Here is a 72,089-nt window from a genome sequence, read left to right as displayed (position 1 = left end):
TGTTTGGTTATGATACAAATGGAACGGCGACAGTAGGCTAAGGTTTCCCAAACTCGGTAACGTTAGAGCAAAAACCAAAACGTCTAACATTAAATCAGCTAATTCAAGTCAAATAATCAAGCTTTGATCATTTGAAATCAGCTGTGTAGTGTTATGGCAAGTAATACCGAGTTTAGAAAACGCCGAGGTCGGTTACTCATAAATATTATAAGATTTTAACTGTAGCTTTAGCAGCGAATGGCCATCGAAGTGTTTGGAAGTATTGATGGTTTGCAGCTGCTAATGATCTGTTGCACCTGATTAACCATTACGTTGAACATCAATTCTTCAGCCAAATCTATATTTTAAAGTCACATTAATGCTTACATTAGGTCCGGTCTGTACTTATGGATAAGCGCACAGAACGCCAACCCGTCCCTAAAAGAAGTTGTCATGTTGATGACAGCCACATCTCGGTACCCATCGCACTGAAGTTTGCACCACTGTTGAAGCGCCTTGATGGCAGCCATCCTTCCTGGAGCGCGTCCTGTCAAATAAATGACTCCCGAAAAAAATATCTATACAAAAGAGAAGTATGCAACCAGTGGTGTTATGTCTTATTTCAGGTAATGTACAGGTAGTAGAAAGCAAGATACCGATTACCAAGAAAGAAAAGCCAGTTCAGTGTTCAATCATCAGCTGATGGTCGCGACTGATTCGCTACCATTGCATAGCTCATGAAAAAGTATATTGGCGTGACGCAAGGGGGCGAGGCTTTGGTTCAGTAGCCTAATTAACGCTGTTAATTATAATTTTACACCGTGACATAATTGCACTTTTTAATAATCACAGTGTTGGCAATTAATCGGTCCTTTTTAGTGTCTGTCCGGTTATCAAATATTCATTTGCATTATGTCCTGAATAGTCTATTTCAGAGAGGTAATCATTGGTATAGAAATATATATTCAATATTTACACTATTGTTGAAGTCTGTGTGGTTTTAATATCATTATAATTTTCATGGACAAAATAGGCTATAGGCCTACATTAACGCACTAATGAGCAGACATTAGTGTTGAAGCCTTAATGAGCAACTCAATTAGGCTATGAATACAAAGGATTCAGCTGAGCCCTTTTTTGCTCATTTGCATATGGGTCATTTGCATATGGGGCATTTTCATTCGAAAAACCAATGATACATATTTTAAGTTACATGTTGCAAACTCGGAAGGGGCTTAAAGTCTCCATGAAACGAATTAACCCAGAATCCAGACCCACTGACCCATTTTGGGTCACCAATGGTGGTTTCAAATTTGACCCAAATGAGATGGGCCTAAATGAAGATGGAGTGACTGGGGGATACTCTCTAATTGTGATTGGACAACAATCAAAAACAACTTGAGTGTGTCTGAGTATGACCCAACATAGGAGAAACTGACCCACCAAGAACTCGACGACCTCAACTAGATGCATAGTTTACAAAGAGATTAGATGGACATTGATATATTTATTTACAAACAGCAACAAAAAAAACATTTACTTGGTGTAAATAATACAAGTAGCCTAATACAGAGTAGGAACAACATACCAAAAAAAGAAAACAAAATACATTGGGGAAAACGTGTGTGGTATCACTGTAATTACACTAAAACGTTTTTTATATTCATTGTTTTAACATAATAGCAAAATATGTGTTACCAGGCCTTGAAATCTACAGAATATAAAGATATGGATAGTTTAATTATTACTGAAGCAAATGCACACTGGCAATAAATATCCTGCTGACAATGAATATACATACAGTTATAATAATACCTATGGGGTTTTCTCATTTGGGCAAAAGACCATCCTCTGTCCTCTCTCCTCCATGACCAGGAAACCGATAACTGGTCAAGAGTGTGTCAAGTTGTTAGGAGGCAAACAAAAGAGTGTCCTCCCCTTCTCAATAGCCAATTTTCATCAAGGATATTCATGTGTATCTTACCACGGAAGGGTTTTGAAATCGTCCACACCCACTTTGAATCAGCGTATTGATTTGTCAGAGGAGAAAAACATGCACATATTTTTTTTTAATATTCTACTTGTTGTTTGTTTTATCTATAAAATCTAACTTCATTTGTTTGGATCACTTTACACTTATTTTGGGATCCACCCCAGTAAACGTAATTTGCCTAATGACGAGTCAGTGGAGAAGGACCGTATCATTTCAAGTAAGCGCATTTCCATCCACGTTCACCCTCCTCGCCGACTGTCCTCGATGACCTTTTTCCCTTTACAAAGGAGGCAAGAGAGGAGGTGAGTAAATCTAACTGATAAAAGGCCCATGAAAGGAGAAGAGATTTCATTACCATAGGGGGGCACTGTTAGACTACAGAGAGACTTCTGAAAACATACAGAAGACTCAAGCTAACACTCAAGCAGAGCCGGCCCTGGGCACAAGTGACATAGGCGCTCGACCCCCCCGGCCTTAATGGGGCCCCCAACTTTAAAAAAACGAGTCGAGAACTCTACTTAATGTTCAGCTTTAGAATAGTAGAATACACAAGATGCGCCGTGCGTTAGAAGTTTTCCTCTTGCTATGTCAGTCACCCAAATAACTCCTCAGCTAGCATTTTTTAGATTGGTAAGTTAGTCTACCCAGCTACCTAAACTTGTAGTATAGTAGTCATAGGCAAATTAATTACCGACCGTGCACAAAGGGCATGTGTGCAGGGGCCCTTACCTCCAGGGGCCCCCCTTTGATTTTGTTAGTCACTGTCAATCAGATATCATATTAACATGCTATAAGTCATGGCAAAATATGTAGAATTTTAGTAAATTAACTTTAAAACTTAAAATGTTTCTCTCCTCTGTCAAAAGGGCCCCTAAAAGGCTAGGGCCGGCCCTGCACTCAAGATTTACATTCTCCTTTCATTACAATCCTTCCAACTCCCTATTCATATCCCCAGATTCTGCATTGGAATTTGCAGTGACCTTGGCCAAGTGCTGTCATATCCCATGTTTCTTCCACAGAACTAAAGGCTGTTCATGTCATACAGGAGATTGGCCATACAAAAAAGGCCAACGTCTAAGCCCGAAGGAAGTGCTCTGACTGTGAGGCTGAAAATCCATTAGACTTGGAACAGCTGCTCTTTCCATGCTCTGAAAATCAACATGATACAGTTTAGTAGGATAAATAGTGCCAACTCTGGAAAAGTAGTGATAATGATGATACAGGCTATTCTTAATAGTCCCATCCTGCAAATATGTTTCAGCCGACTGTACTTTAAAAAAACATCGATATACAGTATAGCTCAAGACGATACAATATGTGAGTTGTCTTGATATACAAACAGTGATAGCCTCTCTCTGATGTATTTAAATGACAGCACTGTTGTAAAAAGTTCATCTTTCTCAGCAAAAAACAACATGTTTTTGCCTCGTAATCTTCAGAAGGCGTTCCTGTCATTGGGGGCAGTCATTTTTCAGCCACTTCCATTGTTTCCTGCGAGGGCCTGTGGCAGCACGCAGACATCCTGCCTCTCGGTCTGCAGTGAAGGTAACAGGATAGCCCCGGCCAGGGTTGGGCTTGTCATCGATGAGATCATTGAGAAGTCATCAGAGCGTTTCCTCTTTTGATTTGACCCTAATCTGATGGCTAATGTAAGAGCATTTAGTCACCAGTAAAAAGGCAGAATATCTAAAGACCCTGAGGTGATGGATGAAGCTCAGGACTGTATATCTGAGTTTTACATGTATTATGTACAGATTTATTTAGGTGTGAAAAATCATGAATTTATTAAATAAGGAATTTATTCTGAATTGACTCACCTGGATAAATAAAGGTTCAATAAAATGAACCACCTCAGTGGGGAATGTGAAACGATAACAATGTTATCTTTGTTTCATGTGTTCAAGAGTTCAAGATAGTGAATGATAGAAACTGAAATTGTTCAGCCAAAGTATAAAGAAACATTAAGGATAAAATGTCAAGATGTTGCTATGGATATACTATATATTTATAAGATGTTGTTATGGATATACTATATATTTATAAGATGTTATTATGGATATACTATATATTTATAAGATGTTGCTATGGATATACTAATATTTATAAGATGTTGATTTATAGATATACTATATATTTATAAGATGTTGTTATGGATATACTATATATTTATAAGATGTTACTATGGATATACTATATATTTATAAGATGTTACTATGGATATACTATATATTTATAAGATGTTACTATGGATATACTATATATTTATAAGATGTTACTATGGATATACTATATATAAGATGTTACTATGGATATACTATATATTTATAAGATGTCGCTATGGATATACTATATATAAGATGTTACTATGGATATGCTAAATATTTATAAGATCTTACTATGGATATACTATATATTTATAAGATGTTACTATGGATATACTATATATTTATAAGATGTTACTATGGATATACTATATATTTATAAGATGTTACTATGGATATACTATATATTTATAAGATGTTACTATGGATATACTATTAATTTATAAGATGTTACTGTGGATATACTATATATTTATAAGATGTTACTGTGGATATACTGTATATTTTTTAGATGTTACTATGGATATACTATTAATTTATAAGATGTTACTGTGGATATACTACATATTTATAAGATGTTACTGTGGATATACTACATATTTATAAGATGTTGCTGTGGATATACTACATATTTATAAGATGTTACTATGGATATACTATTAATTTATAAGATATTACTATGGATATACTATTCATTTATAAGATGTTGCTGTGGATATACTACATATGTATAAGATGTTACTATGGATATACTATTAATTTATAAGATATTACTATGGATATACTATTAATTTATAAGATGTTACTGTGGATATACTACATATTTATAAGATGTTACTGTGGATATACTACATATTTATAAGATGTTGCTGTGGATATACTATATATTTTGGAAAGCATTCACCTCTTCCTAGTCTGAACATTTAAAATACACGTTTAGCGTGATTGTTGATAGAAAAAGATGTCCAGTACAGAAAAATAATGCCATTTCAAAACACAATACATTCATATAATATTAAACAAAAAATCAGCACCTTTTGTAAATGTTAGTTCATATCCTCATTGAATAACAGAATTAATAAAACCAAGGATGGGGTATTTAGGCAAGTTGCCTCAACCATGATGAGGTCTTAGGGACCTGTTTGCAAAAGCCATGCAGAGAGAAAGAGCCATATCAGTTGCTCTCTCTGTCGTCAGTGTTCTGTGTTTGTGTCTGCAGTGCTGATGTCTCTCCTCCTCCCGACCTGGCCACAGTGCTGTGGATCTCAGCCTCGTGCTCCCTGGCCTTGGCCCTCAGCTTGGCAATGCTACAGCAGCGGAACTCTTCTGGACTGGGCCCCTCCATCCCCTCCCATTCCCCTGCCCGCCCCTGAATCATACCCTGTATGGGGGTGGTCACTACAGCAGAACGAGGTACTTTAGTCCAGGGATAGCTTCCTTTCTCCTGCCTCCTCACCCAGTGCTCGCCGTCAGAGCTCTCTAGCTCCGATAAGCTCTTGTTGGGTTTGTCTGTTGTGTCCTCAGCATTGTTCTTCCTGGGAAATGGCTCTCCAAGCTGGCCCTGCAACTTCAGCTGCCTCCGCATCTTAGCCCGGCGGTTCTGAAACCACACCTGGTGAAAATAGAATCAATGTAATATGTAGAATATAAGAGAGTGAAATAAATGCAAAACATTAGTTTCGAAAATAAATTCAGTATCCACTAGATTGAACAGTTTTTAGTCATAAACAAATAATGTTTTTATATATATATATATAAAACACAGTAACACTGTGGCATGAAAGCTGATAGAAACAAAGATGGCTTCTAGAAATCAGAGTTCATGCATTAGTGAAAATGGTTTGTAAGGAAGAGGGTGTTGGGACCGTACCTGCACTCTGGCCTCGATGAGGTCCAGTCTGAGGGCCAGGGCTTCCCTCATGAAGACGTCAGGGTAGTGGGTGTTCTCAAAGGTCTTCTCTAGCTCCTCCAGCTGCCAGCTGCTGTAGTTGGCCCGAGCACGACGCTGCTTCACTGGCCTCTGTTCATCTGGAAAGCACAGCACAACCACCAATTACACAATCGCCAACGGTTGACAAGGAACTAATGGCTCTAGATTGGATAATTAGCGCCGCCGTTCATTAGGCCCTCTTTAACCGTGCTTGATAATTGATTGTTAGTTAGGAGCTGTTAGCAAAATCTTTTGTAAACATTTACACTGCCATTAGACAGTGCTCAATGAGTCTCTATGAGAAAACACATTCCACCAACTAATAAGCCAACACGTATCTGTAATAAATTGTCACACATGAATGTAAATATCCATGTGTTCTCCAAAGTTACAGTAATTCTGACATTCTAAGGCAGACTGTTGGTTGGAACTCACCCATGCTGGCCGTGAACTGCCCCATCCCAGCTGCCTGTGTGGCCAGGAACAGAGCCTCTTTGCAGGGCTCTGGTTGCAAGTAACTCCGCAGGGACTCATAGCTGATCAGGGACCCAGGGATCAGGATCTGTGGAGGGGAGCCCAGTCTGGTGGGGAACGCAGGGAAGAAGTGAGCTGCGGAGGAGTGGAAGACCGCAGGTAGAAGAGTGGAGACCAACTGCCCAGGGCCAAACATTATCCAAAAGCTCTTAGAGGAGTCCAGAGTCTTAAGTGTCAATCCACTGGTATTAAGGGGACAGTCTGATACCAAAACAATGGGACGTATCTCAGGAGCACTTCACAATATCGGAGTAAACATTCTTGTTGAGGTTGGCACAAATGGAGCAGAGTCAAGTTTGAGGCTTCTTTACCACAGTGAAATCAAATAGGGCTGTTAATGAAGTACATCACCAGATCCAGAATGAAAGGAAATCACAGAATCTTCCACCATCAATTCTGAGGGATGAATTGCAGTCATCAGCCATACATTGACTCTCGATCCAGAAGGCTACCTAAGATGAAGGTTGACATGGAGACTCAGGAGGAGCTCAGGTGAGATGCAGGTGATGGGTGGGGAAGACGAGAGAGGACTGCACTCAGCAGGTAAGGGGGTCTCACCTTAGTCTGGTGAGGTTCTCTCTCCTATCCTGCTGTTCCCCCTCCTTCCTCAGCAGTCACATGACTCACAGTGGGCCCAGACTGACTCCTGGGTGTGAGAGAGAGGGCTGGGCTTCAGAGAAATGGAGACAGGAATGTGAATCTGACCCATGATCCATCTCCAGGTAGATTTTCACACCACGGTATCATTCAATCAAAGTCCATTTAAAACCACAATGTACACTTTATCCTCTTCAACACACCAATCCCATACAAGGTTTTGCATTCAACTTACATTATAGCAGCAGCTTCCACCCTCCATTTCATGTTGCACTCTGCATGGATTTGGTGTCTGAGGTTTACTTTGAACAAGTTAAGACATCTTTTAGCTTCGGAAAATTTCAATCAAAGTGATGGATCAGACGTCAAGGTGTGGAAATGACAGTAAAAAAAAAAGGCTTGAACGTTCAGTTGAACACGTACACCACAAATACTTGAGAATATCGCTCGTCTTTCAATTAATAGTTGTCAAGCAGAAGAAGAAGAAAGGATTCCGATGACAAAACTGGTACAGCCCTTCGGAGATGATCAAAACAGGCTCAGAGGTGCCAAACACAGAGCCACCGTTGCCAAGGTAAACAAGTTCACGCTAATTACACCACCTAATTGACATGAAGTTGAATGATGACAATTAGCTGGATCGAAAATGTTTACCTAAACACTTATTTCCTGATCTTGATGTTCATTTTGGATGTTACATACACTAAATGCAGTCATCACACACCCCAAAATTTATACAATTAGAAATGAATGCTTTCCTAATAGCTAGGTCTAATCTTTCAAATGGAACGTTCAACAAAAACAATGGAAATGCTGTCATTAAATGACTAAAGTGGTCCCATCTAGTCTCTACTAGTCTTCTATCTAAAATAGGATCACCTGTTCAAATAGAAGGTTTTGTTTGGTCTTCGACTGAAGACAGAGTTCATTGACAATGGCTGTGGGTCAGGGCTCCTTGGCCTTTGAAAACAGATAACTTTCACAGCCAAGCTTCAACTGGAATTTGCACCGTTTTCATGTTACCGAGATTTCTATTTGTATTATAACGTCTCCTCTTTCTCTCCAAGTAATATACACAATTCTAACATAAAGACTCTAACGATTACATTGACATAGAGATTCCAATCGATAGGGATTTAATGGGAATAATGATCACTGCAAGCGTTGGAATTGTAAATATTGTGAATTTGTATGGTTGTGTGCAGGGCTCCCTTGTAAAATTGGCCTTGGGTTCAATGGGATTTTCCAAGTTTAAATACATTTAAATAAAATCGGATAAACTTATAAACAGGTATTACCAGTGTTATACACAGATGCAAGCAGGTTTTGTTACAATGTAATATGTTAGAGTTACTCAATCCCTCTTTCATGTCATCAGGTAAACTGTCCCAAATCACAGCTTAGTACGGGGCCTCAAAGTAAATCTCCACACATGCTGGAAGGAAGGTAATACAGCACTGTACTCCAACAGACCGTGACAGAGAGAGAGCATTCTCTCACATAAGAGCTACACGTATCCACTACACGTATCCACTACAAAACTTATAGACAATAGTTAGGTCTCACACCTTCACACACACTCTCTCTCTCTCACACACACAGACAGACACACACTCTTTCTCTCACATAATCAACTCACGTTGCTGTGCATACTCTAAAATATCATCCACACCTTTCCCAAGCAGCCCAGCTGTAGCCCCAGTGTTGAAGGATCTCTGATGAGTTGATCATGATGAGGACCGACTGTCTATGATGTGAATGAAACACAGGTGTGTCAATTAATCCGGAGATACGCATCACCTGACACACCCCGCTAAATGCTTATCGGATCAGACGGCGGCTAAAACACGCCACTGTCATGGTTGTCACCACAGACTGGCGGTTTGAACTGCATACCTTTGATCAGTTCCAGAACATCAGCAGGAGACATCTGGCCAAAGCCATGCTCCCAACACCAGGGGAAGGTGAATCACTGTCTAATCAGAGGACAGCACCTCTCTCTCCTCTCCAGTGGGGCTTTCATCCACACCTGTTCAAACACTAAATAAAGCCTACGCACAGGTATAGAGGTCAATAAGACAAACATCAGAAATACCTGGACAATCTCTATGTTAAGCTGAATCTGTGAGCATGTTTATTGGTGCGTGTGTACAATGAGGCATCAACGTTCACTCTGCTCCAGCAGCCCCCAGTCATTTCTTGGCTTTGCCATTTCTCCAGTCGTTTATTGGCTTTGCCTTTTCTAAAGCAAAAAGGAAAATAGATTAAAAGTGTCTAGTTTGAAGGGTGGGTAAATAAACATTGTTTGTGGGTTAGCACTGAATACTGAATGGCCATCTCTGTTCCATTTGTCCTTGGCACACAGGTAGACAGAGGGATTTCTGGGATGTCTGAAAGTGCTGTGTTTGGTCTGTTCCGGGTTCCTCTAATGCCCATTGATCCAGCTAATCAGGGGAGAAGTTGGTGGAAAACCAGCAGGGTTGTTTAGCCATCAGTAAGGGGCTCGTGTACAAATGAGCTGCTTGTGGATAATTGAAGGAGGCATTAGGACAACAATGGCAGTGGCTCACACCAGTCTTCACTGGTCTCTCAGGTATTCCCAGGTCCCTGGATCACATGGCAGCCTGTGAAATCCACAGCAGGCTTAAATAAAAATCACAGCATCATTAGTGGGCCTTCAACATTGGGGGCAAAATGCACATTCTCCATGGATTAAAAAAAAACAACCCCACCTGTTGTTGTGCCTCTTTTTCCATTACTGACTTTAGTTTGAAATGGGCTTGTTTGAGATCGTATTTATGGTTTACAAATGTAAATGTAAAGGGATAGTTCCAAAGAGGACAAGAGAAGCAAATGCAAGGAATGTTGGAATGAGAAAGGCCAATACTCCGCAGCATAAGACCAAACAAAGAGCAGCTATTTAGGTTAGTGCAGTGTTAGGCAATACATTTACCATACATAACAAAAGCCTTCAATGTTCTTTTTAAAGGACATTTGAAACTGGCTCAACTATTCAGATGTAACTGTTGGTGTGTTAGTACAGGACCTTAGATGACAGAGATCGGGAACAACGCACAATATCATTAATACTCATCCACTAGAGTGACACTTCAAAACATCCAACTAAAGTTCTGCCAAATGACTTGTGAAGATGGAGGATGTTCGTTGGTGTCATGGGACTGTGCATATGGCTGGTGTCATTTGCAGTCTGTAATAGCAGCAATGAACACTGATAATATACATTTTTTAATGGGCGCATAAGTGAAGCTTCAGGGTTGTCACGTAACTGTCTCTGCTGCTAATGACTTTTCAGATTGCCAGGCAGAGTCTAACTAAACTCCACATTTTTATTTCCGATTCATTGCAAATTGTCAAAACAAAAAAAAAGCCATATAAAATCACAGCAAGGTTATCTCATCATCGGTTGCTTGTAGTTGCACTTACTCTTATCGACCAACTTGAACTTTAAATCAAAGCATGGCAGTACAATTGAATTCTGGCTGTTATTGAATGATTGTGATGGATGTGTTTGTCACATCCAGGGAAGACAAAGGGACATGTGTTTTAGAGCAGAGGAAGCCCCTATCTGCTCGATGCCTCACTCTCTCTGGTTGCTAAGAGTATCCTGCAGAGAGCAGGCTGATTGGTTTAGTCCTGGATCACTGGCTATGGGATGAAGCTGAGAGCCCAACCTGCTTTTCATGGCAAAATGTTCAAGGGAAAGCGGCCACGATCCAAGAGCAATCACACTTTAGGCTTCAAAGTAGCAGGGGAAAAGAGAGGCGAGAGCCGGTCCACATTTCTTCCACTTCGGCCAAGTGCAACTCATGCGTGGAGGAAGACGAGATGATCTAAGGAGAGTAAGACAGGTGTGCTGGGCAGGTAGAGGCACATCGGGGCCCCTCCTAGGGTTGAGTGAGAGACAAGGACTCATCCCCACCTTCCTGCACTGTCCACTTTCACATGAACTAGCAAATCAACAAATTACACATTAAAACAACTCTTTAAACTCATCCTTATGAGTTTGCAATCTGTGACTTTTCATAAAGCCAGGATAGGACTGTTACAAAATACCTCATGTGCAGCAGTAAAAATGATTAACGTGGAGCATGGCACATTGAGACGGTTTTAGTACAGACCACAGCACCAGGTGCTTCTGAGGGCATCAAACACTAGTCTGATGTGATGATGAATCAAGGCAGAGGTTATTAGCATGTCAGTGGCCCATCAGGCTAGTTAATGACAGCCCTCTCTTTCCATCTCCTCCTCCTCACTGGCTGTCACTCATCTCTGTTCCGCCTCACTGACACCAAGCCAATGGGATGCTGGCGCCTCACCAAGAGCCCAGGCAGCTATGGCATCTGTTGCTAGCTGATGGATAACCACAAACACTTTCAACTCCAGACTCAGTGTGTACTATAGAACACCTTACAGGTGCAATTAACTCATTAACCAAAAAACAAACTGTGGGAGGAGAGCATAGACAAGTAGAATAATTGCAGTACATAGAAATATATTGCTTTATAACTGACAAAATTGGAAAAGTATAGAAATAAAAACACACTCAAAACAAATGCGAGGTAACATGTTTTCAAATACAAGCCAAATAATACAAGATAAAAAAAAATACAAATTGTAGCACAATTGTTTGCACTACAAGCAATAAGAAACATATTTGGACAAATTAGTCAACCCATCCAAGAGTCTTTTCATTTAAATTTGTATCCAATTAATTATGCACAGCAGCAAGTATAACGGTGAAAACCATAATGGTGGCAGGATCACTTGAACATCTGAAGACATTTCCATCATTGGACATGTGTGGACCTCATTGAAGGAAGGCTGCTTTCATCAGCACCATGTGTGCAGTATGTAGAGTGACTGTCAGTCCCAACAGACAACAGCGTCCCTTGACACACCAGTGTGGGCATGTTCCACCTTCACATAGGATTCTCCCATCACTAACCAACTGCTTCCTCCCATGTCCCACCATGTAATCCAACACCAGCAAAGTACATTTCAGTGCTGGCCAAAACAGCCTGCCCACATGCAGCCTTCAAAACAGCGCTTTAGTCTGTGTGATTGAACAATTACTGCCTTGGTTAATTTCCCATAAATGGGTGTGGAAGGAACACTTAGCTGGGTTACCTGCATGCCTGCACGTTGTTTCGTCTACCCCTTTGACTCCATCGAGAGGGTTTCTGATGAAGTCAGTGGCACTGGGCAAAACAACTCACACTTTCATGGCAAATTGGTTTCCATCGCATGCCTTTAATTTGTCTTCTACACCCCAGTGAAAAGAGTGCATAACTATGACAGCCATTTCAAACAGGATCTGGCTCAGAGAATGCATGGGATGAAATATGAAGGCACCAGGGTCTTGCTCCATTAACTGTTGCTCCGTTTCTCTTGTTTGAGCTGGTGAAACATTGATGCCCAAAAGCAATAATTAGATCTGCTGAAATTCCAAAGATTATGCTCCACAATTTAGCTGGTAACTGACTTCTCTTTTAAATGTTAAAACATGCAGCACAGATACCATTATAGTATGAACTGAGGTTAGAAGCAACAGAAAATAAGTCATATGACACCCTGGTTTTATGTGATATAATAGGAATAATATTTGAGACAAAAATCCAAAATGTCAAAAGTTTTCCTTTTTTTTATTCAATTTCTGACATTGGTTGATAGATAGCCAGTATTCATTATTTCAAAAATAATAGAAGCACTACCACTGCAAAACAAGCATGAGTGACATTTTTATTTTATTTTTTTTTACAATAATCATTATCACCATCTTTTGAATACTTCGATATTACCTTTGAATCAAAGAATCAGTTTGTATCAATCCATAAATCCTGATGAAATGACCAAATGGATAAAAAGAAAAGAGCAGTTGTGTACGACACGAGTCTAAATCTACAATACAAAAACGTTATGGTGACACTGCCTCCCGTCAGAGGAGAAGGACTTGTATCTCCGGGTCCTCATGTTGTTGCCTCCATGTGCAGGACCTTCATGGACTCAGAGATCATAGAGCTGGTGTCAATCTGCCCATAGATCCCCACCAAGAAGGCCTTGTGGAGTAAGATGTCTGCATGCTCTGAGGAGAAAAGCACAATGAAAAACAAAAACATATTTTTGCTTTGAGCATGAATCTTTATACATCTTGAAAACACAGAACAGTTTACTTTCCAACTTGCGAGTTTAGATCCATAATAAAGACCAAGCACAGAAGCTGTGTAGTGCTGAGAAGATGGGACAATCATACCTTGACAGAGCAGCACGTATTCTGGCAGGTTCCTAAGCGCCGTCTGCACCACGTCAAAGTTCCCACTGCCCATACAGTACATGAAGGTGGGCAGGAAGTCTGCTGCAGTGCTGCAGTTCCGAGAAAAAAAACACACATTTTACTTAGGACATAACATTATTTGACATGAAAGACAACTGAGACAACACCTTACAAGTATCACTAAAGCAACATTTGCAGCTAAACATTCCTAAACAACGCATCAATAAATTAATATCCAGCCAGACAACTGGAGCGCTCCCTCTAGATTCCTATAAAAATAAGCAGAGAAATCCTAGAGGTGTCAGCATTCTGATCTTACCACGGGTTGTTCTGAATGCAGCGCAGGGCCAGGCTGAAGGCCATGTTACGACACAACTCCTCAGTAGAAGTCACCAGTCTCCGCAGGTCATTCTGAGGGCAGGGAAGGCAATGAAAACCTGTTTACTTATACTGTACAGAGTGGTGCAAAGCAGAGTGTGTGTTGTGTTGGGGGATTATTTGTTTATAATAAAAGGTGTGTTATTAGAAGGCAAACTTACAGTGAAGTACTGGATGATCTCAGGATTCCTCTTGGACTTGTCCTCCACCTCGGTCAGAACTTCCAGCACGTCTGAAACACAGTGGGGAGCAAAATGTTGGTAAAGTTCAGCAAAATCCCTGAAGTTACGTGTTAAACTGACCTGAGAGTGTATTATACATTAATGACCTTCGATGGCTTCTCCCCTGGAGATCTTCTTCAGGTACTTGGTCATGTCAGCTGCAGTCAGTGGAACGGAGGCCGAGATACTGACCATGGGCAGGGAACCAGAGGACGACTCGTCTGATTGGAGGAAACCCAGAGACATGTCAAAACACCGCATTTAGCCAGATGGTTGATTCGTATGTATCTGTATGCAGTCAAAATGTGTCATTAATATATTATACATTTTGTTCATTTGCCAAATTGTTGATGTGTTGAGTCACTTATGTTTTTCATTCAAGGCAAAGTTTTCACGAGTGGATAAGCTTACCATCTCTGTCCTCTGCAGAACTGTCAGAGGAGCCAGTCTTCACAGGCAGGGTGAGGCCAGCCAGCAGGGACTTAAGCAGCAGGTCAGGGTGCTCTGACGAGAGCCCCCTAGTGGGACAAACAGAGAAAAACAAGTCACTCCTTCGCTGCTCCACACAATGTGAAATAACAACTAACATTAATGCAATGGTGTTGCCAATCCTAATGTCTCAATAATCATTTTTTTAAAAAAAAAAAATCAGTTCAATGACTTACTGTAGGATATCAGAATGCTTCTGTAGATAGGGAATGGCTGATGCTGCATCGTGGGTAATATACTTCTGAATGAACTGCACATATTTACTGAAGACGGCCAACGGATGCATACGAGGTCTCCTAAGGTTCTGCAGGGAATATGGACCACAACATGATTAACTCCATGATCAATAAGATAGTTATTTTAATGCACAAAGCATTTGACCTTGTAGAAATACTACTGTTCTGTGAAAACACATTAGATCTAGTCAAGATATCCAGCCAACCACAGCTGTAGCAGTGGCAACAATCTATTCTTTCTCCACCTATGAGAAGTCAAATAACTCTGAAACGCTAAAAAGAAAAACACAAGCAAATGCCACCAAACCAACTGGAAAACCCTGAGGCTGATCTGTGAGTGCACTCCGTGTTCATTCCCTCACCTGCAGGATCTTCATGAAGGAGAGCAGGCAGTCCTGCAGCGCCCTCTGGTGTTCACCATGGAACACTAATGGCTGCAACAGCTCCAGGATGGCCAGCACGTTGCTGAAGAATGTCAGGTGGTTCTGGCTCCGGAACTCCTGGAAGTTGAGGTGGATACGTCCGTGGAGAAGCGCTCCGATCATTGGCAAGTGTCTGGAAAGTTAAGAAAAGTAAGCTGTGATCATTCTCCAAACATTCACAGGGTGGTTTTAAATAGCGTCTGTGATCGTAGCTATGGAGCTACAATCTACCATAAGAGGTGCATGAATTCATATGTCCAACACTAAGTTTGTACTGAACATGGTGTTCACCTGAGGAGGAGGACAGGGTGGGACACAGCCAGCTTCCTGCAGGCCAGGTTAGCGTCTGACATCCGGTTCTCAGCCGACTTTGTGTCTCCCGTATCGCCTAGCAACGTGACCAGACGGTGAACCAGGACGTCGTGCTGAGAGGGAGGGATCACACATCAGTCCTTAAGACCTCTGACGGCTTCTGTGCCAGCCAACGGCTTTGAGAAACAGTTAAGCGACTGAGCCACCTGAAGGTCTACTCTACCTTGCATGTGGTGCCGTCGGCAGCCCCCTCGCTGCTCAGGGTGGCGTCAGGTAAGGTCACGTGCTGGATGACCTCTGGGAAGTGCAGGTAGAGCTGGAGCAGGAGGTTCTGGCACCGCTTACTCATCACACTAAGGAACATACAATGGAGTCAGCTAGCAAACATCAGACAACAGTTTCCACACAGCAGACAGTACCAATGGTCTCCTACTACAATGCTCTCGTCTGATGTAGGCCTAGTTAGTTGGCTCATACATGTCAGACCGTCTACGAATCAACAGGATTTGTATTCACTGGTCATCACTGGCGGTGTTTTCCATAAACAGCAACAACCTTGACCAATAGTCAGATTCCACTGTCTCTTCAACAACCATCATGTAAATTGGAATAAACAGCAGCTAATCTAGCGATGAGCCTTAAAAGAAGAGGCTTTGAAGAGAATGCCTATCACACAGGGAAATGTTTATCCCACACAAGGCCAAACACAGTCTGTTTTGTAAGATGGGTTTTAAGCAACCATGTTTTCAGTCGCAACTATTTGTACAAGACAGCTTAGCTGTGCATAAAAATATTGTAATTGGATAGATAATTTTGCTGCTTGACCTTGGCCAGAGTTTCCCCATTAAAATTGGTTTAATAACCAGAGGCAGACTCATGAAAGAAGATTTGGCTTCCACAAAGAGAAGTTGCACCCTGATCTCTGACAGGCAGCTAAGTCGGAGCAGGAATCCACAACACAGGCAGCACGTTTAGAGCTGCAGTCCTAATCCTCTTGGCTTTATTATAATACACTGAGCTTTTAAAGAGATCACAGAACACACGACTTCTGGTCGTTTTAATTTCACACCAATAGACCTAATTATCGCCTTTCCCCTGGTCCACCCAGCGTTGTGTCTGACAGAACATTCAGTCTGTGAATTTCATCTGTTCCGTCTGGGGGTAATCTAGTGATATGGCCCCAAGTTTATCAGCTCAGTTTAAAAGAGGCCAAAGACCAAGTTCAATACTGGGGCTAATTAGGGAGGGTGAAAAATATGTCTAACTAAATGAACTGTGGGCACTTTAGTGAACCTTATGAGACCAAAATATTATGGAGTGTCATGTCTGCTGTTGCTGAAGGAACAGATGGGGTATTGAGAGAGAGAGGGCGTCTCTGTCTAAAGTAGATCACATAGCAAACAGATCACCCTGTAAATAGTATTAAATTCCCATTGGACAAGCCTGACTAAGTATGTCAGTCCAAGAGCCAACAACCCACCCATACATACCTGTCTCCCCATTTCTTTGTGCAGTTGATGAGGTATTCCGAGACTTTCTTCACTCTCACCAGGTCGCCATGGCAACAGCTGTGGAGCAGGGGCAGCCGTGACTGGATGAGGGAGCAGAAGGTGTGGTCCAGGGTGCTCTTGGCGTTGCCGGGGTGTTGGCAGGGGGCGAGGAGTCGCCGCGGCTGTTGAGCTCAGACTCTGACATGATGAGGTCCACCAGACTGATAAGCTCCTCCAGGTTCAAACGCAGGACAAACGTATCTGTCTGTTTCTGGAGAGAGAGGGAGAGAGCACAAGAGAGAGGTGTTGGAAGCAGTCAGGCTGAGGGGGAATAATGTTCTCTGATTTGTGTCATGTGACTGGATTAATTGAAGTCATTATTTGAGGGCTAGACTGGAGTACTGTGCTACCTGTGGGGTCTTCTGGTCCCGGCCCTGCCAGATACGAGGGATGTGACTGCAGGCCCACAGGAAGTCCAGAGCAGAAGATGGGTCCAGTCTGGAGAACAGCATACACAACACCATTACAGAATATTACAATACAACTTTCACTATTTGGGAAACACTGTCAGTGTGACTACTACTGCTGAAGGTAATGATTTGGGATTGATATATTGTCTGACCGCTGGTCTTGCTGCTTGCTGAGAAGAGCACTGATGCACTGATGAAGAGTTGTCCAGTTGGACTGATGGGTCAGCAATGCCAGAAGGTATGGTCTGTAGGAGGGAGTTCCTTTACCCTGGAATAAATCACATGAAGTAAGGTGGTGAAGTACACACACACACACACACGCTGAGATTACCTTGTTGAGAGCAAAGAGCAGCTTCCGCTGAAGGTCTGGACACACAGATGTGACCTCAGGGTCAAGAAGTCCCAGCCAATCAACAAGCAGCCCTGAGCTGGAGCCAGTCTTTGTCACCTCTGAGCTGCTGCTGAAAGGGAATTGAATAGATTGACAGGCTCAAGGTCAGGCTACATGAATGATGAATCTATACAATCCTTCAGTCAAACAAAGTACTGATTATTAAACATACAATAGTAATATTTCTAAGGCATTACAAAACACATAAGATGCCAATGCCACAGTTAACCAGATTTGTATGTTGTTGTTTGACTAAGGGCAAAAAGACAGGTCTTGAATGATTTTAGGCGTGATAGAATTTACATGCTTACTTGTTTGTATCCACCTCCATTTTCACAGCTTGCTCTTCAGTCTCCTGGAGAAGCAGCGCTATCACCATGGCAACAGGGCCTGCGGTGGTAGAGCCGGTCCCCGTCTCTGTTTCAATAGTCATTAGCAAGGCCAGCAGTTCCTCCAAATATGGAGACTTCCCCTCCACTAGCCCCTGTAACACTGGGAACAACAAACAAACAGTACTGAGTGTTACGAGCTGTGATGTGATGGTTGTGCCATTCCTCAGCTACGGTGGAACATTCAGAAGTAAAAACAAGAACAACCTGGCCATGATGCTGAGCTCAGGAAAAATCTTGTGATTCAGAGGAAAAATAAAACATTGTAGGGGCAAGTCAAAAACCACACACCAAAACTATGAACTACCAACTACCATTATCGCATTTCTGACGTAACCTAGATCACCAGCTTGGCCGCAACCAGTTTAAAGTCAAAACATCCTTCATCTAGGCTTGATGGAGAGCTGAGCCCATATTGGACATAAACAAACTGGAAGCCGCTGGTCTGGTTTGGTTTCAGAGAAGAGCTTATAAACTCAAAAGGAACAGGTCAACAAAGGAAAAACAGAGACTCAGAGGCGGCAATGAAACAAACAGATCTGGGGAAATTGAGTAACATCAGCCACCACATCAAAACTGGGGCAGAAATAGTGAGGATAGTTGACGTTCTAGCCTGAGAGAGAGAGTGAACGACGCAAAAAGTACCATACCTTTTCCTATCAGTTCCGGCTCTGCATTACATCTCTCCCCTGCCTTCAGTGTGGCGATTATAGCCCTCACGGCCACCTCGGAGTCCCTCTGATAAGCCAGGGCCTCAGCCAGGTGGAGGAAGCCTGTACGAACTGCAGAGGATAGGCATAAATCAGTTATCATCACACTGTTAACAGTGGATTACCTGACCATCTGACTAGGCCCAAGTATGTGTGTCTGTATCATAAATATATACAGTTGAAGTCAGAAGTTTACATACACTTAGGTTGGAATCATTAAAACTCGTTTTTCAACCACTCCACAAAATTCTTGTTAACCAACTATAGTTTTGGCAAGTCGGTTAGGACATCTACTTTGTGCATGACACAAGTCATTTTTCCAACAATTGTTTACAGACAGATTATTTCACTTATAATTTACTGTATCACAATTCCAGTGGGTCAGAAGTTGACATACACTAAGTTGACTGTGCCTTTAAACAGCTTGGAAAATTCTAGACAATTATGCCATGGCTTTAGAAGCTTCCGATAGGCTAATTGATATCATTTGAGTCATGCATGTACTCTGTGGAGTGGTGAAGGATGAAACTCAGACATTGGGGCAAAAAGTATTTAGTCAGCCACCAATTGTACAAGTCATCCCAAAATAAAAAGATGAGCCAAGACCTCATAAAAAATATTGTAGACCTCCAACTCTGGTTCATCCTGGGAGCAATTTCCAAACGCCTGAAGGTACTACGTTCATCTGTACAAACAATAGTATGCAAATAAACACCATTTGGACCACAAACAAGCCAGATGTCTGCTCAGGAAGGAGACCTGTAACAACCTACTTTAGTGCGAAAAGTGCAAATCAATCTCAGATCAACAGCAAAGGACCATGTTTGAAGATGCTGGAGTTAACAGTATAAAAGATCTATATCCACAGTAAACAGTCCTATATCGACAAACCTGAAAGGGCCCTCAGCAAAGAGCCACTGCTCCAAAACAAATAAAACCTGCCAGGCTGGGAAGTTTGCAACTGCACATGGGGACAAAGATACTTTTGAGAAATGTCCTCTGTCCTTGGAAACAAAATACAACTGTTTGGCCATTACCAAAAAAAAAGGAAGACATACAAGACCACTGATAATCTCCCTCGATCTGGGGCTCCACGCAAGTTCTCACCCCGTGGGGTCAAGATGATCACAAGAACGGTGAGCAAAAATCCCAGAACACACGGGGACCTAGTGAATGACCTGCAGGGGCTGGGATCATGTTGTGGGGGTGCTTTGCAGTAAGGAGGGACTGGGGACTTCAAAAATAGATGGCATCATGAGGTATGAAACGTATGTGGATATATTGAAGCAACATCTCAAAGACATTTGGATGATCAGAAGTTAAAGCTTGGTCACAAATGGGTCTTCCAAATGGAAATGACAAAATATACTTTTGGTAAAACTCAAAAATGGCTTAGAGAACAAAAAGTCAAGGTATTGAGCTGCCATCACAAAGCCCTGACATCAATCCTATAGACAATTTGTGGGCAGAACTGAAAATGCGTGTGAGCAAGGGCCTAGAACTCTGACTTTACACAAGCTCTGTCAGGGGCTACTTGAAACGTTTGATCCGTTAAATTTAAAGGAATGCTAAAACACTAATTGAGTGTATGGGGCCACGTATCGTGAGATTTTTAGTGAAAACCTCCTTCCATCAGCAAGGGCATGTGATGAAAGAAATGAAAGCTTTCAGAATGAATTAATTCCCAAACACTATTTCCCGGGCATTCTTAAAATAAAGTGGTGATCCTAACTGACCTAAGGCAGAATCTCAATACTATGATTAAATGTCAGCAATTGTGAAAAAATGAGTTTAAATGTATTTGGCTAAGCCCCAAAACTTCACTGACTTCAACTGTATATGTGCAATGGGCCAAAATTTTGTAGCAGCCAAAACATGATGAAGACTTACCATCAGTGAGCCTCTGTCATGGGAATACTGTATAGCAAAGGACTTGAGCAAGGCCCGCATTGACCCCGCCTCACTTATTTTCTCACAACCATGTCATCATCTCCATGACAGCCTTGAAGAAGAGAGAGGAGAAGGCCAATAAAATCTCATTTTGTCTGTCAAGAGATGGAGGAAGACCGTGAAGTGTTTGATGAAAATGACAGGCATGCATCTTTTCTGTGGGAGAACTGGTGACTGATGAAACACATACATATAGGCTTCAGAGAGAGACAGAGATTCAGCACTGTCTAGAAGGACAGCAGAGTAAATCAATCATACCTGGTAGAGGTGTAGCTGGCGCAGCATGGGGCAGGACAGGGCGTGGCTGCGGTTCATGGCCATGACGAGGGCCCCGGCGTGAGCAGAGCTGAGCAGGGCAGCCAGAGCCTGTAGGAGACGCACTGACACCCCATCCTGCTGGGAGTGCCTCCCCTGTCTGGCACTCACCAGCTCTTGGGCCAGAGCCTGCTGCAGGGCCAGGGAGAGGGGCCGGGTAGGGGGGCTGGGCCTGCGGTGGTCCACCTTCAGAGGGAACATCTGTGGAGACAAAGGCAGAGGCAGGTATTAGACCCTCAGTCAGCACTCTGAAAACAGGTGGTAAATCTGACTATAGTACTAACCAAACAACTCTGTCAGCTAGGATAATCAATCACTTCACTGTAGGCTACTTGTGCAGTTATGATTAAAAAAGCCTTGTGTGTCTATCAAACTACAAGAAAATGGTTGATGAAATCGGAGAGAAAAAATTATTTGCTCCATAAACTTCAAAAAGACTTCAGACAGGTATTAATGTGTCATCAATCTCCAGGCAGAGATATATTCCTACCTGAAGCAACATGCCGGTGAGGTCATCCTCAGGCCCAATCACTGGGATCTGATTGGCTCTCATCTTCAAGGAGCCACTAGGAGTTTCCACAGTAACTTTGGCTCTGTTCACCTCAGTACTATCTGTAAGGTTAAACGTTCAATCACCACCTTCCGGTTAGACACCTGAAACCCCACCTCTTTAAGGTACCTGGATAGGATAAAATCCTTCTCACCAAAACTGTGTTTATACTGGGCTGTTCCAAAACTTTTATAAGAAATGTAACCCAGAGAGGCATAAACAAATGTAATCAATGTGTCATATCTCCAGGTAGAGAGACTGTATGGGGTGTGAGGTCAGCCTGGGCCCAATCAGGGATCTGATTGGGACATCTTCAACCGAGCCACTAGGAGTTGCTGGCTTGAATCACCTCAGTCTGACAAGGTTAAACAAATCTATCGGTCTGACCCCTGAGCAAAACAGTGTTTTTAACCCAAAACTTTTATAAGTTCCCAGGAGGCCAAATGTAATCGTAGTATGTAAGAGACTTAAGGCAGCCCCCGCACCAGTTGGGGTGGCATTCAGAGGAGTTGGGTTAAATGCAGAAGACACATTTTAGTTGAATGCATTCAGTAGTACCACTGACTAAGTATTCCCCCTTTCCCTGACTGACCTCTGCGAGGAGGGAGAGAGGAGCTGAGCAACCCGTGGAAAGTGTGCCCCCCTGTGGCGCCACGCTCATGCTGCACCTCCACCAGATGAGCCATGTAGTCTGTTGCACAGGACATGCAGAAACATCAGGAATAGAGGACATACTGTCAGCGCTAAATAGTCAGATTTATGCACAGAATCTTCAGGAATAAATCCTATGAGCACTAGCTATATCACTGAGGCAAACATTATCCACGTGGCATAGATATAGTGTAGTAGGATAGTTTGTGGTCAAGTTCTCTCACTCTTGTCCATGATGTTCTGTTCCAGTGTCTGTGAGTCGTGGGATACAGCCTGGTCCAGGTACTGCAGCAGTTTACTCATACTGGACACAGGGATGCCAAATGACTGGACAAACAGCAGCAGCTGCTGGGGCTCCAGATCCTGCAGCGCTGCAGAGGACAGACATTGTATCATAAATGCCAGAATGATATTTTTTATACACGGTGGTATTTTACTCTGTTAGACCTACACCATATACCCTTCTACCTGCATGCATTTAATGTGTTTGGACTTGTACCTGCATCCACCAATCGTGAAACCTCTGACCGGATCATCCTCAGCTTCAACCAATCAGGTAGCAGCAGGGCCTCCTCGGAGGTGTCCACCAGGAAGGCGGTGGGGAGGGGTTTCTTGTCGGGGAACCAGATGTCCAGGAGGTTGAAGAAGTCACTCTCCTCTGAGAACAGAGACACATGAATCATACTATACACTGAAAACCGAGACTGAGGTACAGTAGACAGGCCATGTTTGTAACAACAAGTGTGGTATTCAGAGATACATACCTTTGGGTGGCCCGAGCGTCAGGAGAATGACCATGGCATGGACCACCAGAATGTGCATGGTGGCTGTCTCCCCTGTGGTCCAACGCAGAAACACCTGGTCCTGAGATTCTGACTATAGAGTTCAATAGTCAAAGGTCAAAGGAGTAATGTAATTTCAGTGACAACTGTATTGACAGCAAGCACCTCTAGTTGAAATGATCACTAAGGGTCTACCAATATGAAACCATCAGTCTGAAACCATCTTCCATTTAGATGTAGAAAATGTGAGGTCACCCCCCACCCCCTCTCAGTAATGGTCCAATCCTCACCCAGCTGTAGAGGTCCTCTCCCTCCTTGGTCTTCCTCATCCTCCTGATGTAGCTCGAGAAGATGGAGATGAGGGCTGAGAGCACAGCGTCTGACTCGGGCCGGCAGGAGTACTTGGAGAACAGGCTGTTCATGATGGTGGAGCGCTCGACAATCAGACGGGCCACATCCTAGAGGATCCCAAATCAAACCCACCTCAGTATCTAACTATGAAGGCAATACAGGGTCGTGTTCAGTAGGGAAGAAAACGTTTTGAAACTATCTGAACTTGTTCAATAAGAACACAGACTTTAGTTGTCCCTGCAAAACATTTTGCTACGGGTGCTCGACTGAACACATAACCCAGGTAAATAATTGGAGGTATGACTGAGGATAAGAGGTGTCAGGGCTACCAGAGCGAGGTCATTGTGAGACGCCTGCTCCTCCACTGGTGCATGCTGGGACAGGTAGATGAGGTAGGCGCTGATGGTCTGTGGGTCTGTCTCCATGTGGATGGCCTGGGGAAGAACAGAAACACAACACACATTCTTACCACATCCCTTCAGCGAAAAAAACTCTGTCAGCTACAACCTGACAATGAGGCTAAATACGGTTCACATTGGTACGAACGATCTAGACCAGTTCCCTACTGACCTGCTGCAGAGCGGTGGAGGTCATGCCCCGGACGCTGTCGAACAGGGGCAGCTTGGGGAGGTCCTGCAGGAGCCACTGGTATCCTGGCAGGAGCTCAGCATCTCTAGAGTCCTCCTCCATGGGCTGGTCCCTCTCCTCTCCATCCTTCAGACCACCCTCAGTCAGCACCAGAGACAGACCCTGAACAACAGCAGATCAACCAAAGTAGATGAATACATCTCCTTAGCAAATCAATGAAACACTCATATTAGCGTGTGTCCTGTCTCTTATAATGCACCTTCATAGCCAGGACTCTTGACGCCACTTGAGAAGAGCTGAGGCGGCGCAGGAAGTAGTCCAACACCTCACACGTGGTCTGTTCGTCAGCTTTAGGACCCAACAGCAGATCCTGCAGCCGTCCAAGGAGCTGCCGCTGCTTTTGTTGCCTCTGGTGTAGCGAGAGAGACAAGAGAAAAAATAGCATTTGTTGTTTTGTGTGGATTAAATAAAACATGACAAGTGTATCTGTTGAGATGCTGGAGTCAGTGATTTCTCTGACCACAAAAGCTATTCAGAACAAACTAAAAATATGATAGCTGTTAAGAAACGGCAGCATACTTGTCTTTTCTTGGCTCTCTGCTCTTTGCTCTCTCCTTCCTCGTCATCCTCGATGGGCAAGTTGTCATCTGCAGCATCGTGAAGCAGGAATTCACACAGGCACTGCACAGGCAGCACGTCTAAGGACCCCTCACTGGACTGCACCAGGTCAGCCAGCCAGGGCATTGACTGAGAGGAGGCCTGGGGGAAAACATAGAACACAGTTGTAGAGTTCCTTCCAGAGAGAATACTTTCTACTGGCGAGAGAGGGTGTGCTCTTGTTTACCTGTCTCTGGATGATGTTGAGCAGGAAGTCAGGGTTGCGAGAGCGACAGAGGAGGTGACCCAGGCGAAGGGACTGGTTAAGGCTCTTCACCTGCTCCTGGACTGCGGGTGGGGGTTTGCGAGGGGGGCCCCTAGAAAAAAGAAACAAGTAAGATTACCACTTATTATCAAATGAATGAAAATGGGTCAGTTTCCCAGACCCAGCTTAAGCCTAGTTGTGGCCTTAGAAGACCATTCAATGGAGATTCTCCATGTAGTATGCTTTTTTTTAGTCTAGGACTAGATTTAATCTGTGTCTAGGAACAGTCCCTAAAAGTAGTCTACAAGGTACAGGTATAAAGGAGTATTACTGTGGGTCCAGACTGGTGAGCTGGGACAGCAGCAGGCTGTTGCTCTCTGTGATGGTCTGCTTGGTGGAGGCAGCCGCCAGGTGGCTCTCGAAGGCCAGGATCTCCTGCTTCTCTCTCTGGGACACCTGCAGCTCCCGGTTGATCATCTCTGTCTTGGTCTCCTCATCGGCCACCGTGCATGGAGGGTAGGAGTAGTTACTGCCAAGCAGGAAAAAGGGGGAGGAGAAAGATGAGCTTCGTTGAGTAGTTAGTCTGGTATGCGTTTGGTTTAAACAGATAAACGTCTCATACATGTGACTTACTTTGTCATGACCATCTCCATGAGCATTTTCAGTGTGGGATAGCCGTCCCAGGCAGCCAAGCCTGGAGAGAAATACATGGTTGATTGTAACAAAAGGTCAAACTTGTGTCTAAGGTTCTAATATATATACACTGATGATTTGTAGGGAAACCTGATTGAGACTCATACCTATTTGCTGTGGATTGAAAGCGGCCACCACAAGTAGCAGGAGCCACGCTTTCCAGTAGAGTGTGGCTATCGCCAGGTTCGGAGGAGTATAGCTTGAAAAATATCAAATATGTTATTTACAGAAAACAAACATCAACTCAAAGCTGGCTGGCAAGTTCATTAATTACACTAAGAGAGCAGCATACCCCGCAGGAAGCTGAATGTTCTCTGGGTGGTGGTAGGTGCACAGGTTCAGCACTGCGTCAATCAGCTGGATCCGCTCTACTCTCAACACATCCAGATCTACAAAAGCAACACCAGGAAACAAGCTAAATATCCCTCTTGATGTAAAGCCAAATAAACAAAGTTCCCTCAATGTCATCTCTTTTCATGAAAATGTTAACTACCGTATGTAAGTAATCTCTGCTTACCCATTGCTGTTGCAGATGTTGTACCATCAGACTGGACCCCGGCCGCCCTCTTCACCAGGTGGTCCGCCAGCTCCATGGCGTCGGCCGGGCCCAGGGGCAGGTCACGGGACAGTCCGATGACCAGGATACGCATCAGAGTGTCCTCCAGCAGAGGCACTTCAGAGCACAGCCGCAGGAAGAAACTGGCGGAGGTAAAACATTTAAGTGATGTCAACGGAGCAGGGACAGACAGCAGGGACAGACAGCAGGGACAGACAGCAGGGACAGACAGCAGGGACAGACAGCAGGGACAGACAGCAGGGACAGACAGACAGCCATAAATAAAACTAATCTAAATCAAAGGTTGGGTAGAGATGCTCACTTTCTGTCGCTCTCAGGGGGCCAGTTATCCCACTTGTAGTAGGTCTCTGGTTGCTCTGTGAAAAGCACCTTGTGAAGACTGGGGAAAAGAAACAAGTATATTTTCATTACATGGGTAGAATATTATCTTAAGTAACTATTGTAGGATGTTAATTAACTCCTCCTATGTTTATCTTTTTGAACAATCAAAGTGGCACGAAAACTCCCAAACACATACCAGTGTATATAGTCCTTGGATGGCACTTTGGCAATAGTGGGAACAACAGTGTGAAGCCACCACACAGCATCCCTCTGAATGGCAGCGATATTATTCTGAAAGGATCTCAGACCATCCAGATCTGAAACAGACAAAAGGGATGTTCAAAATGCCCACATTGACGACAACCAGAGAACTACAAACACTTACTCTTCTTCTCTCCTTTGTCCCACGCAACGCCAGCCTCCTTGACCTGAGCTGTGATGCCCAGCATCATGGAGCACGTGAGCAGGTCTGTCACCTGGATCACAAATCGCTCCTGTGGAAAACAGACAGAGAGCATGAGCTCAGATCCAAAGAGAACACAGAAGTTATTAATTGGTGAAGAGGCACAGAAGAGCATGTAACTAAGTAGGGGGTGAGTTATTTAATGGTACAGGAGACCGAGACAAGGTGGGAGTAATATAAAGATCATGAGCTCACTTTGAACTCCATGTCGACGTAGGTGGCCTCCTTCCTTTCCTGCATCAGACCCAGGCAGAAGGACTGGAAGTTGATCTCGTGCTTGGTCTGTTTGATGATCTCTCTCAGCAAGGCTCGAGAGGCACGCAGGTAATCATCCTTATTGGTCAGCAGGTCCTGGAACACCATGGCCAGGAACTAAGGAGAGGATCAGAAGGAGGAGGACAGCTTTAAGCGGTTTCTAAACAACATCTCCCTCTTGTGTTTCAGTTATTAAAAATAAAATAAAAGTGTGATCAATCCGAGAAAAAAAAAAGTGCACTTCAATCCAAAGCCAATAAAGCTTATACAGGTCCATTTCTGAACCCGGGCTTGACATTAAATGTTTTAATTGTCTGAAAGCTGAAGTCACATGCCCCCCCCCCCCCAAAGAAAAAGTCTAACGCCATCGGCGAAAAGGGCATAACAACAGGAAGTAGGGGTGCTGAGGATGCTGCAGCACCCCCTGAAAAATGGAATGTAGTGTACTTTGCCTTCTCTAGTCCTGTATTAGAGGAAAGGTACAGCCGTGTGTAGCCCGGTTAATACTGGTTTGAAGACGGCTAAGCATTTGGATCACATGCTACAGAAGGGATGAGCAAAATGGTGACATAGACAAAAGATATTTAGGGAGACATCTTTTTCGAATAGCCTATTCCACTCAGGTGGAGCTATGGCACAAAATAAATGTGTAGTAGCCTTTCTGGCCATCTGTGTGTCTGTGAGCGGGCAGATGGAGCGAGTGACACACAGTCAACGAGCCATGCTGGCTGTGCTCTTGTTGCATCATGTGATGGGATGTAACTCATCATGGGCTCCAGAGCAACTCTGCTTTCCTCAGAACTGGATAATTACAAACTGATTCGCATATATTCCCTCATCTTCCTCTCTTATTAGGCCGTGGATACTTTATACGTTGTAGGTAGGTTGCACACAGCGCATCATTTCTTTCATAAGCTTTCCTCCACTGTAGCATAAGTTTTTTGGACTCATCATTAGATTTTTCGATCTCAGTATTGTTCGCTCAATTTCACTCTGTGGCCTAAAATAAATCTGTGATTGAGAATAGCAGACTCCCGACTTTCAGAATTATTCCCATTTAAAAGCCGCAACTTTAGGACATTTAAATACTTTATTAGAATCGTTTGGAAAACAGTCTTCATAACTTTAATTGGACTTAATGCTTTATGATACTTTAATTAGTTGGTTTGCAACTTTTTTCCCCCAACCTCACATGCATGGATCATTTCTGTATTTTAATTCTTTGCTCAACTGTAAGGTTTGTTCAAAATACTCATTTGATCTTTATATCTTGCTATTATTTTTTATCTCTCTGTGACGACCCTCCCACTCTGTCTGCCGTATTCTCTCTTTGTTCTTGTTTCCTTATTAGGATGCCGGTGGGCGGAGTTGGGAAGGTTGTCAGCTACATGGGAAACACCTGGGCTCGGTGTGTCCCAGGATAAATACACCACTTCCCCATTCATGGAAGAGACTCTCTCCATGCAGACACCTTTAAAGATTTTGTTGTGTATCTTGGTGGTTTTTGGTTGTTTGATTTGGCACCTTTCAACACCCTGCATTATCACATTCATGCAAGCAAAACACTCACTTACACTACTGATTACACACACCATTGCATATTGTACTTAGTTTACTTAATAAATATATGTTTTGTTACTCCTTATCTCCACGTTGTCTCCCTTTTGTTATGGGCTTTGAGCCAGTTCGTGACATCTCATTATTACCTTAGGCCTCCCCTGTTTGAGTTATTTAAAAGCAACTTTAAAACTTTGCGATCAGAAATAGCACGGCAAGAGAAAACTAGCAAGTCATTAATATCAAATGAAAATGTGGGCTTCTATAACAATAAGACACTGGAGTGTCCTCTATATAAATAGACTTTGGCTATTGGCCCAGATCATCCGACATTTGAGAGAGAGAGAAGAATATATATATTCTGACTGGATATTTTGTGCTGCTTTGGTCAGACTCTTACACCTCGATCACACCGACAGCATCATTGCGTTTTAGTACAACAGAAGTACATTCCTGGACCGCTGCGTTTGCCCTGCAGCATTGCGTTGTAGAGGCAGTTGCAGTGCTTTCTGTGTGGTGCATACGTTGGATTTATCAAACGTATGCAAAAAATTGTATGCGTAGTGGGCTTGACAGAAATGGTAGTGGAAGGTGAATGTTTAACTTTTGTTGCACACATATCCAGATGTACCATTTTGCGCAACGACACTGTTGGTGTGATCGAGGCGTTAGCTCTGTCTACACTGTTCTCTTGCTTTGTGTAAATAAAACATATTGATTGAAATAGGCTTTAGCAAATAGGAATATAGGCAATTTACTCAATGTCAATTGTTTGATATTGATTTTTCTACTTGTCCATTTGGACAACTAAAATCTATATTCTGGTTGACAAACATTCATTTTTTATACATTTTTAAATTTGCCCCAGACAAGCCTTAATTTCGAGCACTGTGAACCACATACATTTACTTTCCCCACAGTAACAATTAAAAAAAAAAATCCCCAGAAAATACTCCCTCACCTTAGGGGCCTGCTCTGGGCTGTGCTGGAGCAGTGTGTGAAGGACTTGCATGTTGTTGGGGTTCCTGGCATTGGACAGCTCGTTGAAGATCACCAGCTTCACCATGGTTCCCAGGTTGTCTTTGTGTGCATTCAGTAGCTCCCTGGTTAACAAAGGCCAGACAGCACAGTTAAGTGTATGAATAAAGTGCTCTGCACCAAGGCTTTTGAAATATAAATGGTCCCCTATAGGATGTTCAAACTAACAACATTGAACACATCAAGTATGTTGATATGCAACAACTTGTTAGGGTTGAGGTTTGGATTGAACCAGGATGAGGACATGAAGCTAGGGTTAGGGTAAGGGTTTGTGGTTGAAGCCCCTGCGTACTTGGTTGAACATCTATAAACCATGTGTAGGGGACTATCCAAACTAAATCATATGGCCATAAGAGAAGACCTGCAGACCTGACACAGAGCATGTAGTGATTGAGGATGACTTTAGGTTTCAGGCGGATCTTGATGAGGTTGGAGATCACCTCCATGTCGTCCGCTCCATGGGAGTTGCAGTTCATACAGAGAGACATGAGAAGGTCCTGAGCTGGACGGGTCAGCTGCAGAGACAAAAGGCTTCATTATACATAACAGAACACTAGTTCACTGTCAGATTCAATTTCATGCAAACAGATGCATTTACATGTTAGATTTGAGTTTGGAAGGAGATGGTTAGACCACAACTGCCAATGAAATGATGATTCCTGTTAACTAGTGATGGTGATGTGGGTAGCCGAGTGTTACTCCTCCTCTCACCTTTGGATTCTGCAGCCACATCTCTAGCCTCTGCACAGCCATAAGCCGCACCTCCTTGTAGCCACAGGTGGCAGTGAGCAGACGCAGCAGGTTACGGGACACATTGTCCATGGGCTGCCTGCGGTTCAACTGGTCCTTCAGGACATCTAGAACATAGTCCTCCACACTCTCAGACAGCTCCTCGTACCTACAATGAGATGAAGAGTGAATGAACACAAACTGTCCAATAAACGGATCGGTCTAAGTAGAAGCAGACAGACAATACAGACAGGCAATCAATATGTTACTGCTACTGTATATGTAGTAGCCTATGCCTAAATACCTTGGCATAACTTGTCCATCATCTTCAGGACTAAGTTTCTCCTCAGCAATCAGCAATTCAGTCTGGCTGTCATCCTCATCTGGGGTGGAGGGGTGAGGACTGCTCCCTGGAAAGTTGACATTCTAGTCATTTAGCAGAAGCTCATATCCAGAGCGACTCAGAAGAGCAATTAAGGTTAAGTGCCTTGCTCAAGGGCAAAGACAGACTTTTCACCTACAGGTTTGTTCAGGTGTGAATCCTGTGACATTGGATTTGACTCTTAATCATTACTACGTCATTTAACATTGGGCGGTAGACCATCCAAGCCGAGCTTGGGGATTCGAACCAGCAACCTTTCGGTTACTGTCCCAACGCTCTTAACCGCTAGGCTACCGCCCAATGTTAAATGACGTAGTAATGATTAAGAGTCAAATCCAATGTCACAGGATTCACACCTGAACAAACCGGTAGGTACATACAGTTGAAGTCAGAAGTTTACATACACCTTAGCCAAATACATTTAAACTCAGTTTAACAATTCCTGACATTTAATCCTAGTAAAAAGTCCCTGTTTTAGGTCAGTTAGAATCACCACTTTATTTTAAGAATGTTAAATGTCAGAATAATAGTGGAGAGAAGGATTCATTCCAGCTTTTATTTCTTTCATCACATTCCCAGTGGGTCAGAAGTTTACATACACTCAATTAGTGTTTGGTAGCACTGCCTTTAAATTGTTTAACCTGGGTCAAACGTTTCAGGTAGCCTTCCACAAGCTTCCCACAATAAGTTGGGTGAATTTTGGCCCATTCCTCCTGACATAGCTGGTGTAACTGAGACAGGGCTGTAGGCCTCCTTGCTCGCACATGCTTTTTCAGTTCTGCCCACACATTTTCTATAGGATTGAAGTCAGGGCTTTGTGATGGCCACTCCAATAGCTTGACTTTGTTGTCCTTAAGCCATTTTGCCACAACTTTGGAAGTATGCTTGGGGTCATTGTCCTATTGGAAGACCCATTTGCGACCAAGCTTTAACTGATGTCTTGACATGTTGCTTCAATATATCCACATAATTTTCCTTCCTCATGAAGCCATCTATTTTGTGAAGTGCACCAGTCCCTCCTGCAGCAAAGCAAACCCACAACATGATGCTGCCACCCCCCGTGCTTCACGGTTGGGATGTGTTCTTCGGCATGCAAGCCTCCCCCGTTTCCTCCAAATATAACAATGGTCATTAAGGCCAAACAGTTCTATTTTTTGTTTCATCAGACCAGAGGACATTTCTCCAAAAAGTACAAGCTTTGTCCCCATTTGCAGTTGCACACCGTAGTCTGGCTTTTTTTTATGGCGGTTTTGGAGCAGTGGCTTCTTCTTTGTTGAGCGGCCTTTCAAGTTATGTTGATATATGACTTGTTTTACTGTAGATATAGATATTTTTGTACCTGTTTTTCCCAGCATCTTCACATGGTCCTTTGCTGTACACAAAGTAGAAGTCCTAACTGAATTGCCAAAACTATAGTTTGTTAACAAGAAATTTGTAGAGTGGTTGAAAAACAAGTTTTATTGACTCCAACGTAAGTGTATGTATGTAAACCTCCGACTTAAACTGTACATACAGTACTATACCTGCACTGATATCTCCACCGGAGCGGCCAGTGTCAGTCTGCAACTGCAGCAGCATACTCTTTGGGGGCATTTTGGTACTGAAGGCAGTCTGGATATTGTCCACAAAATTCTTACAATGGGAACTGTCTACCCAAATTCGCTCCCCCAAAGAGTCCTCAATGTACACCTGAAAAGAACAAGAACATGTTAAAGAGCGCACAACAGTGGTAACAATGCAGCTAGAATACAAACAGAAATCCAATAGGAATGATGAGTGATTCTCACTTTGACAAAGATCTCTGGCCAGTTCTCATCCTCCTCATAGGCTGCCATCAGCAGGTTGCAAGCTAGCACAGACACCAGACTGTTGCCCTTTGCTTTGAAGTTGATGGAGGCATCCCGGCGAAGGAGACTGCACAAGGCCTGTCCGCGGACAGATAGAGAAAGTCATGAACCAATCTGTATAACAATGGGATGGAACTGATTGTAAAATGTTGGGTTTCAAATCTCACCTCAATAATGCCTTCAGTGGCGAAGAGATTGGGCTTAATCTTGGCCAGGAACATGAGGCTGAGGTATAGTGTTATGTCAGGTTTGGCCCGGTTCATCTTCAGCTGTTTGACAGCTCCACAGAGCACCCCTTCAATGCGATCATCATTTCCATCCTGCTCTGCATTCTCAATCTCATCCAGGAGCACTGCTGGGGGGACTGCAAGAGAACCATTGTGTTAATAATATGCACAGTCACAGCACATCACAGACACAGGATTCACCACAACCTATTCCACTGAAAAACATATTTGAATTGAAACTGTTTCCTACCTTCTATGGGCACCACTGAGGGCTCCTTGATCGAAGGCGATATAGCCCTTTTGTCCACTGCTGCCACATCAGCCAGTCGTCCTAGGGCGCTGACAGGAGGGGTAGAGGAGATCTTGGGGCGCTTCACGAGGCCAGATAGGCCAGAGGAGGATGGAAGTGACGAGGAAGTATCTCGTTTACGGTCAGTGGGTAAGGTGGACGCTGGCTTAAGGAGAACTGCAGGTGCTTTGGACTCTCCGCCACTCTTTGACCCCAATGCTATGAAATCTCCAGGAGGAGGGTGACCTATTGGCAACATTTTGAAGAGAAACACTTGTAATATTATTGTATGTTTGACAAAAGTAACGTCTTACTTTTGTCAAACATACAATAATATTACAAGTGGGTGCGCATAGCTAGATACTGTACATACCTGAGGGCTTTGCAGCACTAGGCCGCCTGATCGTTGTAGGCTTGGGGCGATTCATCATGTACACTCACTGCTAAATCATGTACTGTGTGGGTGCAGAGATTTCAACGTGAGACACACAGATAGCTAGTTAGCATAGCTACCTGGAAACTGGTCGGTAAATAATTATCTCATCTCAACATCGAGGCTGCCGATTTGTAAAGCATTTTTACATCACGATAACGGATTTATCCCCAAAAAGTGCCTAAAACCTTTGGCATTTGTCAAACTGAAAGGGCTAAGCAGCAGCTATTAGCTCGCTAACTAACGTTACTGTTATTGTGAAGCATTATAGACAGCGGCTACCTAAGGTTACCGGTATGTGAGTTAGCTAGTAACTAGCAACAAGCAATTACATCGGAAAAAGCTGGTTAGATAAACAACTACGTGTTAGTTCGTTTCCAATATGCATGAGTAATTATGACTGACTGTTGGAATTGCAAACTATTGAATATAAAAAAGAAATAGACCCGTTCTCACTTCCATGTTGTATTCCCGAACGGAAGTTCCCGCGTCTTGAACGGAAGTCCCGCCCGTGCAATGGTAAGCCTTGAAGAACATCAAATCAAATCAAATCAAATTTTATTTGTCACATACACATGGTTAGCAGATGTTAATGCGAGTGTAGCGAAATGCTTGTGCTTCTAGTTCTGACAATGCAGTAATAACCAACGAGTAATCTAACTAACAATTCCAAAACTACTACCTTATACACACAAGTGTAAAGGGATAAAGAATATGTACATAAAGATATATGAATGAGTGATGGTACAGAGCGGCATAGGCAAGATGCAGTAGATGGTATCGAGTACAGTATATACATATGAGATGAGTATGTAAACAAAGTGGCATAGTTTAAAGTGCCTAGTGATACATGTATTACATAAAGATGCAGTAGATGATATAGAGTACAGTATATACGTATGCATATGAGATAAATAATGTAGGGTATGTAAACATTATATTAAGTAGCATTGTTTAAAGTGGCTAGTGATATATTTTACATCAATTCCCATCAATTCCCATTATTAAAGTGGCTGGAGTTGAGTCAGTGTGTTGGCAGCAGCCACTCAATGTTAGTGGTGGCTGTTTAACAGTCTGATGGCCTTGAGATAGAAGCTGTTTTTCAGTCTCTCGGTCCCAGCTTTGATGCACCTGTACTGACCTCGCCTTCTGGATGATAGCGGGGTGAGCAGGCAGTGGCTCGGGTGGTTGTTGTCCTTGATGATCTTTATGGCCTTCCTGTGACATCGGGTGGTGTAGGTGTCCTGGAGGGCAGGTAGTTTGCCCCCGGTGATGCGTTGTGCAGACCTCACTACCCTCTGGAGAGCCTTACGGTTGTGGGCGGAGCAGTTGCCGTACCAGGCGGTGATACAGCTCGACAGGATGCTCTCGATTGTGCATCTGTAGAAGTTTGTGAGTGCTTTTGGTGACAAGCCAAATTTCTTCAGCCTCCTGAGGTTGAAAAATGTGCTGGTACTGTGTAGATCACAAACTAAATGCAGATTAGGCTATAGGCTAATAAGGATAGAAACATCTGCATTGTGTTATTAATCAAAATGTATTTAGATATTTTTCATTAAAATCATGTATGACTAATGTTCCCATTGTAATTGTATTTATCCTATAATGTAATTTCCCCAGTTTCACAAGTAGGCCTAGGCCAAGTGTAATAATGTCTGGCAGTGGGTGTTGTTATGGGTGGCACTATTTGCCTAAAAGCTTTGGAAAAGGAATAAGGTTTCCAAGAATCCTCACAATGATGTCAGGCATGGAAACATACATTACTGCTTGTGCCAGACAAAGAAAACAGACATGTCACCCAGAAAGGCACACACTGTAAAGCACATATTGGAAGAAAAAAAAACCATGTGCTTGTAATCTAGCCTTGTTAGTGAAAATGCTTTAGTTCTTGTATCTGGTTAAAGTTACTACTTATGAAAAACGGCATGGCAATTGTGCTCTCCTTTCATGTTACACATTCCATTTATCTGATGACACCATTATAGTGCATAACAAAGCCTTACTATTCCCAAACCAAAAGATGAGCCTTTTATCCTACATGCGACACTGTTACAGTATTCTCCATGCTATTACATCAGACATGTTTGACACTTTCTCTAATAGCAACAAATTAGCCTACATCTTATTCAGAGACTATATTGCTGAATACCAGTCTTTCATAGCAGACTACTAACACAAACTGAAACTGCTTCACCACATGTTTCCATAGCCCTGTAACCTGACAGTGTGTTACATAAAGTGTTTTTAATATTACACATATTTTGGACAAATCAGTGGAATGCTTAGTCATGTTCCAAATATAAATCCTGTGTCACATGGGAAGTCCACAAACTTGAAAAAACAGTTTGTGAGTAGTCTGTTTCTTCAGAAACAACTCATGGGTGACTATGAGTCAATGTTTTTAAGGAGAAATTCACCCAAAACAGAATCTCCCATTTTGTTTGCACCTCAGGAAGCTAAAGTCAATGTTGTAGTCATATTGCTATGACAATTGCAAACCTTTTAATTTGTTTTACTCAGTACCCAGGGTTGAGTAGGCTACTTTCTTTGTAATATGTATAATGTAATCTTTTTTTAATTGTTTTAATTTATTTTTATTTCACCTTTATTTAACCAGGTAGGCTAGTTGAGAACAAGTTCTCATTTACAACTGCGACCTGGCCAAGATAAAGCATAGCATTGTGAACAGACAGCAACACAGAGTTACACATGGAGTAAACAATAAACAAGTCAATAACACAGTAGATTTTTTTGTTGTTTTATAATTTAAAAAATAGTCTATATACATTGTGTGCAAAAGGCATGAGGAGGTAGGCGAATAATTACAATTTAGCAGATTAACATTGGAGAGATAAATGATCAGATGGTCATGTGCAGATAGAGATACTGGTGTGCAAAAGAGCAGAAAAGTAAATCAATAAAAACAGTATGGGGATAAGGTAGGTAAATTGGGTGGGCTATTTACCGATGGACTATGTACAGCTGCAGCGATCGGTTAGCTGCTCAGATAGCAGATGTTTAAAGTTGGTGAGGGAGGTAAAAGTCTCCAACTCGTTCCAGTCACAGGCAGCAGAGAACTGGAAGGAAAGGCGGCCGAATGAGGTGTTGGCTTTCGGGATGATCAGTGAGATACACCTGCTGGAGCGAGTGCTACGGGTGGGTGTTGCCATCGTGACCAGTGAACTGAGATAAGGCGGAGCTTTACCTAGCACGGACTTGTAGATGACCTGGAGCCAGTGGGTCTGGCGACGAATATGTAGCGAGGGCCAGCCGACTAGAGCATACAGGTCGCAGTGGTGGGTGGTATAAGGTGCTTTAGTAACAAAGTGGATGGCACTGTGATAAACTGCATCCAGTTTGCTGAGTAGAGTATTAGAAGTCATTTTGTAGATGACATCGCCGAAGTCGAGGATCGGTAGGATAGTCAGTTTTACTAGGGTAAGTTTGGCGGCGTGAGTGAAGGAGGCTTTGTTTGCGAAATAGAAAGCCGATTCTAGATTTGATTTTGGATTGGAGATGTTTGATATGAGTCTGGAAAGAGAGTTTACAGTCTAGCCAGACACCTAGGTACTTATAGATTTCCACATATTCTAGGTCGGAACCATCCAGGGTGGTGATGCTAGTCGGGCGTGCGGGTGCAGGCAGCGAGTGGTTGAAAAGCATGCATTTGGTTTTACTAGCATTTAAGAGCAGTTGGAGGCCACGGAAGGAGTGTTGTATGGCATTGAAGATCGTTTGGAGGTTAGATAGCACAGTGTCCAAGGAAGGGCCAGAAGTATACAGAATGGTGTCGTCTGCGTAGAGGTGGATCAGGGAATCGCCCGCAGCAAGAGCAACATCATTGATATATACAGAGAAAAGAGTCAGCCGAGAATTGAACCCTGTGGCACCCCCATAGAGACTGCCAGAGGACCGGACAACATGCCCTCCGATTTGACACACTGAACTCTGTCTGCAAAGTAGTTGGAGAACCAGGCAAGGCAGTCATTAGAAAAACCGAGGCTACTGAGTCTGCCGATAAGAATATGGTGATTGACAGAGTCGAAAGCCTTGGCCAGGTCGATGAAGACGGCTGCACAGTACTGTCTTTTATCGATGGCGGTTATGATATCGTTTAGTACCTTTAGCGTGGCTGAGGTGCACCCGTGACCGGCTCGGAAACCAGATTGCACAGTGGAGAAGGTACGGTGGGATTCGAGATGGTCAATGATCTGTTTGTTGACTTGGCTTTCGAAGACCTTAGATAGGCAGGGCAGGATGGATATAGGTCTGTAACAGTTTGGGTCCAGGGTGTCTCCCCCTTTGAAGAGGGGGATGACCGCGGCAGCTTTCCAGTCCTTGGGGTTGAAAGAGGGGTTGAACAGGTTGGCAATAGGGGTTGCGACAATGGCGGCGGATAGTTTCAGAAATAGAGGGTCCAGATTGTCAAGCCCAGCTGATTTGTACGGGTCCAGGTTTTGCAGCTCTTTCAGAAGATCTGCTATCTGGATTTGGGTAAAGGAGAAGCTGGGGAGGCTTGGGCGAGTAGCTGCGGGGGGTGGAGCTGTTGGCCGAGGTTGGAGTAGCCAGGAGGAAGGCATGGCCAGCCGTTGAGAAATGAGAAATGCTTGTTGAAGTTTTCGATTATTATGGATTTATCGGTGGTGACCGTGTTACCTAGCCTCAGTGCAGTGGGCAGCTGGGAGGAGGTGCTCTTGTTCTCCATGGACTTAATTCAAAGTTATCTGTCCAAAATTGTAATCAGTAACTTAACTTTTGTATTATCCAAACTCAGTCACCAAATCTGATGACTTTCAGTTATGTTTGGATTACTTTCTCCTTAAGAGGCATTAGAAGATGACAAAAAGGAATTGAACGTCATTGAGAAAACGTGCTTTCTGAATTTAGAAGTAATCAGCTAGTTTCCCCCCCCAAAAAATAGCTGGTATCCTAACTGATGAGTTATTTGTTTGTAATCAGTTTACAAGTAAACAGTTACTCCCAAACCCTGCTAATAACTAGACTTAAGAAGTTAGTGAAGTCATCATTTATATGCTAATCATTAACAGTCTGTTGGGGTACTGGAGGTTCATTTTCCAACCTTCTGTAAACAGCTCTTCGTTCTAGATAATTTTATCCGAGCTCGGCATCATACATCATCGGTGGGATATCGTGGGCATAAAAGCTAACACCTCCTCTGATCTTTATTGTTTCATATCCCAGTACACTACTGTGTAATATTGATTTAGTCAAAACAAAGACATGAACAGACAAGTCCTGCCTCAGGTAAAGGCTTCGACACTGCTGGAGTGGAACATCTGGGGGACACATTTTTCTAATAAATCGACCACATGATCAATAAAATAATGAATTGCAGACAGCCCAACTATACACCAAGCCAAAAAATCCCATGCCACAATGCACATTCAATTACATTTTTAATTACAAGAATGCTCAGGGGGGGATTACAGAGGCATATAAACTATTGCGAACATAACCTGATGTTAATTCTGTTGACAAGATTTGCTCTAATAAAGCAGGTTTGGGCATTGCGTTAGAATGAGAACCACCCATAACACAAACATGAGTAATTACTCATCTCAAAGCTGCATTTGCTTTCAACTTTATTGTACTCTGCATGAGAGATCCCAGCACATCAATGTACAATTTAGTCCATATGCCTCTCCTGAGGAAAACGCTTATGTGTTGAATCACCCCTGGCAATGGTCTTCCACAGAAATACAACCATACACCAACCTCCTGGCTCTAGGCCCAGCTACAGTGGGTCCATAATTGGGCAAAAGACCAGAATTGGAATGCCTGTGTAAATGCAGGCAATGCGTGTTTATTGTTTCAATACTTCTATTGGTGTATCTAAATATATGTGGCAACCTTACGCAAGTGAATACTGTTGAAGCCAATTAGACCACAGCCTTAAGGCATGTCAGCACTGCTTATCAACTCTGTGCTCATTTTGAGGATGTTCAATGAGATGAGCCCTAGAGTTAGGCTGTTAATGTATATCACATACATACACATTTTAAACATTGCAGTATTAAAATGAGTAAATCATTTTTAGAAGAATATTTGATCTGTCTGTTTAAAAATATGAATGCAGCGTATGACCAAGAACAACTGAGAAGCACGTTGTTGGGAGTCCTTAGTTGGGGGGATACTACTAGTTTATTTTTGGAGATGTGTCATGTTTTTTTTCTAAAGCATTTCACCTAAGAGAATGTCTGTCACCCTTCTCAGACTATATATTGTCTTGCATGAGAATGGTCTTGGGGCAGTAGCGTAAGTGGTTAGTAAGAAGGCGGAATAAGCAAGCTTATAGTTGGCCTCAGAGCCTTCAACATTATGCAGCCTGTAATAAATCCATAACTCAAAATAAATGTTGGAAGGACAGGACATTGGTAAAGACAGATGGCGCTGTTTCTTCTATTAACCAGTGAGGCAGTAACTTTAGGGTCAGATTACCAAAAAAAAAAGATAATTCTGTAATATAAATTATGGGAAGTATGTGGGATAGGGTTTCTCTCATACTGATTTTGTCACCAGAAGAACAAACATTGTGCAATCATGGAATTATTGAATTGGCATATAAAAAGCTAAAACATGTGCTGACATTGTCTGTGAAGTATTAACAGCATATAGTTGGATAGCCATCATTAGTATAATAATGATTTAATCTACACATTATCTCGCCAATTTTCCCAAAAGTATTCGCAAACTGCATCTACCATGTATTTCTGGCTTCCCCTAGTTTCCCGCCTCGTTTACGTCAGCAGAAAGTTATTTTCATGAATGGAGGGGGCGGTCACGAGGAATTGGTGACGTGAATACTTGCGGAAGCACAGAGTGGAATGTTGATACATTGTTGTTGTTTTGTAGTTAATTTAGTACGGGGATACATTTCGGTTCGACTGCTGGACGCCTTTCAGAATCGCGACAAGTAACTTCCACCCGTATAGGACGGCAACTTCACAAGCTTTACGCTTTGCAGACGGAGAATATCCGCGTTCATAAGGTACGAGCGCTTTTCTGGGAGATGTTTTGACATTCCTCTCTAGAATTGCTGATGCTATCACGGTGACAGATTCGATTTTACGCATGTATCAACAAGTAAGATCAGGCTTAAACAAACATTTCATTTACATGTTATCAACGTACTTGGTACATTTTGTAGGCCTATCTTTTCAATTTGAAACAATTTACAAACGTTTATGGTTATTTGCAATTATTTTTCTGCAATATGGACACGTGTTGGAGTAGTGTAACGCCTGGAATTAACTTATTTCACTCTTGAAGTTAAAATGTAACAATTTAACAAATCGTGTTTTTCCGAATAGTTTCTTTTTAAAAATTTTATTCCATCTATTTACCAATTGTAATATTTTGAATGGTAATATGTTTTACTTCTGCCTCTTAATAACTTGAATAAGTGTAGTATTTTCAGAGATCTTCGAATAATTACTATATCCATATCGTTGTCCACATAGCATACGGTAGCATACTTTTATATTTACGACGTAAGGAAACAACACGTGGTCTGGGTTTTAGAATTCTGAGTCAAAGGGCATGGTGTGGGTGTAACCGATGCTTCGTGGATGTCAGTTGTTGATGTGTGCAGAGGGTCCCTGGTTCGAGCCCGGGTATGGGCGAGGGGACGGACTAAAGTTATACTGTTACATGGGGATAGACCACCAGGAGGATAGTAAAGTGGACAACAGTAATGGAGACGAGTTCTAAAACGTTGCCTTTGCTTCACACATGATACATTCTACGATTAGCTTGTTTTCCTATATCAAGACCCGTAAGTGTGTGGGCTACTGTAATTTTCAGCAAGTATGGCAGTTTTTATTTTCCTTAAATGTAGTATAAACTGTAGAAGTTAGGTTTATGTTCAGTTTATTATATAGAATCTGAAATATACTGTGCCTTCAGAAAGTATTCACACCCTTGACCACATTTTGTTGTTACAGCCTGAATGTAAAATTAATTAAATTGAGAGTTCACTGGCCTACTACACACAATGTCCCATAATGTCAAAGTGGAATTATGTTTGTGCTGCTAAGGTACGCAATAGTATATTTTGGTAGACAGAATAGCAAAGACAGATCGTGCTCTTTGGTAAAAGGGGTACATTGGAATTATGTTTGTTTAAATTTGTTTAAAAAATATATATATGTTTACAAGTTAAGTAAAAATGAAAAGCTGAAATGTCTTGTTATGTCATGCTTAAATACACTTCAAAAGTATGAGGACATCTGCTCCTCGAACATCTCATTCCAAAATCATGGGCATTAATATGCCTGGGGGTGTGTTTTGGGTCATTGTCCTGTTGGAAAACAAGTGATAGTCCCACTAACAAATTGTTAGTGCTGTATCAGTGATTTCAGTATTTATCCTATACCCTGGTTTGACAGTAGAGAGAGGAGAGAGTGCCATAGTTGGCCCTGGTTCAGCAGAATCTCTTTTGGAAGCCGCAGTGTCACAGGTCAATATGAAATTGAATCTACGGGCCTCATTTTTAGATGACACTCACACAAAAAAAAGCTTGTTGCTATGCAGATTTTTTTTCTCTGCCTCGGTCCCATTGCTCAGCTTTATAAAATTAAACAAAGAGAAGAAATCCTTATCAATTTCATATTTTGGTGCTGGTTGCATGTCTACATACTGGGATCATATTCTTGGACATTTGAACTTTACTGTCATTGTGATTTATATGGAAAATATGAGAGGAGTCCTAACTCATCCAAAACTTTCCACATTGTATGAAGGCCTTGAAATCTCGTCGAAGAGGCTGCCTATGCCCCGAGTCACTGTTGAAGTCGGAAGTTTAGATACACTTAGGTTGGAGTCATTACAACTCGTTTTTCAACCACTCCACAAATTACTTGTTAACAAACTATAGTTTTGGCAAGTCAGTTAGGACATCTACTTTGTGCAAGTCATTTTTCCAACAATTGTTTAGAGACAGATTATTTACTTGTAATTCACTGTATCACAATTCCAGTGGGTCAGAAGTTCACCTACATTAAGTTGACTGTGCATTTAAACAGTTTGGAAAATTCCAGAAATTGTCATGGCTTTAGAAGCTTCTGTTAGGCTAATTGACTTCATTTGAGTCTATTAGAGGTGTATTTTTTATTTACCTTTATTTAACTAGGCAAGTCCGTTAAAAACAAATTCTTATTTTCAATGACAGCCTAGGGACAGTGAGTTAACTGCCTGTTCAGGGGCAGAATGACAGATTTGTACCTTGTCAGCTCGGGGATTTGAACTTGCAAACTTCCGGTTACTAGTACAACGCTCTAACCACTAGGCTACCCTGCCGTATCTGTGGATGCATTTCAAGCCTACCTTCAAACTCAGTCCCTCTCTGCTTGACATCATGGGAAAATCAAAAGAAATCAGCCAAGACCTCAGACAAAAAATTGTAGACCTCCACAAGTCTGGTTCATCCTTGGGAGCAATTTCCAAATGCCTGAAAGTACCATGTTAATCTGTACAAGCAATAGTACGCAAGTATAAACACCATGGGACCACGCATCCGCCATACTGTTCAGGAAGAAGACACATTCTGTCTCCTAGAGATGAACGTATTTGGTGTGTCAAGTGCAAATCAATCCCAGAACAACAGCAAAGGACCTTGTGAAGATGCTGGAGGAAACAGGTACAAAAGTAACTATATCTACAGTAAAACGAGTCCTTTATCGACATAATCTGAATGGCTGCTTAGCAAGAAAGAAGCCACAGCTCCAAAACCGCCATAAAAAAATCCAGACTACGGTTTGCAACTGCACATGGGGACAAAGATCGTACTTTTTGGAGAAATGTCCTCTGGACTGAAATACAACTGTTTGGCCATAATGACCATTGTTATGTTTGGAGAAAAAAGGGGGAGGCTTGCAAGCCAAAGAACACCATCCCAACCGTGAAGCACAGGAGTGGCAACATCATGTTGTGGGTGTGCTTTGCTGAAGGAGGGACTGGTGCACTTCACAAAATAGATGGCATCATGAGGAAGGAAAATTATGTGGATATATTGAAGCAACATGTCAAGACATCAGTCAGGAAGTTAAAGCTTGGTCGCAAATGGGTCTTCCAAATGGACAATGACCCCAAGCATACTTCCAAAGTTGTGGCAAAATGGCTTAAGGACAACAAGGTCAAGGTATAGGAGTGGCTATCACAAAGCCCTGACTTTAATCCTATTTGTGGGCAGAACTGAAAAAGCGTGTGTGAGCATGGAGGCCTACAAACCTGACTCAGTTGTACCAGCTCTGTCAGGGGGAATGGGCCAAAATTCACCCAACTTATTGTGGGAAGCTTGTGGAAGGCTACCTGAGACGTTTGATCCAAGTTAAACCATTTTAAAGGCAATGCTACCAAATACTAATTGAGTGTATGTAAACTTCTGACCCATTGAGAATGTGATGAAAGAAATAAAAGCTGAAATAAATCACTCTCTACTATTATTCTGACATTTCACTTTCTTAAAATAAAGTGGTGATTCTAACTGACCTAAGACAGGGAATCTTTATTAGTATTAAATGTCAGGAACTGGGATACACCTTAGCCAAATACATTTAAACTCAGTATGTAAACTTCTGACTTCAACTGTATATGTGGTGGTGGTGACCTCCCACACCAAGTGCATCATATCATGCTCTGTTATTTTTATTTATTTATTTATTTCACCTTTATTTAACCAGGTAAGCAAGTTGAGAACAAGTTCTTATTTACAATTGCGACCTGGCCAAGATAAAGCAAAGCAGTTCGACACATACAACGACACAGAGTTACACATGGAGTAAAACAAACATACAGTCAATAATACAGTAAAAAAAACAAGTCTATATACAATGTGAGCAAATTAGGTGAGAAGGGAGGTAAAGGCAAAAAAGGCCATGGTGGCAAAGTAAATACAATATAGCAAGTAAAACACTGGAATGGTAGTTTTGCAATGGAAGAATGTGCAAAGTAGAAATAAAAATAATGGGGTGCAAAGGAGCAAATTAAATAATAAATAATAAATAAATACAGTTGGGAAAGAGGTAGTTGTTTGGGCTAAATTATAGGTGGGCTATGTACAGGTGCAGTAATCTGTAAGATGCTCTGACAGTTGGTGCTTAAAGCTAGTGAGGGAGATAAGTGTTTCCAATTTAAGAGATTTTTGTAGTTCGTTCCAGTCATTGGCAGCAGAGAACTGGAAGGAGAGGCGGCCAAAGAAAGAATTGGTTTTGGGGGTGACTAGAGAGATATACCTGCTGGAGCGTGTGCTACAGGTGGGAGATGCTATGGTGACCAGCGAGCTGAGATAAGGGGGGACTTTACCTAGCAGGGTCTTGTAGATGACATGGAGCCAGTGGGTTTGGCGACGAGTATGAAGCGAGGGCCAGCCAACGAGAGCGTACAGGTCGCAATGGTGGGTAGTATATGGGGCTTTGGTGACAAAACGGATTGCACTGTGATAGACTGCATCCAATTTGTTGAGTAGGGTATTGGAGGCTATTTTGTAAATGACATCGCCAAAGTCGAGGATTGGTAGGATGGTCAATTTTACAAGGGTATGTTTGGCAGCATGAGTGAAGGATGCTTTGTTGCGAAATAGGAAGCCAATTCTAGATTTAACTTTGGATTGGAGATGTTTGATATGGGTCTGGAAGGAGAGTTTACAGTCTAACCAGACACCTAAGTATTTGTAGTTGTCCACGTATTCTAAGTCAGAGCCGTCCAGAGTAGTGATGTTGGACAGGCGGGTAGGTGCAGGTAGCGATCGGTTGAAGAGCATGCATTTAGTTTTACTTGTATTTAAGAGCAATTGGAGGCCACGGAAGGAGAGTTGTATGGGTTGTATGAGTTATGAGGTTAACATGTGACTCAGTTACCAATGTGATGTCTGGAGGAGGAGAGAGGGCCTATCATCTTCTGCTCTCTCACTTCCCTACCCAATATTTCAGCATGACAATATGGTGTATACATACTCATAATGGTTAATGATGCTCACAGTTTTCATAGTATTGAGTGGTCAGGGGGTGGAAGAGAACCCACAGTTGTCATTGTGGGTTTTGCAGTGTGTTGTGAAATGACTGTGGTTAGTGAAAAGGTATGACTCAAAAGGAAACCAAAGTCAGATATTTTTATGTGTAAAGTTACTTTTAACTGTGAAACGTTTAACTTAATTTCCTTACTATGTGTTCTGATAATTTATTTCTAGAGACAAAGACTGTGTCATAAGAATTACATAGTACAGTTTAACAGTACTGTATTACATGTACAGTTTAACAGTCCCGTTAACAGGTTTACACCGAAGCATGGAGAGATATACATTGGCATCTCTCCACAAGTGCCTCTTAGGTGCCTGTGTTGTACCAACCACCAGGATCTGCACCCAGCCCATTCCTGCATTTCTGGATGACTTCCTGGATCTCAGACCAATGCTCTCGCCACACTGTGGCCTGGGGTGTGGAGGGATCGTCTCGAGTAAAGTGTCTTGTTTTTGTAATTATGCTATTAGGTGGTATACAGTAAACAAGGAGAAATGTCCTGAACTTTCTCACTTTTACATCTGAGAACTTGGGTACTCAGACTGAATAAGAATATTAACAACGTAATGGAGGGCCGGGATGGAATTAATGACTCCTAAACTCCTTTGTTATTTGAAGTTGGAAAATGTAATAGTATTTTTTTTCCTCATTGATTTTCATTGTTATTCAATGTGTACTATGGAATGGCTTTAGTTAGGTAATAACTGGACAGCTTTGTCTTTGTTGTGTACATACTTGACATTTTTTTCAATCCCTATGTCCCCAGTTGGAAAGTCGCTTCGCTCAGATATCTACCTCTCCTCCCTTTTCCTCAGAAAAGTTCCGGCGGGTATGCCAGCCGTTTCCTGTACTTTTCCTTCTGCCCTGCGGAACAACGTGATTTTCCAGGAAACGTCAGTTTGGGAGGGTGTGATTCCCTGCCGCTCGTCCTAGTTCTTACCAGTAAACAGCATGACTCATGGCTCGGCTATGCTCTCCATTTCCTTTACATAACATCCCTCCAAATGTGCTGTGCTGGAGTGCAGAGCAGAGTGCACCACCACAGCATAGTCTGGAGGAAGGCTCTCTTCTCCCTAACTCCCTGAGCAAACTGAGGAGACATTCTGTACAGAGGGGTGCTCCATCAAGCTCTCTCTCCTCTCTCAGAGGAACATAGCGTATCTGTTTTCCACCAAACCCAAACTACAAAACGAATAGAAAAGAGAAGGAAAACAAGTAGCCAAGACAAGCCAACATTTCATCTATCACTGGGACCTGAGCACTCAGCTCTTTGATGTGCTCTTTATTCTAGCAAAATGTTGCGCCCCAGAGCAGTACCTGTCATAACCCAAGCACACAGACTTGAATTTCAGCTGAGGTCTGAATGACAAAAACTAAACGGAGTCACATTTCACACATTGTCTCTGGACTAATACCATAACAGGCCTGCAGTTTATTGGCTTGTTATTCAAGCCAGGTCACAATCAGTGCTTAAATAGACAGTTATTCATCCATTATTAATGGTTACTGCCTGGGCTGATACTGTGGTGCTGATTTAATATGCACCTTAGTAAAACTCATTCTATAGTATTTTAGCAAAGCTGTAGCCCTAGTTCTTGGCTCAAGCTTTGAGTAAGTCATTGATGTCAATTACACTGAATGACTAAACAACAAACTATGACAAAGGTTATGTTCACTTTTTCCAAGAGTTCAATTGGGCAGAGAACAGTGATTATTAGCAGTGGGCTGCATCCGGAGCCTACAGTAATCTTGTCAGTTGGACTTGTGTGAGTTGATACGATGAGTAATTTCCTCATGATCTGGACTACGTGAGCTGATGAAATATGGCGCTGAAATCATCAGACCTTTCCTGTGGCCAGCAAATATTTTATATTTTCCATCTGTTTAGCCATGAAAACTTAACAGTGTTGTCTAACTAAGTTATTTGGTTAGGGATAGTACTACTCTTTATTCCTGTTAGTCGTCAACACTTGATTAATTCTGGCTGTTGTTAGACTTCGATATGAGACACATCTGAATTTCAGACATTTGGAAGATTTTACAGCGATATCTTTACATCTGAATAGACTAAGATGGGTGCATTACACAGGACATATTCTGAATGCATTTATCCTCCCAAATGAAACTTGGGGTATCTTTCGTGTGTGTGTGTGTGTGTGTGTGCTCAGTCAGGAATGTGGTTCTGTTATCCACACTTAAGCCACATTCTATGGCTTTACTTTGAGGTCTTCTCCGACACGAGTAGAAGCACTCAAAAAGGTGAAAAGGGAAATATGTGCACAGTCAAAAGCGGTACTGAATTGTAAAATGTGCCTGTTGCTCGTCCTGAAAGATGATCAAAACAGGGATTTGGCCTTGGAACTTTACTGCTCTTTTCCTCTCTGGAAGACGGAAAGCCGCAAAGTGGGATCTGAAGAGCTCGACCTAGTGCCATTTGCTAAAACAGAGAGGAGCACATGCAGAAGGGATTTGAAGGAAACAATGTGGCCTCTGAGCTGTAAAGCTTGAGCACCCCGTGTATGGAGAGGGAGGCCTTTTTACATCCCCATTTCATGATATTCGAGTCACACGCAATATTACCCAGGGTCTCCCCTTGATGTAACAGTTCAAAACAGGCTCTTTCAGCCAACATGCTGGAACATTGTCTTACATTCTTGGCTGGCTGTGCAGTGTTGGATTCAAAGTGGCATACATGTGCCAAAATAAGGCAATGCTGTATGCTTTTCTCTACTCTTTTTCCTATAGTTAAGTTGAAAACCCAAGTGAATTTCAAATGAGGTTCAAAGGGGATGGCCAAAACAAGTAATCAGACGTGATGGTTCACCGAACATGTTTTCATGTGGTTCTTAAATCCACACAAAACAGAGTCATCTATTGGTTTATTTTCCAAGTTAGGATTGTGTGAGTGTACACTCTCCACATTCATGTATCCCTTCATTACAGAAACATGCGGTCAGGCATAGGCTGTACCTCCGGTGTGGTTTTACAAAAAGACAAAACAGATGGCTGACTAAGAACTTATTAGTGATCTGTTCTGCTTCAGTGCCAAAGCCAGTGAACCTTCCATTATCATCCGACCAATCACTTGGCATTCTGCCCCTTTCCACTTAGGAGCTCTTAGACTTTCGATGCAAGAACAGTATTTCTATTGTAGATACAGTGCAACCACTTCAGCTCTTCAACACAAGGTCAACCCAGCAACAGCTGTCAGAAACGGCTGTGATCAGCTATCTATATTTATTTCCAGGGGCATGAGATTAACTTCCCGAAAGGAATAGTCATTAAAACCTCACCCTTTGGGTTGTTGTATCTTGTTCGAGAAAGTGCACCTCAAAGCGCCGGATGGAATATTTGGCCTCTTAATGAGGTATCGCTTATCACATGTTCACCTAAATTGTTTAGCTGGCAGAATTTTGTGTCAGCAGCACAGTGAGCTAAATATATCCAGCAGCGTTAAATAAGGGCATGTAGCAGCTCAGGAAAGCCAAGTGTAATACGAGCCAGACAACCAGACACAAGTCCTAAATGAAATAGAGTACATTGTCTCACTACAAAAATACACCCATGACTGTAAGGGAAACTATTCCTCTGTCACACGATCTTCAGGAATTTCCCACATATCTACAGGACTGTGAAGTTCAGTATGACCATAAATGTAAGCTTGTGTTTGTTGGGTAGTTTTACTGTTGAAATAGGCATATGTTCTGTGTTATAAAGAGGAGACTCATACGGGTCAATGTAGGCCATGTTAGGTTGAATAGTACTGTATCTAAATGGAAGAGACTAAGCATTGTTCAGAGTTTATGAGACTTATTGTACACATTCCCTAAACTATTGGTGATCCTCACTTAGTTCTTCAAACTGACCTGCCCTTGTAATTTCTACCATGTGTATGACAGGGTTATGAATGAGACTTGTTTACCCTTTGGATGACCATGTGACTATACACCCACACCCATTTGCAGGGTGTTTCCATGGCAGCCGTTGCTTAGGGAGCAAGTCAGGGTGCTGAAATGGAGCCTTGGGAGAATGTGGGCTTTTATTCACAGTCAGGCACACAGCAGTCTCTTTTAGGCCATGGCAGCAGTCTCAAAGGCATGTGTTTCACTGTAGTGTTCAGATAGGCCTTTTTCTAAAAACGACTTTGACCAAAATAGCCCATGCCCGGTTTCTAAGCAGAGGGCTCAGACAAGCTGTGTGGTGAGAGCTGACCTGTTTCTATTCTTGCGGTCTTGCTATGGTCTAGTGAACTACATTGTGAGGGCCCTCCCTACAGCAGCAAGTAAACAGGTTTGCCCAACAGTCTGTATATTCATTATCATCTTTCAGTGTTATGCTGACCTCTGCTGGCAGTCTCTGTTACTAGAGAATCTACTGAGCTGGTTGCGGAGACGTAACTAACACAGGAATGTTGTTGTGGGATCTCATCGATAGATTTCTTGGGAAAGGGGAGTGGCTTCTTAGGATGGCTGTATCTGAACTTGGCTACACTCATAACCGACACTTTAATTTCACAACGAATACACTATATTATGTATACAAATATATTTGAATACATTTTTTTATTCCAATCACAATTTTCCCTTCTTTGTTTTGCAGTGTTGACGTCTGTGGGATTCTGGCCAGTTTATGCATGCAGGGTATGACGACTCAGTTTAAAGCAAACAAGACTTTAAAGGTAATTTTGTATTCGTACACTATGTTTAATGTGAATGATGAGTTCAGGAAAGGGCCAGACTCTCATCAATGGCTGCCTCTCTTGCAGGTTAAGAAGGAGGTGGGTGAGAATGCCCCGGCCCTCAGTGATGATGAGCTGGTGGTCATGTCGGTGCGCGAGCTCAACACACACCTGCGCGGGCTGACCAAGGAGGACGTGGTGCGGCTGAAGCAGCGGCGGAGGACCCTGAAGAACCGGGGCTACGCCGCCAGCTGCCGCATCAAGCGGGTCACCCAGAAGGAGGAGCTGGAGAGGCAGAAGCAGGAGCTGCAGCACGAGGTAGACAAGTTGGCCCGGGAGAACGCCAGCATGAGGCTAGAGCTGGATGCCCTACGCGCCAAGTATGAGGCCCTGCAGTGCTTTGCCCGGACTGTCACATGTGGTCCTCTCTCACCAGGCAAGGTGGCCACCACCAGCGTTATCACCATCATCAAGTCTACTAACAACCACAACTCCAGCCCAACCTCCTTCTCAGCCCCCTCCTAGTGCTGACAGGACTGGGCTCTCGTCTCCCCGTCCCGCCTGGTCCTTACCGGTTCCGACCCGATCCAGCCTGAAACCAATGGCACCCGACCCATGCTGAGAGGAAGCTCAGTAATTCGACTGAGGGAAGGGGGTGGGGTGGCCACTAGCTCTGTGTGATGATAACAACATGATGCTGCATTCATTCTCTACTCTCTTTCTCTCACATACTGTACATAATCTACATTGTCTGTGCACTGTGCCACAACCTCCCCAGCACCGGCAGGGCATTGGGCCTCTCTGACTGACGGCAGAGATTAGCTCATACTACAGTGCGAGTGGGTACTTGATATTATACCCTGTGATGGCAGCACTGGTCTGAGACTGCTCTGATGCCTGTGGTATCTTGCATTTACAGAGTATAAAGTAATATATTATTGTAATAATTACCGTATTAATACATTATGAATATTTAAAATAACACAAAAAAACGCTGATCTAAGCCTAAAAGCCTTCTTTCTTCTGTATATGAGAGTATATACTAATGTCTCAATGAAAATTGAGGCATTGAAGCTTTTGCCTTAAACTGATCTAGGAATGATCTCTCAGTAATATTCTTTTTTTTTGTCACACTCATACAGTATGTTCAATAATTTAAGCTTTTATATTTCCAATTTCAAGGGCAGCTTGAAAACCGTAAAAAAAAACTAAAAAAAACAATACAGTGGGGCAAAAATGTATTTAGCCAGCCACCAATTGTGCAAGTTCTCCCACTTAAAAAGATGAGAGGCCTGTAATTTTCATCATAGGTACACTTCAACTATGACAGACAAAATTAGATTTTTTTTCTCCAGAAAATCACATTGTAGGATTTTTAGTGAATTTATTTGCAAATTATGGTGGAAAATAAGTATTTGGTCACCTACAAACAAGCAAGATCTCTGGCTCTCACAGACCTGTAACTTCTTCTTTAAGAGGCTCCTCTGTCCTCCACTCGTTACCTGTATTAATGGCACCTGTTTGAACTTGTTATCAGTATAAAAGACACCTGTCCACAACCTCAAACAGTCACACTCCAAACTCCACTATGGCCAAGACCAAAGAGCTGTCAAAGGACACCAGAAACAAAATTGTAGACCTGCACCAGGCTGGGAAGGCTGAATCTGCAATAGGTAAGCAGCTTGGTTTGAGGAAATCAGCTGTGGGAGCAATTATTAGGAAATGGAAGACATACAAGACCACTGATAATCTCCCTTGATCTGGGGCTCCACGCAAGATCTCACCCCGTGGGGTCAAAAATGATCACAAGAACAGTGAGCAAAAATCCCAGAACCACACGGGGGGACCTAGTGAATGACCTACAGAGAGCTGGGACCAAAGTAACAAAGCCTACCATCAGTAACACACTACGCCGCCAGGGACTCAAATCCTGCAGTGCCAGACGTGTCCCCCTGCTTAAGCCAGTACATGTCCAGGCCCATCTGAAGTTTGCTAGAGCGCATTTGGATGATCCAAAATAAGATTGGGAGAATGTCATATGGTCAAATGAAACCAAAATATAACTTTTTGGTAAAAACACAACTTGTCGTGTTTAGAGGACAAAGAATGCTGAGTTTCATCCAAAGAACACCATACCTACTGTGAAGCATGGGGGTGGAAACAACATGCTTTGGGGCTGTTTTTCTGCAAAGAGACCAGGACGACTGATCCGTGTAAAGGAAAGAATGAATGGGGCCATGTATCGTGAGATTTTGAGTGAAAACCTCCTTCCATCAGCAAGGGCATTGAAGATGAAATGTGTCTGGGTCTTTCAGCATGACAATGGTCCCAAACACACCGCCCGGGCAACGAAGGAGTGGCTTCGTAAGAAGCATTTCAAGGTCCTGGAGTGGCCTTGCCAGTCTCCAGATCTCAACCCCATAGAAAATCTTTGGAGGGAGTTGAAAGTCTGTGTTGCCCAGAAACAGCCCCAAAACATCACTGCTCTAGAGGAGATCTGCATGGAGGAATGGGCCAAAATACCAGCAACGGTGTGTGAAAACCTTGTGAAGACTTACAGAAAACGTTTGACCTCTGTCATTGCCAACAAAGGGTATATAACAAAGTATTGAGAAACCTTTGTTATTGACCAAATACTTATTTTCCACCATACTTTGCAAATAAATTCATTAAAAATCCTACAATGTGATTTTCTTGATTTTTTTTCTCATTTTGTCTGTCATAGTTGAAGTGTACCTATGATGAAAATTACAGGCCTCATCTTTTTGAGTGGGAGAACTTGCACAATTGGTGGCTGACTAAATACTTTTTTGCCCCACTGTATATATTTGATAACTGACCAAGTATGTTTAGCTGGATGAACCAGGCCCTTTTGACATTGGAAAACTTTTATCTGGTTTAGACTGTAGATTCAACGTGCAGGTATATAGCATTATAGCATAGCCTACATTTTAGAATACAAACATACTCATGGGTTATCCTCCTTACAGCTGAGGAACTAAATCTCGGGTACAAGTAAAATACAAATTAGGCTACATCAGACAAATTTACAGATCATTGAACAGCACTTACTATGAAACTGTTAGATCACAGTGTAAAAGTACCAAAATCACTTGCTTTGCAAATGTTACAAATCATATAGCTGCAAATTTACATCTAAAATCATAGGACACCTGAAGCATCTTTTTGGGAAATACCGCATTCCATTCTGTTATTACTTTAGCAATGGGAGATTGTATCATGTTGATCATAGTTTGTGGTCTATCCCAGAATTGCTAAAGTTGCAGCCAGTTTATAACTATTTTATGTTATTAAGACGAGCACTTACCTATGATCTTTTGCCTCTGAACTATCCTCTCCATGCTATGCCATATTTTATGGTAGGTAATCCATATTGGATGTAGTGATGATGGGAGCTGCCTTGACAAATGAAATGCAATTCAATGAATTCCTGTATATTATAGACTTAAGCTAGAGCCTTTTAGTTTCAATGCAAGAGAAGGAACATCGAAGCTCTCAACTGCCTCCTGTCACTTTACATTAAGAACTCCGTCCTCTTAGAAATCATTCCTACTGTTGGGTCGTCTGAAAGTGCTGCTGCCGGTGTTGGTAACTCTGAAACAGTAGACATTGAACATATGCTTTTGACACGGACTCTTGGGTAAGAGGAATCCTGGTATAAAACTCAAGAGAAAAAAAAAACTCTAGGAATGGTGTCATGACCACATTCAATGGCACATTAGCTTCAAATGTTACCCATAAACAAGCACAGGTTGAGTATACTTTTTGATGGTTATAAGTTTCAGTTCTAGATACTTATCTAGAATCTATAATTCTTGCATTTCAGCCCTTATCGAAGTTAGTCACGAGTGAAGTCTAGAGTTGGCTCTTGTCAAGGTTTTCTCTTACCCTAGTGGACATGACTTTTCCTCCCCTGTTTCTTAGCTATAACGATCACGAAGGGGGACTTAGCTGCTGCATGGCTCTCTGCTATTTCAGGCAGGGCCATTGCTGTGCTCTTATCATTCTCATGTTGTGTTTTCATTTGGTATATTTGTTACTACACCTTAATTCCTGTGTTTTTATATGTGTATTTTTCTATAATTTTTGCTTTATTATAGGGATATTAAATACCTGGGAGTGGTGTGATCTTGTAATCATCCTCTGACGTAAAATGATTCTTATTTATTGGCCTATCTCAGCAGGATAGTTCAATTATTATCTATAGCATCAATTAAATCATAAGGAATCCATTCTGCTGACTTTATAGTTGTATTTGTGTCTTTTTAAGGTCAGTTCATAATTATTACCTGCAAACTACCCTCGGCTAGTCTGCAAATTAGGCTCTGTGTTTACACTCACGGCTGTTTTAGAGTAGGTGGATTGGGTATATTTTGATGGGAAAGACTTACTTTGGTAGCTAATTGCCATATGCCCACATGCTACATCACATTGCTAAACTCCAAGACTTTTGAAGTTTGAGTTGATGCTTTTGTGACAGCTATGAAACAGATACAAGTATTACAATTTGGAGGAGAATATTCAGCAGAATGCTAGTTATGAAATGAATGTTGAGGAAGAGAAAACACTTGAAATATTTAGCACCCTTTTCTGAGCTTTACACTGACCTCTGCTGGTAATCTTTATAAATGCTGTGAATAAGCACATTATTGACCAAATTGTTTTGGAGACTTGCAATCCAATTGCATATCAATTTAAGAATTTTATCCATTTAGTTATTGCTTTCAATTTCATTCAATTCTGTTGTAAACAAAGCCACAATACTGTCTATATATTATTGTATGACTCATATTCGAGTGCAAAACATATACTTTTGTGTCAAAATAAACATCCAACAAGGTAGATGAATTTCTATGTACCCCAAGCTGCATTTTCCTCCCTAGTTGTATTAAAACTCACTAAAGGTTCATACACATCTACACATGGCTCTGCCAGCTGAAGATGGAGTATGGAAGCACTAGTAGTTATGCTCTTCCTGCACAGCAGGTGGCTGTGTTATCCCTCAGTACCCTCGATCTAGAAATAAAGAACTTTGCTCCTAGAGTTTGATTTAACATTGACGACGGCAAATTCATATGCACAGGGCACTGTAATGAAACTGCTAGCAACTAGAGGGCAATGTAGATTAGATGTATTTCTGCCATGGTTGATTGCATCTTCTCTGATATGAGCCATTATAATGCAACGGTAAGGTAATTGGATAGATAGTTCAGAAAGCAAGTGGGCACTTTTAAATGTTTATCTTGTACATTTTGCTATATGTTGCCTTTTAGACTGGCGCGGTTAAATGATTGTATGTTCTTCACCTGATTTATATCTACGTTATGTTTTATATAGGCCTACACATCTTTCCTATATTTGCTCTATCAGTCCTACAAGCTATTTACCATAAACGCACATAGAACATACATGTTAAATCTCCTATGTTCAGCAGATGTACTTATAAATTAGTTTTTTAAAAAAGTATAAAGTATGCTGCTCCAAATTAGTACTTTGTACGAGTCAACATTCAAATGAGTAAACATGGTGGTGGTGGTGGGTGAAAGAATAACAGTTGTAATACAATGGATGTTATACTTTCACTCACCATCTTCCACCTTGTATGACACAATTGTATGTTAACTATTTTTTTTTTTAAGTTATCGTGTGGACTTTCACAATGAATGGGATCTCAAGTTTTAATGCACAGCCACGACACCAGATTAGACGCTAATTTGTCTAGTTTGTGGTAGTTAATGAGGCAAGATCATAGTTCTATTACACCGCTTTCTAGCTGAAGGTGAGTGAAAATAAAATAATGAGGGAACACTTTGAAGAGAATCCGTACCCTTTGTGACCTTTCATTACTCTGCTACTAGTATGTATTTGATTTGAACTTCAATATTTATTTGATTGATTTTCCATAATTTGTATTTTCAACATCTAAATTATTTGATTTACATTCATTTATTTACATTTTGAGTTAATGAAATACCCTCCTGTACAAATAATACTTCTTGTTTCTGTTTCGATTGAAAACAAGGAGGTCAATTATTCCTGTAAATAGACGTGTGCTGTGTCTGTTTTTGTACTTTTAAATAAAGCTTTTTTCCTCGTTAAAGAAAATGGTCTGTTTAACTCCTTGAATGATTTCAAACTCTATAGTGTGATTCCTCACGAAACCAGGACAAAAAAATACCATGATTTTTGGGCATGTTCACAAATTTGAATCCCTAGAAAGGTCCTGTGTGGGAAGGATTGTTGACAAATATTTGACATTTATATCAAAGCCTAATAGAGAAATAATGAATCAATGTTGGCATATTTATAACAATTTGGCCTTACCCAGGTCTCCTTTAAAGGTGCTACAAATAGGATTTTCGTTTTTTACCATTTTTGCATTGTCATTTCTGAAAATGTCCATAATATAAGTGGCCAATGTAGAAATCGCTGTCATATCCTGGTTACAAATATTCTACACGTTTTGCTCAATTTCAGTAAGTTTTGTAAGCGTTACCCAACTGAGAGAATGTGTAAATGGACAAAAAATGATCGCCTTCCGTTGGTGATTTTCAGGATGTGCAGTGATACAAGTAAAAGGAGGGCTATGATTGGTTACATTTTCTACAGAGAAATTGGTACAGTAGGCAAAAGGTCAAAACCTTAAAACTAGCAGAGATCCCACTCTGGAAAATTAATATGCTCATAAAGTATAGTATGCTCAATGATATATAGAAATATTTGCATGTTTTCTATATTCATGTTTATATTTTTCAATATTAATAAATTAATGTAAGAAATCTAAATACTACCCATATATTCAGAGCAAGCAGTAAAGCTTCATTTGACACAAATATTTGCTTTTTGGAGTTGGTATTATTTCTCAATTACGCTTTTAGTTACAAATGTCAAATGTCAACAATCCTTCCCCCAAAGGTCTATTCTATACAGTACGGTAGATTAGATTTCCTTATTTAAAAAAAAAAATGTACTAGTTAAATGAGAAATCACCCTTTAATCTACAATGAGGTGCTGAGAGAAGGACAGTGTACTGTCTATCCATACTCCCAAGTACTTGTATGAGGTGACTACCTCAAGCTCTAAACCCTCAAAGGTAGTAATCACACCTGTGGGGAGAGGGGCATTCTTCTTACCAAACCACATGACCTTTGTTTTGGAGGTGTTACCTAATTAAGGTAAGACAGTTATTCTGCTCATACACTGAACAAAAATATAGTGCATTCGGAAAGTATTCAGACCTCTTCCCTTTTCCACATTTTGGTACGTTACAGCCTTATTCTAAAATGGATTTAAAAAGTAAAAACATCAATCTACACACAATACCCCTTAATGACAAAGCAAAAACGTATTAAAAATAAAAAACTGAAATACCTTATTTACGTGACTATTCAGACCCTTTGCTATGAGACTCGAAATTGAGCTCAGGTGGATCCTGTTTCCATTGATCATCCTTGAGATGTTTCTACAACTTGATTGGAGTCCACCTGTGGTAAATTCAATTGATAAGGCATGATTTGGAAAGGCACACACCTGTCTATTCAAGGTCCCACAGTTGACAGTGCATACAGCTTCGAGACAGGATTGTGTTGAGGCAAAGATCTGTGGAAGGGTACCAAAAAATGTCAACAGCATTGAAGGTCCCCAAGAACACAATGGCATCCATCATTCTTAAATGGAAGAAGTTTGGAACCACCAGGACTCTTCCTAGAGCTGGCCGCCTGGCCAAACTGAGCAATCGGGGGAGAAGGACCTTAGTCCGGGAGGTGATCAAGAACCCGACAGTTAATCTGTGGAGATGGGAGAACCTTCCAGAAGGACAACCATCCCTGCAGCACTCCACCAATCAGGCCTTGATTGTATAGTGGCCAGATGGAAGCCACTCCTCAGTAAAAGGCACATGACAGCCCGCTTGGAGTTTGCCAAAAGGCACCTAAAGGACTCTCAGACCATGAAAAACAAGATTCTCTGGTCTGATGAAACTAAGATTGAACTCTTTGGCATGAATGCCAAGCGTCATGTCTGGAGGAAACCTGGCACCACCCCTACGGTGAAGCATGGTGGTGGCAGGGACTGGATACTAGAAAGGATTGAGGGAAAGATGAACGGAGCAAAGTACAGAGAGATCCTTGATGAAAACCTGCTCCCGAGCGCTCAGGACCTCAGACTGTGGCAAAGGTTTGCCTTCCATCAGGGCAACAACCCTAAGCACAAGGCCAAGACAATGCAAGAATGGCTTCGGGACAAGTCTCCGAATGTCCTTGAGTGGCCCAGACTTGAACCCGATCTAACATCTCTGGAGAGACCTGAAAATAGCTGTGCAGCGACGCTCCCCATCCAACCTGACAGAGCTTGAGAGGATCTGTAGAGAAGAATGTGAGAAACACCCCAAATACAGGTGTGCCAAGCTTGTTGCATAATACCCAAGAAGACCCAAGGCTGTAATCGCTTCAAAAGTTGCTTCAATAAAGTACTGAAAAGGGTTTGAATACTTATGTAAATTTGATATTTTGTTCATGTTTTTGTATAAAAACCCCCAGCTGTTTTTGCTTTGTCATGATGGTCTATTGTGTGTAGATTGATGAGAGAAAAAAACGATTTAATCCATTTAAAAATAAAGCTGTAATGTAACAAAATGTGGAAAAGTCAAGGGTCTGAATACTTTCCAAATGCACTGTATAAATGCAACATGTAAAATGTTAGTCCCATGTTCCATGAGTTGAAATAAATCATCTTCCAAATGCACAAAAAGCTTAATTCTCTCAAATTTGGTGCACAAATTTGTTTACATCCCTGTTAGTGAGCATTTATCCTTTGCCAAGGTAATCTATCGACCTGACAGGTGTGGATAATATCAAGAAGCTGATTAAACATCATGATCATTACAAAGGTGCACCTTGTGCTAGGGACAACAAAAGGCCACTTTAAAATGTGCAGTTTTGCACACAACACAATGCCACATATGTCTCAAGTTGTGAAGGAGCGTGCAATTGGCATGCTGACTGCAGGAATATCTACCAGAGAATTGAATGGAATGTTCATGTCTTTACCATGAACTGCCTCCAGTGTCGTTTTAGAGAATTTAGCAGTGCGCCCAACTCTCCTCACAACCACAGCCTAGGACCGTCACACCCGGAGGTGCGGGTGCTGAGGACTATATCTGTCTGTAATAAAGCCCTTCGGTGGGGGAAAAACTAATTTTGATTGGCTGGGCCTGGCTCCCCATGGCTGCACCCCTGCCCAGTCATGTGAAATTCATGGATTAGGGCCTAATATATTTATTTCAATTGATTGATTACCTTATATGAACTGTAACTCAGTAAAATCTTTGAAATTGTTACATGTTGTTTATATTTTTGTTCAGTATACATTGTGCATATGTAAAACTATAGAAAAAAATAGATATATGCACATCCAACTTATCAGGTGCAGGACAGAAGAACATACCAAAGACAAAAGGAATGTGTGCAACTCTGGTATGCTCCCATGGTGATTTAATCAGATGCACAATAAAGACAAAGTTTCAGTCAGATTTGGATCTTCGTCAGATTGACCTGAGTGGCAGACATTCCCTTTTTTCTTGCATATATAAACTACACATTGACACATCCAGGCCAAAACTGGAGGTTTAAAAAAAATACTTTCGTAGTCGCAAGAGTCCCGGAACATCTCTTTAATCGTTTATTTTTACCTGAGTGCAAAAATGTGACAACCAAATAAACCAGAATTCAGTAATAGACACTATAGTTACACTACATCTCAGTGATCACTTTATATCCAACTCTACATCTGTTTCTGCTTTCCCAGTAAGGCAGCAATAATTGGCACATGAGGGTATGGAAAAAGTGATTACATTGCACATAATTTCCATAACTTAAACACAGTTCAAAATTATAGGGTAGATGGTGTCCCTCTATCACAATTTGCCACAAACAGAAACAAAATATATATATTTTCTAATGACATGAAACCAACTTAAATATCATGAAATATCAAACTGATCTGCAGAAATCACTGAAAACACATTGTTAATACTACATAGCTTATTTACAATATAGCAATTTATCAAACTTTGTCATTAAGGTAAACATAACAGCAAACATGTCTTAAAAATTAAACATTGAGACCAAAGTACACTGCATAATTTAACATTTAAACCAATCAAACAATTGCTGTACAAATGTTATCTTCAGTGAATTGAAAGGAACAATAATACGAACCTCAGAAACTATAAAGGTTCTACTCAAACTATTTACAATACTGCAAATGTTTTTTTAGGGTTAACATTGTAGAGCTCTGCTGAATTATACACTGAAATCCATGCTGAGAAAATTAATGAGAATACCACAACCCTCCAAGTTAGTGGGAGTCGGCCTTATCCTCCAATTTGTCTGTGGCATGTTAGATACAAAGGATTTCAAAGCGCCAAAGTCTAGAGTTTGAAGTTCCTGCTCCAAAGTCAGTTGTGTCTTTGAAAAAATCATTCAGTTCGTCAGGAGACCCAACAGAGGACTGCTGAGCAAATACTTCAAACACGCAAATGCAAGAGATGGTCCTTGAAGTGTCAGAGCCAGCCATGACGGGCACGATTCCTGGGTTCCCTCCTGAAGTCGTACATTAATCAGCTCCTATTTGAAACTCCCATGAATCAGAGAGACTGGAGTACATACTTCAGCGGCCAGAGTAGAGCTCAGTCACTGCTACGATAGAGACCGAACCAGGATCAGGGAAAAGACCAAAATAAAATTGCATCACTACCTGCCATGTCACCTGAAACCCCACCTCTTTAAGGAATACCTAGGATAGGATAAAGTAATCCTTCTCCCCCCCCCCACTTAAAAGACTTAGATGCACTATTGTAAAGTGGCTATTCCACTGGATGTCATAAGGTGAAAGCACCAATTTGTAAGTCGCTCTGGATAAGAGCGTCTGCTAAATGACTTAAATGTAATGTATGTAAATGAAACGGCTCAGCAGACAGGCTATTTTCCCATAGTATCATGACTAGCAAGGCAGAAACAAAAGGCATCTCATAAGGTTATTCAAATCTTCATTCGGTCCCCTTCTTGATCTTTCCTGCAATAATTATTCATTAAATTAACTGTCCAGTGATAATCTCACTTTTAAAAGTTCATACCGGTACTCTCTTAATTCGTACCCAAATAATATTGTGTCGAAAGCATCAACTGGAGAAAAACACTTCAAAAATCTTACCTCAAACTTCTATTTCAAACAGACCGTTTAAAACATGCTTGCTATTTCATAGATGATGTCATCCTCCTCAGCTGGCCAATCAGCTATCTACTCACATTCATATTTTTACCTCGCCATTCTATTGTTGGGGTACGCCGACACCATTCCAACACAGAAAAACTGCATACATAAACATTTTTGGAAGGAAAACTTTCACAAATTTTGTAATGAATTATATATAGATCATATTTCATAGAAACACTGGACAGTTACTTTAAAACCAGGACTAAAGTAAAGATTTCATCTTAAGAAATGAAATGAAAGAAGATGAAAATGAACCACACAGACGGATGCCAGGTCTGACAGTGGGATATGTGGTGCCAGTATTGTCCTGGGTGTGGTGAGGAAACAAAGACATGGATACTCGTGGTGGTGGGCGACTCCTTAGAATTCGTCATCAGAGATAATCAGCAGGACTTTGTCAGATTTCTTGGAGCTCTTGCTGCTGCCGCCTGTGCCTGCCTTGCCGTTGTTCTGGCTGGGCTGTACCACCTCCTGGGTGGACTGCTGGGTGTACTGCTGGTAGGCTGGGGAGAAGTTGTGGATGGCATCCTGGACCATGTCCCCAGGGTTCATCGTCTCCTTCAGACCACTGGAGATGCTCTGCATGGGGGCGATGTTGTCTAGAAGTACATAAGACACATTTTGACATGGTCATTTAACTTGTTTATAGGACATAACTTTGATCTGAATATCAAACCATAGAAAATACAATATACAACATGAGAAATACAAGAGTAGTTACGCTTATGAAAACTAAATTCATCCATTTTTGAAGACAAGGTGCTGACAGAGACTCATTAGGAAAAACTCCCTAGTCCAGAATCACAGTTGATATGAATCTCACTCATGCAAACTCATTGGTTTTAAGACTGCTCAGTCCTTGTGCCCAGTGGATGAGAGCATAGAGAGAGATGACAAGGGGGCTGCAGCAATTTAGTGGGAGTGAGGAAGATGCTTTCTCTCTCCGTCTACCTTCCTGACTGAGCCCCTCCAGCTGTGGGCCAGGCTGATACTTGACCCTATAATACCAGGGTGTCTCATCCAACGTCCCGGGGAGCAGTCCGGTGCAGACAGAACCAACGCAGCCTTCTGTTTCAGGGTCAGCGACAGTGCAGTCTAGGCCAGGTCTCTGGAGGGAAGGCGGCACGGCGGAGGGTTCCGCTGTGCTTCAGGGTCAGAGTAGTGGTTAGCCATGCTCTCCTGAGCTTCTCCTCACAGCTGGCCTGTGTTGCAACTAGGGCTGGCCTCAGTCAGGGTTGGAGGAGGACAGCCTGGAGGTATATAAGCCTCCCAAATCTCCACAGGCATTGAAAACACCACACATGAATGACCTTCTGACACTTCGCAGCCCAGGGAGGGTTGGATGGGGCTGTGACTACAACTCTCAGCAGCAATATCAAAAGGCTAGACTAGTCTTAATGGGAATCTTTCTGGTTCAGGTAATATTTATGCAGTCCAGTCACATACTATAGCACTGAATTATGACCTTTGAATTGGTGCTTTGGTAGAAAATAACAACTCAGTGGGGCATATAAGAAATGTAGCCCCAACACCATGCGTCCCTTTGAGAGGGAAAATTAACTTTCAAAACCATACTTTTGGAAACTCCTCAGAGAATAGTCTGGCTTCAGCTGCATTTCATTTACAAGTTTAGACCACAATAAAAATGTAATTTGCTGCTTAACTTTCTGCGGCTACATTACCATTAGTTTTAAATGAATAGCAACTATAGCAAATGAATAATACATTTTGTACGGGAGCACGAAGAAGGCCGAGCATGGGATAAATCTCTATTCATTTTGTCACAAGTTTCTTTTGATCACTTGGCAACATGAAGAGAACACTTTTACCGGTCAAATGTAATGGACATGGAAACATTTCACACTTAATCAGCATTCAGCGATTCCGTTTCTTTCTGCACGTCTGTCTCCTATAGCCCAAGGCCTCAGCAGGACTGCTGTTGCAGGAGGTAACAAGCGGAGATGATTGATATCTCCGCAGAAGGCTTTTCCCTTGGTCTCCATTTGTCTTCTGCTCATGTGAAAGGTATTGACGTCAGAGCGGTACTGCTAGTTCCTGCGATTAAGCGTATAGTGGCTATGAAATGCTCTTTCTATAGTGTGCTGTGCTAGCAACCTTCCTGTGAGCCATGAGTAATGATGAACACCCTGAAGACCATTCCTCTGCTGACCTCTGGCCTGCCTGGTTCACACTGTTCACTCTTGTCATGTCTCTCTGACCCGTTTCCCATTCCCTGTTTACAGCCAGGGAATGGGACAGAAAACTGCATTGTCACCTACAGGTAACTTCCAAAATTAAGGAAACACTTGAGTAAATGGGGGATACAAAGTATATTGAAAGCAGTTGCTTCCACACAGGTGTGGTTCCTGAGATAATTAATAAATTAACATCCCATTATTTTGTCTACCATGGCTCGGTGACTTTGAAAAAGGGGTCTCAGAGGAGCATAAGGGCGGGTTCCCGCTCAGCCCAGTCAAAACTGTTCGCTGCTCTGGCCCCCCAATGGTGGAACAAACTCCCTCACGACGCCAGGACAGCGGAGTCAATCACCACCTTCCGGAGACACCTGAAACCCCACCTCTTTAAGGAATACCTAGGATAGGATAAAGTAATCCCTCTCACCCCCCCTCCCCCTGAAAAGATTTAGATGCACTACTGTTCCACTGGAGGTCATAAGGTGAATGCACCAATTTGTAAGTCGCTCTGGATAAGAGCGTCTGCTAAATGACTTAAATGTAAATGTAAATGTTTAAAGTGTGTGTGTGGGGTCACCAGATCGCAACCCAATTGAACACTTAAGGGGAATTCTGCAGCAGACATATGGTGAGCCATATGTTTGGAACATTGAATTGCAAAGAAATCACTGTATCGAATCGCAATACATACAGAATCGTGAGAATTGCAATACATATCGTATCGGCACCCAAGTATGGTGGTAATATCGTGTCTGGCAATTCCCAGCCCTCCTAATGACCATTTCATCAGCTCCAACAGATACCTCCCCTATCTATGGACGTGTAGAAGTACAGTTACCGTGTGTCCCTGGTAGATCGTTCTTCTTCTCCTGGTACACGTGCAGGTGAAGGCGTAGCGCAGGGCGATAGCAGCGAAGAACATCTCGATGCAGGTGATGAAGTTCTGCCAGCCTGCTGCCACAGTGCCTGCCCCCACCTCCTGGCCGTCGATAAACAGGGCGTTAGGGATGACCCCACAGCGCTCCAGGATGGCCAGCAACATACCTAAACGACAAAAAGACAACACCTTCACCTGCTACTCCAGTCTAATGTATCAATTACAATGTATTGTGTAGACTTTTCCAACCCCATCAGGGTTTGAATCTGTTGATATTAAGTCAAGGTAAGGGACCAACGTACCCTGCCAGAAGGACAGGAAGATGACAGATTTGATGGTGAGGAATTTGAGCACGGGTTCATAAGGCCTCAGCAGGTCACTGGTAGCGAAGAAGAAGAGGAAGAGAGCGTACAGGGCCAGGCTGACAGAGATGTTGTAGATGATGGTGATGTAGAGGTATCCTCCGTTCACACTGCAGATGGGAACAGGATCAATACAGACGTTAGTAGGGATCTATGTACATTCAGTTTCTGAATTTCCATCCAAATGGAATACTCATATTGTAAATATCAATGTCTAATAGATTCATGTGAAATCTAAAAAGCTGAAAAATCCACAATGAGTAGTGCGAGCATGCGAAGGGAAGTTGAATGGGTGAAATGGAATGGAATGAAAGGTTGTGCTCACTTAAAGTCTCCGTCATGATATTTGCCAAAGGCCTGCAGGAGGATGGTGATGACGGCCATGATGGGTTTGACGACACAGAACTGAAGAGTGGCCTGCATGACATCAATACAGGATGGGACATGCATTGAACACAGAAACAAAACCAGGAACAATGCAGGTGACAACTACTTCATGCTGGTTATTGGATTTGAAAGGTAGCCAACTGTACGTCTTCAAACACTGAGTAATCTATGAAATGAATGAACATTTTGTGGAAATTGTGTGTCTATCAATTTGCAATGTATGATATAACATGTTAAAAATCTCAAACATATGCATGTATTGACATTATGCCAAAACAATGTACTGTCTGAAGTAATGTTACTTCAGACACTAAGTACACTAAGGGGCATGTGATTGAGTTTCAAGGGTCAGTAGTTTTCCTTACTGGAGCTACCTGCAGACCTTTAAATGGGAAATGATATAGCAACTTTAGGACAGGCTGGTGCTTTTGGATTAGAGGTCCTCCTCTTGAAACCCGGAGTAATCTCTAAATGCAGTTATTGATCCCATTCCCTCCAACTTGTCATCTCACAGAGCCAGAGCAGATATAGTTCTATCCCTTTCAACTCTGCTACCGGAGGGAAGAGAACAGCAAGGTTGTGCTTTGAAACCACCAACGTAGGAGTCCAGCCAGAACATGCCAAGTGTTAATCAGCTCCATTTTCTGGACATCTATTCACTGTTCTGAGGACATACCTTTCAGATCCAATTGCCATCAGGGTAAGACTCAGAGCACAGACTGCATCCCCAAGACACTATGGGGACAGTCTCAAGCTGACAGCTCATGTTATTTCTCTGTGCTTATTACAGAGCTGCTTTTACCTGTTCTCAGATTGCTTTCATTTTCCTTTTTAACCAGTCAACCTTATCCTCTTAAAAGTGGACAGCCAATTATAATGGCTGTCATTTCGCAATAGAGGAGCGATCTTGCTTTTGAAAAAAAAGTTCAATGAGGTGACATTAAAATAACAAATCACAATTTCCTATTTCCATATTTTCAGAGTGCTTTCATCACCCAAGCAGGGAGGGAGATGGAAACTCACCTGTTTACAGAATCTTAAAAAGCCAATAGAGTAGCTTATTCCACCTAAGCAGCAGGTACCATACATACAGCTCGACCTGGGAATGATAGAAAATGTGTGGTCACAAATGTATCCTTTGAATGTGTACCAGATTTAAAGACATCATTCTAGTGTCCAAAATACAAGACAGCATTATCCTTGAAGTCAGACTACCTTAAAACAAGATCAAGAAGTTACATTCAAGGAAATGACAGACTGACCCTGGGTGACTGCAAGACTTGCAATACAAACTGAAAATCCCCAACATTCTGGGTGGGTTTTATGAAAGCTACTTGCATAGCGTGTAGTATGAGACCATGGTATGGGGGATGGGACTGGGAGGACTCACTCAATGGACTTCCCTCGGATCTCGGACATGATGGCACTCTCTCCCCCGAGGTACTCAAAGGACAGGCTCAGGAAGTTGTAAATCACAAATGCTGTCATGGAGAGAAGGGACAAAGTCACTCACATACATTCCTGTACATTATGATGGAATGTTGTTTACAACACTGATTTGAGGTTTTGCAAGTGGGGGTCATTTTCAAAAACAACAATTCAACGTCACGGGTCAGTCCGTTTAAAAATGGAATCCGTAGTAGGGGAAACAGCACCACTGGCCGCACCACCACCACGGTTATTGTTTTTGTTGCTGAGCTGAGGAGCGCCGTGCAGCCTGGTAAAACATTTTTGCAGTAGATATTGTGCTCTTCCGCGCGTTCAATGATGTTGTAATATCACAAACAGATGTGGCTGTTTCACCATTCACTCTTTACACAGGTGGGAATTAGCCTACATGGATAGGGCTACATGGATAGGGCTACATGGATAGGGCTACATGGATAGGGCTACATGGATAGGGCTACATTTCTTTCAGGAGAAATATGAAATGCATAACCATGGTAGCAATTAAAGGGAACAGTTTAGAGATAAAGGGGAAATTATTACACCAAAAGGTGAGGACACAACAGTTCACCTGACAACACTGAATCCAAAACATAGCACTGTTGATTTTATGTGCATTTTACATTTACTGTACTTTTCACCGCATCTGTTGATTCCGAAATCAGAAAATACTCTTGATACATTCAGTAACATGATGAGAATATTCACTGGAAAATGTGGGGTAGGAGCAACATAAGAAAAAAAATGACAAGGGTTTGAGTGAGAGGTGGCTACTCTCCAAAGTGTGCACAAGTCATTTCAACGCATTTTATGACTAAAGAAGAGTCTTCCACTGTTAAAGGTGCTTTTCGCTCTCCTAGCTGTTCCTTTGAGGAATTAGAATTAGAGCAAAGCATACTTTTAGTTATTTTGTTTGGAACACAACCCTGCCATCACTCAATTACTGTTGTCATTTACGCAATTCAAAAATAGACCATTACAAATCACAATCTGGGTCAGGTGGGCATCATTTGAAAGCCTGTTCTTTTGCCAACATGACTAGCTAAATTATAAAATACCATCTTACAGTGTTAGGCTTCACAATGCAATTTACAGGAAAACGGATCATCATTTTGTTGCACATAGAAAGGAATCATGACTGCATTCAGGTGCGTGTGCCACAGGCGAGTTTTCGTCACAATAGACAAACATAGGCTCATTCTGTTCACAATAACCCTGGGTGTGTCATCATGTCAACATGTACATTAAACATGGTGATCATAAACGTCGACACTGTATGTGACATGAGTTTTATGATATGGAAATGTGAAGTCGCACATTTGGACTCATGGGTGTTTGGCCTGCTTGTATGACATCAAAGCAGTGTTTATTATAATCCTCAACTTCCCATCTTTCAAAATACATAGTTCTCTTAATTTACTGCACTTCCCTCACTCAGACAACAAAACATTTGCTAAAGGCAACCAATTAGGGGAGGGATGGGAGTGACACCGCCTGGGTGCTCAAGTTCAGCACGGATGTCGGAACTCATACAGCACTGAAGTGCATGTATAGCATGTTACTGCACAGCCAATGCCTTCCAATTTAGCCGTTTATTGGTGCCCAAATCTGCCATTTCAACCCGTATACATATGGGTACGAGTGTAAAGGGCTACCGATTCCAGCTAATCTCAGTAAATATTCATGTTTTGTCTATATAAATCATTCCTCATAAACATGGATTTTAAAGATAATTTGTCAAATTTGTTCTGTGCTGCAGGTAATATTGTGGGCCAGATTGTGATGATAGCACTGTAGAGATCTTACATCCTAATTTAGAAGCTGTGGAAACTGAAATTATATTTTGGTGAGGAGGGTTTCACTTTACAATAATCATATTTTTTTACCAATCAATGTTTTCTCCCCACCACTAAGAGGCTTGGGATGGTTCTCTGTCCTTCAAATCCTTCCTAAGTTGACATTTCAGGAGGGTTTAAAAAAAGCAAATGCAAGTTACACTCTCAGTATCAGGGCACATAGTTTCACACAGTGCTTTAGCCCTGGCCATGCTGACTCAATGCAATGCAACAGTTACCCTGCTTTCAGATGCTGTCTCAAACACTAAATTCATCTGGTCAATAATGTATGTGAAATACTAATAGTTTTGTCCATATATCAAATGACACTTAAACAATTCTGCATATGATTCACCTCTGCCATTGTTAAAGTACTACAGTCTTTTCTTATTGCTTCGGTAAATAATGACTATTAAAGAAAGGCTTTTCAGAGGAAAATTTATGAGACATTAATAATTAAATGTGAAGAATAGCTATGAGGAAGATGAACATTTCCTTTATGTTTGAATTTTTTTAAAAACAACTCTTAACTAGTTAAGTTTGGATTAGAATGATCTCAACTAAAGTACATCCCTTTTCCACCTTTTGCAAAAAATAGAATACAAAAACCACTAAGCCTAAGAGGAAAAAAGACAGGTCTGAAAGTCTACACGCCCTGGAAACAGAACACCACGAACAATAGGACCTCTCTGCCCATAGGGAAGAACTGACAGGTGAGGAAAAACAGGTTGGGCCAGTCCGTTTTAGCTTCAAACCTTCTAGCCATAAAATGTTTTTTCAGAACTTATAATAGGTCTAAATGTCATTACTGGCCAGACAGAACCCGCCCGGTGTCTGACTACTGCCGACTGTACAGGTGCTTATAGAGTAAACCGCTGTCAGGGCGCTGGCTGAGATATGAGGCAACAGCGAAAGGGAGGAGAAGGGTGGGGTGGTTGGTTTACCGTACCTTCATAACAGTCTCGGACGGAGTCAAAGTAGACATAGTACTGGTCGTTGCTGATGAAGAGCAGGCTGAGCCAGGAGTCGAACGCATAGATTGGCACGATGAAAAGAATGCGAATGATGTAGCGCTGCTCGTTAGGGACTGTGTAGGACCTCAGATGTGTGTAGATCTGGAAAAGGAACAGAAACAAAACAAAAATAGTTAGTAAAATAAACAAGATTACTTACTAGGCAAAAATGCATTGAGGTATTCAAATCCCAGTTTCAGCCCATAGACCAACCATTATGAATAATTGAGCTAAACCTGACGAGCAGTTTTAGGGGGCCAGTGCTTCAAAGAGATGGGTTCTTATGAATAAACGGCACTTCCTTGGAACCCTCTCAAGGCACGGTTTGGCGATCACACAGGGCCCAACAGGCTTTAGAAGGACAGCATTACAGCATTGACTCAAATATATATATATATATAAAAAAGGACAGTGTCTGTAGGTTTGGGGTCGAGAGGTAAGAAAAAGATAGAAGGGTAAAAATGAAAACCCAGAAATGATAACACTGCATAATTGGGGTAACAAGGTGAGCGGGATGAATTTCTGCTGATCAAGACAAAAGCTTGACTGAAAAGTGAACGTCTGTGTTATAGGATCAACTCTCCTAGAGATGTGTTGGACAGACTTTTTATTTTACACCTGGGAGAGAGAACAGAAAGAAGTAGAGGGGTGTGCACTGCTTCAAAACTTGTGTCTCAGACGGTTGAATTTGATTGAACTCTTCAATTTCACTGAATCATTTAAAAACATAATGCAGTATGTGAATGCTAAATGGGTGTAGCATGATTCCCTATTCTAGGAACCAACATTTTTCAGAATTGGAGTCAAGGCCATGGGGTGAAGGAAAGTTCAGAGCATCCATTACATAATTCAGTTTGTGTAGCACATAATCAACTACATATTTTCAGGGGCAAATGCCAAAGGAAACTAAAACCAGCAATGGTCAGAGTTGAGTATTGCAGTTTGATCCATTTCAAGTGGTGCACCCTGGCATTTCTTGACTTCAGGTCCACTCACACAGACTCATGCAACATGATTAAATGGCCATTAGAGGTGGCACATTAGAGGCTGGCCAATGCCAGGGCGTGATGCATGTGGCTCTCCTGAGAAGTGAAGCCAGGCTGCAGACTGATGTCCTCCATTTCCCCTGAATGGCTGGTGGAAAGACTGCGGTCCTCCAGGCTCCATAATGCTGAGCTGACAGGCAGAGACAGACAGACAAAGAGCTCTGCCCTGGGTAATGACTCTGCTCTAGCCTGACTCAGACTCAATACCCTTCTTCTTAGTTGAGCAGTAGCCCAAGTCCATCCCCAGCTAATTTTAGTTGGTCTGTGAAAGGGCGTATAACTCTACCTCATAACACTCCCCAGCCCGCCCCTGGCACTGACAGCTGTGACACACCAAATGTCCATGTTGGAATGAGAAAGTGTGTAGAGTGTCTCGCGTTTATACCAAGCAGTGTCCGTGAGAAAGTGAGAGGGGCGCGCACTGAGCCCGACAGCTCTATACAGAACACCCAGACAGAATGAGAAGACCACACATCACACTGACTATAGTGTGATAATATGACCCTCCTCTCTCCCTGACAAGCTGCCCCGGGAAGTGGGAGGTCTGAACAGTGTAGTGTGTCAGAGAACATCAGTAACACTCCATATCACTGTAACACCTGGTGCTTTGGACCACAGTGAGCAGACTGGGATATCTAAGATCAGCATCGACCAGCATACAGTGTTAGTATGCAGATTGGGAGAGGAGGAGAACTCTCCAGAGACAGTCTTATGGAGGAAAATCTGATGATACACCAGAATACTAAATAAAACAATCCTGTTGGGAAGGCTGTTTTTAATCTCCCTCCATGCTTGCCTCATGCAACCCTGCAACTATCTCACGGGCCACATATGTTCATATCTGGCCTGCTTCGATGGGGAGTGGATGGGAAAACAAACTACTCCAAAACTAAACAGATGGAGACTCCATGGAATGCCAAATTGACACATTTTTTTGCGTGTTGTGAAAAAAACAAATCTAATTAAAAATTGTATAACTCCTTTTATGAACAATTTCAATTTTATAAAGACATGTTAAATCTAGTAAAAAAAAAGGGTATCCTCGCTATACCAGAGGTATGCCTAATTCTGCTTGATGTATTTTCAGTAATAAAGTATGAGCTGATGATAATGTGAAATGTATCA

General features: G+C 42.1%; 5 protein-coding genes across 5 annotated transcripts in view; 1 reads left to right on the top strand and 4 right to left on the bottom strand.

Moving 5' to 3' along the window:
• micall2a (mical-like 2a) overlaps positions 1–725 on the bottom strand; it is a 13,012-nt gene extending 12,287 nt beyond the window's left edge. Inside the window, 1 exon segment of the mRNA XM_065006470.1 lies at positions 367–725. Within this exon segment, the coding sequence (XP_064862542.1) occupies positions 367–509 (143 nt within the window). The 5' untranslated portion in view covers positions 510–725.
• A 4,253-nt stretch (positions 726–4,978) lies between these two features.
• On the bottom strand, positions 4,979–6,696 carry si:dkey-43p13.5 (paired mesoderm homeobox protein 2). The gene is made up of 3 exons (XM_029636798.2): positions 6,440–6,696; positions 5,945–6,102; positions 4,979–5,686 (listed from the first exon to the last, which is right to left on the bottom strand). Exons 1-3 carry the CDS (start codon positions 6,672–6,674, stop codon positions 5,249–5,251), a joined length of 831 nt encoding a protein of 276 aa, XP_029492658.1. The 5' UTR covers positions 6,675–6,696; the 3' UTR covers positions 4,979–5,248.
• A 6,081-nt stretch (positions 6,697–12,777) lies between these two features.
• LOC115104174 (integrator complex subunit 1-like) lies at positions 12,778–34,300 on the bottom strand. The gene is given in 51 exon segments (XM_065006471.1): positions 12,778–13,238; positions 13,407–13,516; positions 13,747–13,838; positions 13,967–14,037; positions 14,134–14,247; positions 14,438–14,544; positions 14,692–14,819; positions 15,114–15,306; positions 15,465–15,598; positions 15,709–15,838; positions 16,976–17,123; positions 17,126–17,246; positions 17,386–17,473; positions 17,598–17,713; positions 17,777–17,906; positions 18,148–18,328; positions 18,876–19,007; positions 20,826–20,843; positions 20,846–20,898; positions 20,900–20,970; positions 21,144–21,401; positions 21,691–21,812; positions 22,343–22,441; positions 22,626–22,772; positions 22,901–23,059; positions 23,166–23,277; positions 23,474–23,641; positions 23,864–23,968; positions 24,105–24,284; positions 24,382–24,531; positions 24,702–24,881; positions 24,967–25,096; positions 25,316–25,513; positions 25,618–25,678; positions 25,785–25,876; positions 25,970–26,066; positions 26,195–26,376; positions 26,556–26,633; positions 26,772–26,892; positions 26,961–27,069; positions 27,234–27,410; positions 29,812–29,953; positions 30,258–30,403; positions 30,600–30,786; positions 30,922–31,027; positions 32,523–32,688; positions 32,787–32,924; positions 33,014–33,210; positions 33,324–33,608; positions 33,736–33,817; positions 34,252–34,300. Coding segments are annotated over 50 exon segments (6,603 nt in total). The 5' UTR covers positions 33,794–33,817; positions 34,252–34,300; the 3' UTR covers positions 12,778–13,122.
• Positions 34,301–40,620: 6,320 nt separating this feature from the next.
• mafk (v-maf avian musculoaponeurotic fibrosarcoma oncogene homolog K) lies at positions 40,621–54,775 on the top strand. The gene is made up of 3 exons (XM_029625424.2): positions 40,621–40,804; positions 50,430–50,508; positions 50,596–54,775. Exons 2-3 carry the CDS (start codon positions 50,464–50,466, stop codon positions 51,031–51,033), a joined length of 483 nt encoding a protein of 160 aa, XP_029481284.1. The 5' UTR covers positions 40,621–40,804; positions 50,430–50,463; the 3' UTR covers positions 51,034–54,775.
• A 5,409-nt stretch (positions 54,776–60,184) lies between these two features.
• Positions 60,185–72,089, bottom strand: part of tmem184a (transmembrane protein 184a) — a 20,365-nt gene continuing 8,460 nt past the window's right edge. Inside the window, 8 exon segments of the mRNA XM_065006469.1 lie at positions 60,185–62,402; positions 64,837–64,881; positions 64,884–65,042; positions 65,178–65,347; positions 65,563–65,654; positions 66,648–66,723; positions 67,015–67,105; positions 69,855–70,020. Coding sequence (XP_064862541.1) covers positions 62,164–62,402; positions 64,837–64,881; positions 64,884–65,042; positions 65,178–65,347; positions 65,563–65,654; positions 66,648–66,723; positions 67,015–67,105; positions 69,855–70,020 — 1,038 coding nt within the window. The 3' untranslated portion in view covers positions 60,185–62,163.

The sequence above is a fragment of the Oncorhynchus nerka genome, linkage group LG21 (assembly GCF_034236695.1).
Source record: "Oncorhynchus nerka isolate Pitt River linkage group LG21, Oner_Uvic_2.0, whole genome shotgun sequence".
Lineage (NCBI taxonomy): Eukaryota > Metazoa > Chordata > Actinopteri > Salmoniformes > Salmonidae > Oncorhynchus > Oncorhynchus nerka.
The sequence above is the reverse complement of the archived record's forward strand: the minus strand, read 5'-3'. Positions and strand labels throughout refer to the sequence as shown.

Bases quoted from the DNA above. Each gene is read 5' to 3' on its own strand.
- si:dkey-43p13.5 (XM_029636798.2), bottom strand. From the start codon at position 6,674: ATGTTTGGCCCTGGGCAGTTGGTCTCCACTCTTCTACCTGCGGTCTTC. The intron at 6,103-6,439 runs GTGAGTTCCAAC...TGTGCTTTCCAG, and splicing joins GCAGTTCACGGCCAGCATGG to ATGAACAGAGGCCAGTGAAG. The intron at 5,687-5,944 runs GTACGGTCCCAA...TATTTTCACCAG, and splicing joins TCATCGAGGCCAGAGTGCAG to GTGTGGTTTCAGAACCGCCG.
- mafk (XM_029625424.2), top strand. From the start codon at position 50,464: ATGCAGGGTATGACGACTCAGTTTAAAGCAAACAAGACTTTAAAG. The intron at 50,509-50,595 runs GTAATTTTGTAT...CCTCTCTTGCAG, and splicing joins AAGCAAACAAGACTTTAAAG to GTTAAGAAGGAGGTGGGTGA.